This window comes from Python bivittatus, unplaced genomic scaffold (genome assembly GCF_059951505.1).
Source record: "Python bivittatus isolate LINGU-HERP-01145 unplaced genomic scaffold, Pbiv_v1 ctg000480_np1212, whole genome shotgun sequence".
NCBI lineage: Eukaryota > Metazoa > Chordata > Lepidosauria > Squamata > Pythonidae > Python > Python bivittatus.
The window spans coordinates 70905582-70975598 of NW_028277075.1; the positions used below are offsets into that span (position 1 = coordinate 70905582).

Consider the following 70017-nt stretch of genomic DNA (forward strand, 5'->3'; position numbering starts at 1 on the left):
CCAGCGCAAAGTCTCAGCCACCCTCTGCTCCGCAGGCCCTGCTGCGCCCAGGTGACCTTCACTGTTTTCCTCCCACTGCTGACGAGGTGCACCTGGCCTGCCTTATGCAAGGCAGCTGTTGGCTGTGCCAGCCCTTCTTCCTGAGGCCGTTCACGCCATTCTCCAAATCGCACGCCCCATTTCCGTGCTGCTCAGAAAACCTTTGGAAAGATTCTGAGGTCTTCCAAGGCATCTCAAGAACGGGGTGCGCCTGCCCTTGGAGAAGGATGCGAATGCTATTGGAGAATAGCAGGTGTGCCCCATTCTCCTCATGAAAGAAATGGTTGCTGTACTAGATATTTATGAATCTTCAGTTAGGTTTTCATTGTGGTGCTGTACAGATTATTTTAACATTTTAACATAGTTATTTTGGGTGCTCTTGTTAAACAGCTGTTTATGTAAAAATGAGTAAGTGGCATTTCTGCTTCTCTGTGATTGCTCAGGCATTTTTAGCTTTTGTATTTCTTCCTTCACCTTCTGAATGTATCTGGAAGTAAACCAAATTTTACCTTAAGAATCCAAGTATTCCATTTTTCTTTTACCAGAACAATTCCCTCTTGGGCCACCCATTCCCTCCTAACGTTACTCCTGTTCTCACCCACCTCCAAAGAGCACAGCTACTAGGAGGGGCACAGGTAAGCCACAGCCTAATATCTTGAACTCCTTCTCATTTCCATTATTGTTGTGTACAGCATTTTCTGTAGGAGGGGCAGAACCTGAAATCCCAAAGATTCATGAAACCCTCAACATTTTGCGAATTGTATGTTTAAATTAAATCAGATTTAGTGTTTATCCTGGCCCTGCCCTCTTCTTTGTCCTGTGTTCTTGTTTTCTAATGTGTAGCTCTCATCCTGAAAAGAGTTGTGTGCCCTTTATCGGTGGAATATTTGCTTCTGCTATGCACCTTCTTCCCCTTTGTATTTGCTGCTTGTGTTTCCATCCCTTCCTGATTCATGCATTCAGGAATAGAGGAACCGTAAACAATTCTGTGTGTGGGTGGTTGAAGATCTGATGCTGCTGCTTTTCCCTTCTACGCTCTATAGGCAGGGAGGATGTCTCCCAGCCAGTTTGCACGGGTCTCTGGTCTTGTTGGCAGCCCGCTTGCACCCATGAACCCAAAACTGCTCCAGGGCCGGGTAGGACAGATGATGCCTCCAGCCAGTGGATTTCGTGCCTTCTTTGGGGCACCACCTACACCACCATCACAACACCACTCCCCGTGTCCTGGAGGCCACTTGCAGAATCTACGGTAACCTACTTCTTCCACCATCCTTTCAGCAACACTGCTAAGTTGAGTTGTGTTTGTAAACACTCAAGGGCCATTTCTAAGAAGGATCTTTATTTCCCAGGCCTCGGCCACAGATCTTCCGGCCAGATACAACTCACCTTCACCCACAACATCGACGACTCTTACACCAGAGACAGCAACAGAACCGGAAGTGAGTATTCAATGCATTTGTGTGCTTTTATGAAGATAAGGGAGAAGAGCTTAAATGCTTTCACAGTGCAAAGGGTGAGGTCAGAGTTCCATGTGCTTGACATCAAGGAAACACATTTTTTGTGCCCCAAGCAACTTGTGCAGTGTCAGTGCCTCTGTAACATGATTGCTTATAAATGTGTAAATCAGGCTTTTGAATAACAAGTCAAACAATGGCAAAAAATTCAGTGAATGGGAATGGGTAGATAAAAAGTTGGAAGACCACATCACTAAAACCAAAGATGGCAAAAATAACTATGGGAAAGTGAATAATATCTTTAAGAGCTGCATGAAAAACTTAGAAAATACATTGGAGGGAGGGAGAAAATCCAGAGGCTTAGCTTCAAAAAAGTATTAGACCAATCTGTAGACTTTTGTTAGCTGTTAACCATAATGGCTAAAATTAAATTTCCATAAGCAAACCATCTGTTGACTAGATATGAAGAACAAACAGGGAAGTGTATTTCTCTTGTGAATTTTTATAGAGCAAGCAGTGGATTACTGATAGAGATAGCATGTTGGGCTTGACAGATGATTAGCTGTTTCCAACAAGGCAGATCCTGCATTCTTGAGAAAATATCTGCACTGGATACCTGTCCCAATATCTGCCATGCACACTTCTGTTTCTTGATTGTCCTAGTCACTGGAAGAACTACTCAGCCTGAGAAAAGTTACTCAAATAAGTCTTTCTTTAGATTTAGCAAATGATTTTTTGCCCTGCCAAAACATAAGTTATTGATTGAAATAATAATCACAATGTTATGCCGGTCTAGAGCGATCTTTCATGACAGCTGTAGAAATTTGCTTGAAGGGACCTGCTTTGCTCAGGACTGGCCTGTGCCAAAAGATGCTTTATCGGTCCCAGTCTACTGTTCCAAAGTACTTTCTTCAAAGGATACAGGATATCGCTGTTATGTATTCTGCCGAATTATGTTGCATTTCTTTTAGTCAACACAGGAATCTAAATGGGTCTGCAGGGGACCGAGGGAGCCACCGAAATAACCATCAGGAGCAGATAAGGAAGGATCCTTATGCTAATCTTATGCTGCAACGGGAGAAAGACTGGGTGTCCAAGATCCAAATGATGCAACTGCAAAGCACTGATCCGTATTTGGATGACTTCTACTATCAGGTTGGTGTTTCATGTAGTTCAGCAAGTGACTGTTCATTCTGTAGTCCTTGGTTATGCCTAAGTGGAAAGTAGCATCTACATCTGTTTGTCACTCTCTTGCCCATCCAAGCACCCTTCAGTCGCCAGGAAAAAAAAAATTGTCCTTTTCTGCTTTTGTTCCTCTTCTTGCAGGTCATTTATATAAAGTTTCTGTCTTTGCTGTTTGGGTGGGACAGTGGATTCTCATTTTGTTCAAAAATATGGCAAGCTGATGGTGTTCAAGCTGGCTTCTAACCAACTTTTCGGTGCCTTAGAACTATTTTCAGAAACTAGAAAAATTGTCTGCAGCTGATGAGATGCATGGTGATGGTCCTAAAAAGGAGCGTACTAAACTAATCACCCCACAAGTGGCAAAACTAGAGCATGCCTATAAGCCAGGTAAGTTTCTGTTGTATAGGAAGGGGCTGGCCTATATATGCAGTATGTGAGAAAGTAGAATATAGAGGTGTATGAGTGGAATGGAGGGGGATTGGGAAATCACTATTAAAGGTAATTTATTTATTTTTTTTAATCTGCAAGTAGAACATTCATCCACTGGACACAGGAAAGATGTGTTTCTTACTGGGTTTTGTTTTTGTTTTTTGTTTTTTTGCCTCCTATATTCCCCTTCCCATGCTCACACATAATGTTTAATTTTACTCCTATGTAGTTCTACAATTCTACTGCAGTAGATTTAGCATAATACTGTAGAGGGAGTAAAGGAAAGCAAGCTTATGGGCACCAAGGAATAGAAGGATTTTGTAGGGATATACAGATGTGAGCTGCTAGTGAAGTCAAAATATCACCTTGTTGTCCAGGCATTACTTCAATAGCTAACCTGCAGAAAGACCAGAATGTTAGAGTTCTGGGTGAAGATCAGAGTTTTCATGCAGACCCATCTGCGCTATTTTTCTTCTACCCTTGCAGTGCAGTTTGAAGGCTCGCTAGGGAAGCTGACAGTGTCCAGCGTGAACAACCCCCGCAAAATGATTGATGCTATTGTGACTTTAAGAGGAGAGGAAGATGTAAGTTTCTCTTGCAGCAGTTACTTTGTCTTTCATTACGTATTTTGTCCTATTCTTTCATGTTTTTCCTTCCAAATATGAGAAGGGAATTCTTGAACTTTCTTGTTCCCTGTTCTTCTCAGGTTGTGGGAGATAAATGTTCTGAACAATGTACCTTCTTTCTGCTGCATTCTTTCTCTTCCTTAGGAGACTAAAGAGAAGCAGGTTCGGGATAAAAGGCGTCAGACTCTCTTCACTATTGAGAAGGTGAGTTTGGCATTAATTCTTCATCCAGCTTCATATTAAAAGTAATTACTGATTCTATGCCTGGTGGTAACAGCAGCAGATTAACTGAAATCAGTTCCATAGTGCAAAGCAACATGAGTACTCACTTGAATTAAGATACGATTTCAACAATAGTCTCCCTGAAGAACATCCTTCCAATAAGTTAACCATAATTATTCATTTACTGAATTAACTTCGTGCTTATAATGTTGTTTCTAAATAAGTGAAATAGTTTAAACAAATAGCCTGACCTGCCAAACCAGATGCTAGGCTGCCTAAAGCAGGAATCTGTTCCTTACCTACTGTGAATAAGTACAGGCTTAGTTTATCAGTTCAAAACCATTTTCTAGATACTGGAAGTGCTGCCCCACATTGGAATGTTAGGGGGCATGCCTAAAATCTGTCTGTTGATACCTAGACATATAGCCTCCTCCTGGATGTAGAAGACTATGAGAGACGCTACCTTTTGAGCTTGGAAGGTGACAGGTTGGCCTTGATGGAGGAGAGAAAGCAGAAGATCTGTGACATGTATGACAATCTGAGGGGGAAAGTGCCCAATCAAGAAAGGTGAGAACCTACCTGGTAGAATACTAACACTTCAATCAAGAAAATGCTGTTTTGAATTCCTTTCTAAGAAAAAGAACATCTCTGTTCAGTAGAGATTCCTTGTATCAGAAAATACAAAAATAAGTAGTACTTTTTGGGTTTGTTTTCCTCTTCCTCCTACCTTCCACCATGTCTTGCTACTATTATTTAGGGGCCCCTTTCCAAATGTATAGTGCTGCTGCCACAACAGTTGCAACAACCTCTCCCAGTTTGTCCCTCTCTTCTCAGATGAGAGCTGGATATACCTTTCAAATCACTTAGTTGCCAATCCATCTTAAGAGGATCAGTTGAGTAAAAGCAAAAAAAATGATATTTGACCTTAATACAGCAACACAACTCCCAGTTAAAGTTTATTTATTTATTTGAATGTATTAACTACCCAACTCCAATGGACTCTGGGCAGCATACAAAACTAGAAAGAACATAAAAACAGATAAAAACATCATATCAGACGGGCAGCCCATACTCAAATCTTTTTCAGCTATCCTGAAACCCTGTTGTATGTTTTAGGATGGCTTGGCATAGATCCATAGATTTACCATTAAAAAAATGGAAAGGCATAATTGTCGTGCCAGTGGTAAAGCTGTAACTTCAAATGTTATCCCAGGATCATGAGACCTGCTCGCTTTACTTGGAGAATATGAAGAGCATTACATGTCTGGTTTCTGCCTAACGGAAAGTTGTATGTCCTCTTCCATCAGACTTAGTGATGACCCTTTTGTGCAGATTATGTGTATACGTAAAGGAAAGCATCTAGTTGCACGGATCCTACCTTTCTTGTCCAGTGAACAAGCAGCTGAGATACTAATGGCAACAGCCAGGAATTTGCCCTTCCTAATCAAGAAAGATTCTCAAGACGAGGTAAATGCAACCTTAAGAAGTTTGTTTGTTTGTTTGTTTGTTTGGCTGCCTATCTCACATAAAGCAACTCTGGATGGCTAACACAATAAAAACATCAGTACAAAAACAAAATGCAAAAATAAAAACACATCCAAAACAAGGAGAAAAAAGGCCACAGAGGATAAACCAGTCAAACAACAAATTAATACAGCTCATAAGCTCAACCATCTCGTGACCTCCATACCTGAGAGAAAAGCCAGGTCTTGCTTTGTGGAAGGCCAGCACGGTTGAGGCTAATCTAATCCTGGGAGGAATGGTGTCATCTAATTATTTTGCCATAACAAGTCCTTCAGATGTTTTGGATAAGCTTGGTGTCCTCTGGACACTGTAGATTACAACTTCCATGATCCCTACTGTCCAGGAAAATTCTGTCCAAAACGTCTAAAGGACACCATTGTTGTTACTCCTAATCTTCAATGTTATAATTCAGAAATTCTTTTGTGCACTTTCCCGTATTCTCTTGAGAAAGGAAAAGAAACATTCTGTATTTTAGATTAGATTTATTGTTACTGAGTATTTACTCAGATGTTTCAGTGTTATAACACATACATGGAAGTAATGTATAGAAGGTGGGACTTATATCTGAATGAAGATACCTAGAATATTTGTATTAAAACTTTGAGTATTTCAGTTCATTTCCTAGTATGCATTATGAATTAACTAATACATCTTTGTTTATCTGGAGTGGGTAAAACAGCACAGCATCCCCTTTCAAGCCATTTAATTCTGAAGACAATTATGTTTGATTCTAAAAAACACACTGCAGGTAGCATGGATTTTCTTAAGAGTAGTTTCAGCATACTATAGATGGATTGGAACTTGCTTTTTGTTTTTTTTATTTTGTTGTTGTTTCCCTGACTACACGAATATACTATTTTCCATAGGGTTAACAATTCTCTGTAGTCTTCTAATATGATATAAAACATTATTCTTCAAATACTGAGAAATACCAGAAGAATAAATCTAAGAATAAGTATCTGAGATTGATAGAAAGTTCAAAGAAAACCAATGAAAAAGTACCTATCCTGAAAAGAAAAGAAAAGAAAATTTATTTTTTTAATCAGTTGCTTCTTATAATATTGTTATCCTCAGAATGTGTAAGTAATATATGTTTTAACATAACCTCGTTTAGGTGCTCCCCTGTCTCTTGAGGCCCTTTTCCCTTGTTCTCTATCATCTTCCATTGGGAACTGTTACCAGCATCCTACAACAGCTAATGAACCTACCTCACAGTGCAACAGTGACCACAGCTGCCAACCTCCACCTCACAGCAGTGCTGCAGAACAAGGTTTCTACTTTCTACTTTGCTTTGCTCTGTCCCTCACTCTACGTGCCAGTTGGCTTCTGGTTTAGGGCGCTGCTTCTCTTCAGGATGCATTAGAAGCCCACGTGGCCCTTTCATCTCTACTGCTCGTGAGAAGCTGGTGGCTAGTAATGTGGAATAGTGCTAATTTCAGAGTTTTCCCTTTCCCTGAGATGACTGCCAGGAATGAAGGAAAGATAATAGAATTAAGTGGCACGGATACTTAGTCTGCAGTGTTAGTTTGGGTATAGCTGTTAAGATAGGAATGCTTTTATACTGTCTGTTCTGTGAAGCTCTTGAGCTGGTGTAGCTTTTTTTCTGTATTGTGGGGTAATTCTCCTTTAGGTACCTGACTGTTATGTGTGCTTTTGATCCCTCTAGCTTTCTTTTAATCTTAATGGGGAATTGCTTTAGTGCAGCAGTAGGCAATCTTTCAGGGCCACAAAATGGTTGTGGTCAGCCACAAGCACCCATTTACCAGAAGGCAAGCTAGGATGCTTTCTGTCTTTGGACTTGGGGAGTCCCAATATGTGACTTGTTTTGCAGCGTTCCTGCTTTAGCTTTTTAAAAGCCTTTTTAAATGGAAAGAATGTTTTCTTTAACTGTCAGCTAGGGCAAGAAGCCTGGTAGACAACAAGGGAGGTGTCTGAGTACACCTTGCTGTCCATGGGCTCTATTTTAATGATTCCTGGGTTAATCATTTACATTTAAATTACCTTAATTAATGAACTGCTTTTTTTCTAGATTCAGATTATGTAGGATTGCATGTGTATTTTTTTTTCTTTTCTTCCCACTCTCTAGTTTGGCCTCTCTCTGCTATACTTGGTCTTGAGTCGAGGAGAGGAGCTGCAAAGTTCGGATTCTGCTACAGAGCTCACACAAGATAATCAGTGGTGAGTTTTAAATGGTATACTTTGGATAAATTTAGACCAGTGTTTCTCAATCTCAGCAACTTTAAGATATGTGGACTTCAACTCCAAGAACTCCCCAGCCAGCACCCCCCACCAATTCTGAGAGTTGGTCCACACATCTTAAAGTTGCTGAGGCTGAGAAACAGTGATTTAGACCAAAACTTTCAGAATATAAAGCCAACCTACCTAATGGAACATTTTCCATGGCAATTCCCAGTTCAATTTCTGTATCAAACACTGAATGAAACTCACTGTTTTCATAACCACTGTTACTTTGTCCTTGGTAGGATGGAAGTGATGATCATGGCAATTAGAGAGCTTCTCCGGATCCCTCAGGCGGTCTTGGCTAAGCCAGTGTCTACTCCCTCTAATCTTTTATCTCTCTTCTCTCGCTATGTTGATCAACAAAAGCTGAATGTGCTAGAGACAAAATTGCAGTAAGTATGTCCTATTATCCATATATTAATAGAAGAATGGTAATAAAGAAGAGACTGGAGAAGGAGGTATTGATCACTCTGTCTTAGTGCAACATACCAATAGGATTGTTGTTGTGGGGAAAAATGGGAGGAGATATGCCACCTTGAGTTCCTGAGGGAAAGGTGGGATATTAATCTACCAAATAAAGTAGTGAGTGCATGCAAGAAGAAAATATACTTTAGATGTAATGGGTGTTTATACAATCCACTGCTAAAACACCCACAGTATTTCAGTAGCATAAGCTTAAAAAAAGAAAGCAGGTAGGCGGGAAACAGAATTAAATATGGGTGTATCAAATCAAATAATTGTAATGTCATTAAATGAAGACATTATATGAGCAGAAATTGAAACAGGTTGAAATATCTTTGCGGATTTTTTTTAGCCTATTGGAATGAGTCTTAGAGGTATGTAACAGACATTTCCGGCATTCATTATGCTTTATTCATGCCTTTCTCCTCACTGTGGTCTTTTCTATCTGAATTCTAGACTGTAAGCTCACAGTGGAAACATGTAATCTTGTTCACATTATTTATAAACAATTCTCTTTATTTCGAAGATGGGTTATACTGTACTGTCATATCAGATAACATGCTTTTTCATTTGTTTAATCAGATTGTCAGTTTTTGCTTGGAAGGTGTAAACGGAAGGACTGAATTGTTACCTTTCTGGCTAGTATTGCTGCAGCCCATCTCACAGTTCTTATTACCTTCTACCATTTCAGGTTGATCCAAGGAATACGGTAGAAGGCCTCAGAGTGTTGTCATGCTGGACTCCATCGCTGCTGTCACCTCCAGCGTATTTTAGTGGGCAAAGAGGAGGCAGTGCCTTCTTCAAATGAATCCTTGTGTCTCTGGCCCAGCACAGAAGATTGCTCTCTTGCCCTGAGCTTGGTTGGGGTGGTGCTTTCCCTTCTGCATGCCCTTGTTGCATTGAATTCTACCCAAGCTCCTCCATCCTTTTCCTTAGCACTTTTGCAATGGCTTCTCCTCCTTACACAAATCCCTCCGCCCACTACACTACTGATGGACTGTTAGAGAAATGAGTCCCTTCCTGTATCATTGCTAAGAACACAGGGCCAAGGGGGTAGTGGTGTCATTTTATTGTGGAAATGGAGAGGCCTGATATTTCTGTGCCTCTAATATGTTGGAGTGTGTTTTTAGATGATGGGAATTCCTCTTGATTGACCCACTGAGTCGATTTTCTGCTCTTCCTGTGCTAGATGCCGCATTGTAGTGCTGCCCATTCTCTACAGAACAGTCACCTTTCTGAACCTTGTGATGAAGCAACATCATCTTTGCACATGTGTCTAGTCTTCCCAAGACTCATTTTCTACCTAAGCTTGTCTCTGACCTGCACCTTGCTTCAAGCTCCAGCTGGCCAAGATCCCCCTGTAGACTAACCAAGAAGGTACCAGGAATTAATTCCTCTAGAGCAGATTAATCTTACTGAATTTTGGTATCATACATTGCTAGGTCCTGCTGGGTTGTCTTTTATTTTTTGGAATGTGGTGAGGTTTTTTTTTTAATTTTTACTCTGTTTTTAAAAACAATTTGCACATGTAGGTATTCTCTAAGCAGTGAACTCCTGTTACTTACTAACTGGCTGCTTCTCCACAGTATTCTCTTTCCCTATTTGCCTTTTGAAACCACACTTCTATTGGACATTTCACCACTTCCTTGAGCCCTTTCCTCCACCTGTTACTCCTTCAGTATACATGATCAAGTGGTCCATTATTATTGTGCTTTTACTTTTTGGTTTGGTTATGATTAATGAAAATTTCTAAATTTACATTTTTATAGGGTATTGTAAATAAAAAAATATCTATACTTGTGGGGAGTGTATAGGTGTGGTTTATCTGTAGATTTTGCTCTTCCATTACACAGACTCCAGTGTGTTTTGGGAGACAGAAGGTTAACTACATGTCCCTGATGCTAGGGAAATGTAACACAGGACTAAAATGTGGATTAAGGATTCCTAGTGCATACCAGAAAATATTAGATTGTTCTAGTGAGAAAAATACACTGGTTAATATGAAATTACTTGCTTTAACGTTCTTGCTGTCTGCATTATAGAACAACATGCCTGTGTTGACCAGACTACTGCTTGGGTTAGTTCTCACACATTCAGATTTAAACATGTGCCTCCAGATGTTTGCTTGTCTTGCCCCTTTCAACATCTCCAACAGTGTGTGAGAAAGGTAATAGTTTTGAAAATCTGCTACCTAAGCACAGTGGCACCTCCTATCTTTCCCTAGATTTTCTTGTTTGCAAGTGGTCTGTGGAAACCCTAACAGTTAGACAAAGAATATTCATGGCAGTGTGGGTTATGACAATGTGCTACGCTCTATGCAAAATAATCTTACCAGACAAGCTGCCAATTATGCTTTTAAGTCTGGAATAGGATGCTGCCAGCATTGAGAGAAGCAGAAATGAACACTTGGATAATTGCACCAAAGGGAGCATGCACATTGATAACCCACAGTTGGCTAAGCAGATCTATATAACAGAAGAGAAATTGCTGTCTTTAAATTTCTTCCCAACATGCAGTGTGAATGAACCTTCCTGTAGCTGAAGACCTGTCATTTAATTACCCTAGTGCTAGATGTGCTGTTTGTGAGAATCTGTTGGAAACATTTTTAAAACGAGCAACTGCATTTAGGGAGGGAAGTGCTGCTACAAAGGAAAATGCTAACCATTCCTCACCAGAAGCTGCAGTCTCCACTGTAAAAAGCTTCAGCCTGGTACAATTAAGTTTTTAAATGCTTTCATTAGATCCAAAAAGCTTTTGAAAGCCTAATTGCAACAGAGCAGTACATTTTTGGATGAATGAAGGATATACATATGGGAGAAAAGTTGGGGTAAATATGGCTCCAAAAATGGGAATCTTTCAATTCCTGCAAGGGTTGGCATATACTACTGGCATGCGGTCCCAGACATGCTTCTTTAATAGTTCCAAATATAGAAGCCTGCAAGAAGATCCAAGCCAGCATGACCTAGAGCAAAGTGCCTGGCCTTTATTTTTGGACTGGAGGCTCCATCCCAAAAAGTGAGAAAAGCCAGCTCAGAAGTTAAATTTGATTTAAGGTTTTGTAATGTAATGTAATGTAATTTAAACTAATAGAGAGGAAGGAGCATTGGTTGAAGATGAACATCTCTTAAATCAAGGATCTGTCCTCACCCTAACAACGCATCACTCCCTTCTTCTTCAGCAGCTCCCAGTGGAATATCCCACAGGGTTTCCTGATCCTCCCAATGGCGTTCCTTCCCTGCCTCCCTTAGGCACTGCTGTCAGTTGTATCCTGATTCAGCATATTTTGCCTATTAACTCTGCTTAATCATGGCCTGTCAAAATAGAGGTGTACTGTATATAATAACGTTTGCCTGTTGACCCATTAAAATAACAATTTGTGGCAACTTTGAGGGGGTCTAAAGGCAACACCTAAGTCCTCAGAGCTCTACAGATCGCTTCTAGTGGGCCATGCTACTACAGTATCAGGAAAATGACAAAGTACATCCTAACTATACTGATGCCTAACTATACTGAGCAACATTTTGCCACGTTTTTGCGGATTGCTGAAGATTTATTGGCTAATAATAAAAGATGTGTTCTCTTCCACTGTACAGTTGGAACTGTTAATGAGGAGGGGTAATATTAATTCAGAGCGCCATTTATAATACAAGGGACAACTCGGCAAAAGGAGATGTTGATTCAACAGCACCCTCTGTTCAGGGACAGGTTCGGTCCTGAAAGCGAAGGTTGCTGTACCTCCCTTCCAGAATCCTTGATAGGAGGGCATTGAGCCTGGTAAGAGTAAAAGCTTTTCTGTGAAGGACAGAGAGAATGTTGTATAAGGGATAGATAAAGGACTGTCCAAAGCCAATGTTACAATGGCAAGAGATTCTGTTCTTGTCTTACTGTAAGTCTAGATCTAGGATATTGTTGTTTAACTAGAGTTATTGAGAGTTGGGCAGCATACAAGTAATAATAATACAGATAGACTTTGCGTAATGACTGCTCTGTTTAATGACTGTTCAAAGTTATGATAGTGCTGAAAAAGTAACTTTACAACTGCCACAGCGTCCTCACAGTCAGGTGATCGACATTCAGGCACTTCGCAACCAGTGGGCATTTATGACTGTTGCAGCGTCCTACGGTCATGTGATCGCCATTTGCACACTTCACAACTGGCTTCTGACAAACAGAATCAAGAGAAGCCAGCAGTAAAATCCCAAGTCGTGGTCATGTGATGTCTCACTTAACAACCCACAGTGACTCACTTACCCAATGGGAAGTGACGTCGTAAGTCCATCACAGTCATGAGATGTTTCACTTAGCAATTGTGTTGCTTAGCAATGGAGTTTCCGGTCCCAACTGTGGTCGCTAAGCAAGGACTAGCTATAATGTCTTGTACGGCCCTCTCAGACCCTAATTAAGCTGAGACTCCACAGCAAGGTAAATCCAAGACTTTTTTCCATAGGGAGTTGAACTTATTAAGAACAATTAACTGGCACAGAGATCTCTCCTCACAAATTAATTTTTGCCAGTACTTTAATTGGGAGATCTTCATGTGAGCCTTTATTGACGTACAATCTATATGTTCTATAGTTTTTTATTTATAATTGTTTTTATGTATCTATTCTTTTTAATTGTTATATGCCACCCAGAGTCACTTTGTGTGAGATGGGCGACTATATAAATATGACAAATAAATAAACCTAGCTCTAGCCTCAAGCTTGCATTGGAAATGCAGTGAGGGACACAAAGCCTTGCTCTTAAGGACTTGGACTGGATTTCTTCCAACTGTTTTATGTCACTATAGGCACAAATTTGTGCACCATTAGGCTTAACATCTTGGCCCCAAAAAAGTGTAATTGGGAAGGTTTTAGAATCTAATTATTGTATTGGACATTTTTTGTGAACAAGATAACCTTTTCTTGCTCTTTTCAAGAATTAGAGGATTGGAATGCAATTCCTAAGTATCTGAAAGTATTAACTTGCTCTTTAATGTGTTGTTTCATGAATACAACCAATTTTATTTTACTATAATTAATTTCTGGGGTTTTTACCCTACACTGTCTAAGGCTAATTGACTGTTGAAAACCAACCTTTTTGAGAAGATGATTGTGTCATCTGCATAAAGCAGAACAGATATTAGTTTATTTGCTAACATGATTGGGGGCCTGGGGGAGAATTCACTTTTGGTTAAGGATTGAACTAGAGAGTTAATATAAAGGTTAAATAGAAAGGGAATCAAAATACAATCTTATTTAACTCTTATGGTAGAAATTGGAGCAGAGAGACCTCTACTTACTGTACCTCTAATTTGCAAATATGTATTCTCATAGAGCCTCATGACTAGTCTAAGATAGAGATCCATACATTGAATCTAAGGCTGCCTTTAGAGCTATAAAGGTAGCATACAGAACCTCATGGATGGGAGAATATATTTCCATCAGATGTTTTAAGATAATACATCCATCTGTTGTTGGTCGTCCTGCCCTGAAGCCCACTTATTTGTCAGCCAAAATTTGCTCTCGTTCTAATCAATCGGTGAGTTTCTCATGCAAATGTTTATCGTATAGTTTACTAATAATGCACAAGGGACTGATTGGATGGAAATTAGGGTCTGATTTATCACCTTTTTAAAGATTGGGATGTAATAGAACAGTATCACTTTGGATAGTGTGATAATATGTGTGAAGAGAGAGGCCAACGCAGGAGCCCACCACTCTGCAAAGAACAGATGTCCACCAGCTGCTTTCACATTTTTTAGTTGGGCTATGGAAGTTTCTGAGGTTAAAACTGGAAGCCAATTGAAAAGAAAGTTTATAGTTAATTTCTGGGGGCAAGCCTCATTTAATTCTGTGCTAAAAAGATCGCTAAAATATGTAACCCATTTAGCAGAAGGAGTTGTACTTCATCCTGGCTTCAGTTTGCAGTGTTGTACTGACAATTAATTGCCAGAAAGCAATTTTTCTCCTGAAGTGCTTGTATCCGTTTTTCCCCATTTTCATCCTTTTAAAAAAAAAAATCAAGACCTTTATATCCTTTTTTAAGTTCTTCCTGAAGTTAGTGGCCACCATTCTTACAAGCCCTGTGCCGTATAAGTAATTTATCCCTTGTGAGATTTTAAGATAATTCTCTGAGCAGTTGCAGGCTTAGTTCTTAAAGAGTTCTGGATGAAGATAATCAGATGATGGTTAATATTTAAGGACCCATGGTTAGACTCTGAATTACATGAGGATTGATCCCAGGTAAGGAAACTAGGAAAAGATGGCAAGGTGACAAGGGCCTTGTCTGCCTTTTATTATTTCCCCTCAATGCAGCTGCCATATAAACTGCAGTACATCTCAAAAGCAGAAGGGAGCTGCTGACAATCATACAAACCAGGGGAAGCCCATCAGCTGCCTTTCTGATTATGTACTCAATATCCTCCTCACTACAGCTGGCTGTAGATTTTCAGTGACAAGTGCTGCTCTCAGAGGGCTAGGCTAGGTTTCACCATAAGAATGTGAGGAGAGCAGCCATATAAATTGAATAAATAATACTGTACACTAATCCATAATTAACTGAAGCACAGTTTACTAAATTAACCAAATTGCTGTTTCCTCCCTCCCTCTGTATGTTTCATTTGAAAATGGAGAAGGCAAATACTTTCAGTTAAAGATGGGATGAAAGATTCTACTCAAGATCCTTCAGTGGAAATAGATGGTTCCCACATCAGTTCCCAACTCAGGGCCCTTAACTCCCTGTTCTTCAAAATCCCTCTTCTGTGATCCTATTCACACTACAGCTTAATGATTTAGGCAGGAAATAAACTAGAATGGCTTCCTCAATGTAAGAAAGGGGCAACACAGCTTTTTCGTATTGTCTAGGGCAGGGTTCCTCAACCTTGGCAACTTTAAGACGGGTGGACTTCAACTCCCAGAATTCCTTGCTGGCTGGGGAATTCTGGGAGTTGAAGTCCACCCATCTTAAAGTTGCCAAGGTTGAGGAACCCTGGTCTAGGAAGCTATAAAAGTTAGGAAGGCTTCCTTCAGGAAATGGAAAGCCTGACCAAAGGAGAAAATGGAGCACAAACTGACAGAAAAAGTGGAAGGGAGGAAGGAGGGAGGGAGGAACAGTAATATTTAAACTCTGGTTAGTGGTTGGAGAAACAAATGGAAGGGATGGGGAAGATGTGTTACTAGAAAGTTTTCTTATGCTTTTTAAAAATGTTATAGTAGTTTCTCTTTTGTTCCATCTTATTCTTCTTTTGCATTCTATTATTTTAACAAATAAAAAGAATAATAATATTAATTGTAATATGTATAGTAATACATATTATAAAGCATATTATTATTCATATATTTTTATACATGTGGAGAACAAAAAATAACATTTAAATAAATGAAATGGAAAACCAGTAAGTGAGATGGCTGGGCTATTAAAAAGGAGTGAAAGGGATCCTCAAGGAAGATACGGACATTGCAGGGAACTGAATTAATCTTTCACATCTATCTTTACTACCAAAGTAGGGCAGATACCTGACTTGGATTGACTTTCTCTGGAAACCAACTGGAACAACGAAAGCAAATGCAGGCAACGAGAATTTATTCTAGCACATCTTAGCTAGACTGTGCTAACAAATCACTGGGTCCTGATGGCATCAACCCAAGAGTTCTTTAATAACTCAAATGGAAAAATGCTGACCTTCTCACAAAAGTTTGCAACTTGTCATTTAAATCAGGCCCAATGCCAGAGGACTGGACACCAATGTTTAACATGGACTCTGGGGAGATCCAGGAAATTATAAGCCAGTCAACTTAATATCTTTCCCAGGCAAATTAATAGAAATGAAAAAGAAAAAAAATCTGGGCACATAGAGGAACAAGCCTTGTTGAAGGAAAATCTGCAAAGCTAAACCCTGCCTCATCAGCCTTTTAAAACATTTTGAGGGTATCAACAGGCCCATGGCTGGTGATGACATTGCCAACTTTATATGAATTAAAACAAAAACAAAAACCTCTGATGCAGTTCTTTATCAAATGTTCTTGAGTAAACTTAGGTCTCATCCTCACGCCCCTCTAACTGCACCATGAAGCTATCCCACTTAACTTTTTAAAGTGACGACTCCTGATATTGCCTTTATCTTATTCCCAGTCCATACTGGAGGCAGTTTAAAATCATCTTCAAGTGTTCTTGATCTAAAGTAATGTTTTCCTCTTCTCCAAAGATAGTTTTTGGTCCTAGATGTAATAATACATACAGACGTTGGGAACTGCCTGATTGCTAATGGTCACTTTAGGCTCTTGTGGATAACACCTCCTCTCCTCTGGTTATTAGGCTTTGCTTTCTAGGGCCATTCTGCTTCTGGGGGCAAAGACACTGGTTCTCTCAAGCTGGGCTCTCCTTTCCCCCAGGGCCTGTCAGCAGTTTTTCAAACTGGCTGGCAAGTGCTCGGGGGGGGGGGGACTTCCTTCTTCTGCCACTCTCCCCAGCTTGCCAGATGAATGGCAGGCCCACCCATGACACAAACAAGGTGCTTATCTGGAAAAGCAGAAGAGGTGTCTCCCCTCTGCCCAAGGCTTCCCAGTGGAATAGCTCATAATGCCATTTGGTTGTGAAGTGAGTTGCACATCTCAATGGCATTAGTACCACTTTCATGTCAAAAAACTGCCTTCCCCCACTGTGCATCATTTAAGTGAAAACAGTCAGTGAGGCCGACTACATGAAGTTCTCATTTAACCAGGGCCGCTGGATATATTTGGAATACTGTAATGTCTTCGGAGCCTTGCCAAGAAATACCCATGGACCCCCTAGCTCTGCTGCTGGCCTTTCAGTAGAAACGTTTGGAAAACAAAGTATTGCCAGCTAGCCCGGCTGATGGGTCGCAGGCAAGATGCGGGCAGTGGGGTGAAGGAGGAGGGAGCAGTCCGGAGGGATCCGAGAGTCCCATCCCGCTCCCCCCGCCCATTTCCCTCCACCTTGCCTGCGACCTGTCAGCCTGAGCTGGGTTATTTCTGGACACAAGTCCGGCGCTTATTCCTAGCCTTTTCAGCCACAGGATTTTAGAACCAAAGTTTCTAAATGCCCAGTTGCAGTTCCCTTTCTGCCTGGAAAGAGTGAGATTCAGTTTCCAAGTGAGACAGACAAGCAGAAAAATACACTGGGAGATTAGAACAGACGGGATCCACATTCTCTGCTCATCAGCGAACAAAAGAGTCCCTATATTTAGATCCAAACCTCTATGAAATACCTAAGCTTTCAGTATGCTTAAAATGTAGGGCTGCGCTGCTGTACTGTAACTCGGACGCGCGAGAGCCATTGATTAGGCGCGCGCGTCATACACGTAGAGCTTTGGGGATCCGCGCATCAAAATATGGCCAGTGCTGGGAACGCTATTTTTAGTATTTCCCTCTCGAAATCCGAGGACTCTGCTCCTGTTTGTAGTCGACCGCGTTTGACACCAGTTCAGTAAAGGTACGAAGCTTTACCAATAGACATAAACCGTAAACCAAATTAGGTAAAAGTGGAAAGGATTTAATTTTAAGTAAATGTTAAGATCGGGGTGATTTGCTAAAGGCTGGAGCCAGAATCTTAACGGAGCCTGCGATGTTATTGTACTTTCCTGGAATGTAGTAAGCCTTGCTTCTCATCAATATAGACAGATTGGGTGTCAGGAGTACATAATGCCTTTGAACGTGGAGCTTCTACTCGTCTTTTCCACAAACACCCATTACTGCGGGCAACCAAATACCATTCATACCTACCCAACGAGGCGTTCCCGATCTACAATTACATCATGGTAGACCCCTCCCCCGAGCTTCCTACTGGTTCCTAAAGAGAAGAAGACAGACGAGGCGGCCAATAACAGCGGCAATACAGAAAGCCAACAAGACAGTTGGGAGAGCGCATGAACTGATCACTTTACCGATGAGTCCCGCCCCCCCGGTTTGGGCAACCAATAGCAGTAGCCAGAGGGAGTACCAATCGGGGCTCCAGCCCCTGGAGTGGAGGACGCTACGAATAGGGAGGGCTGGTGACGGCGCTGCGCGTTCCATTGGTGGAGGGGGAAGGGGGTAGGGGGTGAGGGCGAAGCAAGGAAGGAGGGAGGGAAGTGCTCAGCCTCCGGCGCTTCCTCGGCTCCCGTTAGCAGACAGCGTTTAGGCTTGGGCTTGCGAGGGCGGCGGTTCTAAGCTGTGCCATGTCGGAATTGCGAGCAGCGGGACCCGGCCCAGGGATGACGCCTGGCGGAGCGGGGGCCCCCGTAGCCTCCGGCCTAGGGGGAACCTGCGGACCTGGCTCTGTGACCCCGCTGCCATCGCCCGGGCCAAGTGGCGGAAGAGGTGACGCCGGAGGAGGGACACTGGGCCCTGGGGGACCGGCCCCAGGGGGGGTGACAGGCGCTCCAGGGGGGAGCTCTTCTTCCGCTTCCGGGTCAACGAGCTCCACTTCCGGGGCGGCTCGGGAAGGCTGGCTTTTCAAATGGACCAATTATATCAAAGGGTATCAGCGGCGATGGTTCGTGCTGAGCAATGGGCTTCTCAGCTACTACAGGTGAGGCTGAGCCCCCTTCCGCCAGTCCGGGCTGGCTCTGCCCCTTCCTCGTAGGCTCTGCCCGGGGCTGCCGAAGGTCTGCTCCCCTCTTGCCCTTCTGCCTCCGCGGATTGGCGTGCTGTCCTCTCCCTCTGTTTCCGCCCCACCGGCAGGCTCGCGAGCGCCCTGTATTTTCCTGCCACGTGGCACGACGGTATCCTGAGCTAGCCACTGCCTGAGAAGTTTCGGGGGTGGAGCAGAGCGGGGCAACGGTTGAAAGGCAACATCTGACACCTCTCACCGTCGGACGCGCTGGTTGGGGCTGCCGGTAGTTGCAGTTCAGCGATTTCTTCTTACTTTGGCTCTGCTTACTCCTCAGCCAAACACCCTTTCCAGATGTGCAAATCCCATTACATCTAGCCAGTGCTGTAAGGCCACACTTAAGTTGGAGAAGGCTATGGGGATTTTGTATTCTTTTTTTCTATTTCCATCACCCCCTTTCTTTTCCTTTCTTACAGCACCTTCATTTCATCACAGGCAGATGTGTTTTGAGAGGTCAATCTTCATATTTTTTGCTGGAGCATGTTGGCAGTTGTCCACTATGGCTGATGTTAGAGTCATTAGAGAATAGGAAAAGTTAATTCACCTTGGTGGCCTTTATAAGCCAGTTGCAAATTGCAAGTTCCATAAAGAGTTATCGACCAGATATGGCAGTTGTTGCACTAAAGTCCCCTCACTCCAGAAGTCCAAGCAATTGGGTACAGGCATGCTACTGAGAAAATAACTATTCTGGCGTAGTTGTTACCAAAGTTAGGAGAGAAATTCCTTTTAGTAGCTTAGGAAAGTTATTCACAAACTCTGCATGTCACACATTGCAGATCTTTTGGGAATGTAGATGTGGCATAATGTACTTTGGACAAAGACATAGGTTCACATTCTTGCTTAACTATAAAACTAATGGTTGGCTGTGCCAGGCAAATCATTATCTTCAACCCAGTCTACTTCAGGCTTCTCAGTAGCAGCAGCCCAGTAATGGAATTCTCTCCTGAAAGAAGTTTGGCTGGCCTCCACAATATCTTCTTTTGAAATCAGTTAAAAGGCATGTTTGTTCATGCAGGCACATATGGGAAAACAATTATTTCAGGACCAAATTGTCTTATAAGTTGGCCTGTTGCTTCTTTTGCTTTTCTGTTGTGGCCTTATTTTGGTAAATTAACTTTAATTTTTGTACTTCTTGTCTTTAATCGTTGGAGTTATTGTGTTAGTTTTATTTAAGACTATCCCCTTCTACACACTTTTGTTTTTGTGGGGATGAACTGCTGTAGGCTTCTCCAAGAAGAAGAGCAGTACAGAAATTAATTAAATACAATTGAGGTGAAGGGATAGGATAAGCTTTTGTATGCTGCCCTCAACTTCTTTGAAGAGGGCTGGATTAAAAATGTAATATCCCAAGCTGTTAGATTTTTCTTTTTGACACAATCCCATTTCAAATGCTTCTCCTTTAAACTGTGTGGCCATCTGTGCTTAATTTATCTTCAGGACATTCAGCTTGAGCCTTTTCTGCTAATCCAGAAGCAAATGCCTACTAGTATTTATTGCTTGTCTTTCTAAAGAGCCCTTTGTAACTTTTAGTACTGGGTTGTCTTTCTGCCTGCCCCTCCCATATATTTCAGATGAATATTAGTTTATGTCACTGCAGATGAATCAAGCAATAAAGTTTTTATCTTTCAAATCTTGTGTGCCACTGTATAACCAGATTGTGTGCATTTCTCTGTAAATTTAATTCTCTGTAAATTAAAGTTTAATGAAGGGTGTAGTCTGCTGTTCCAGAGACCGTTTGATTCTCCCAAGTCCCTCAGGTTAGAGATGGGGGATTCTGACCTCAGAATAGTAAATTTGACTTTGGATCCCTCCTGTCAGCTCCAAGGGATCTGCTCTCCGAGGTCATTTTGATCTGAGAAGCACCAAAAGGAAATGTGTCTGTCTAGAGGCAAAACAGGACAGATTAAGAATCTAAAGAAACCTGATCCTCCCACTCCAGAGAAAAATTTAGGTCAACCATTAGGGGGAAGCAATCTAGAAAATAGATGGAGAATTGCAAATGTCTCTATCCTATTCTCTGCCCTACTGTGCTACAAGCAAAGAGTATTGGATGTGGTGGAGCATTCTGACCTTGACTTTGCCCCTATATTAAATGATAAAACAGGAGATTATTGCAATAAATCAATAGGGCATTTCTGGAGATAGAGGATTTTATTTGCTTATTGATAAACATATTATTCTACTTTGTTTATAGTTTGTTTAAAGAATTCTAAAATCTTATGGTGTTTTCCTTTGAGAAGAGAGACCAGTTTCCCTTTTTGTCCTGAGTTTGCTTAACAATTTTATTGTTGCACAAAAAAGAGAAGGGTTGCTACCACTATCTTTCCCAAAATGGCAGAGTAACTAGCACTTGAAGTATCTGCTCTCTTCCACTGAATTGTATGTTATGTCCCATTTGCAACCTAGTCTTACACATCATCAGTTTTATCTGGGGCATAATGCATGAAGACATTTGCAATAATAAATCAGTCTGCTAAATAGGCCCACAAAATTACTGATCTGTAAATAATATTTTTATTAGCTGCCAAGTGGCTAGCAATTCTTTCTCCATTGCCAAGCACAGAACTCTGTTTTTAAAAACATTTTATAAAGGAGACGTTGTAACATAGATGAAAACCTTCAAAGGCAGACTGAAATGAAGTGGGCCACAGTAGAGAAGGGATGGAATCATCTGCCCCTCATCTGTTCTATTATACATGTTGAATTTCTTATCTCCTCTGACAACGAGGCTGTAGTAAATCTGTTGATCTGCAATAGTCTTAGGCCAGGCAACTAAAGGTATCTGAGAAAATTTGATCTGAAAACTGAAACTCAAAATAGATAAGAAATTTTAAAAATAGAATTTTTGTTGTTGAAATTGATCTTGGGGATATTTTTCTCTTTAAAAATGGCATAATTTAAAGGAGATCTGTATTTGATGGAAGTAGATAAGTTGATCCTTACCATAATTATATGTTAAGCATGTTGATCTGAAGCCTTTTTCCATATATCTATATCTATATATGTATGACTTTATATTCAATATTTGGGGTTATACAATGTATTACCCATGTTGCACATTGTAGGTGTCCTTCTAGATATATTTAAGGAGATATCCCTCTTATGTTAAACCACAAGTGTATCCTGGACTCGGTAGATAATGCTGTACTGTTTAGAGGGCCTCTAGCTATCTGAGCTGTGCAACAGGTTCAGTTTTCAGTTATGAATACTTATGGCACTACTAATGAAGTAGCAGGGGTATTATTCCCCATACATCTCAAGGAGAAGTATTTCCAGCGAGTGTAAGAATTTGGTCACAGACGCTGCTGAACATTTCTAAAACCTGACTATATGCAAGCTTATTTGTAAATAAATTCATGTGATTCAGTGGGAATTGCTTCTAAGTTAATGTGAAGAGAAACACAATGTAAATCTGCAAATTTATATCCATTCACTTGGGAATAAGTCCCACTAGATTCAATAGGATTTAAATCTGAGTAGATATTTATAGACTTGTGCAGTTAACTTTCACATGAGTGATCTTGCATAATAGTCTTACATGAGAAAAAAGGCAACAAAGGAAAAATCTAATCTCTAAACTGAAAAATTTCTGAGTTGAAAGGTGTGTGGTCTTTAGGACAAAGATTTGGAATTATGGATCTAGGTTATATAAACATTTTTATACCTATATTTTTGATATTCACCGGATTCCAAACCAAATTTAGGCTAGCCAGCAATTCTACTTTTTCAGCATTCAACTCCAAAATGTGTCTGATTGTGACTCCTGATGATTTCATGTAGTTTGCTTGGCAATAGTATGAAGCTGATTTGACATTACAGTACCTTCTTCCAGGAGGTTTTTTCCCTGTATGTTCCTGGTATCCTCACATAAATTCCTGTTATGTGTAGCTTCAGTAGAAAGGAACATGATTAGAAAGTGTCAACCTTTAATCAGCAGATATAGCTCGCTTGTTAACCACAAGCTTGTAGCTGGGTTTCTTTATTATTCATAAAGTAACTAGACTCAGGTGGATAAGAATAGCTGGCAACAGAAGGTCATATTTCCCTGTGATCTGAGCTTGCTGAGAGGAAGACATGCCTTGTTATTTTCTCTCTAGACTCAGGATGGGGCTGGAGGTGGAAAGCCAATAGCCTTTGTAGTGATGCTTGTTGGTAGCCTCTGTGTCCCTCCTCAAAGCAGGTTATGTATATTGCAGTCTCTGTTCCTCTGTTCCTTTCAGTGGAAAAGAGATGGCTCTGTCTGGCACCAGGTCAGTACAAGAGAACTTTGTTCTCTGTTTAGGCAGGAGTGGGGAGGAGTTGGGTGAGTGTCAAAGGTATGTGTGCTTGGTTATTTCTGCAAACTTGGAAGGCAAGCAGGCATGGCCATGTCCATAGGAAGTATTGAGAGAGACGAAGGAATGGAATGAATTATTATCTGGTTGACTAATGATGCCTCTCTCATAAATATTGTGGTCTCATTGGTGAAATACTGATTAGCTCTGGAACTCTTGTTAAAGTATATGTACAGGAAGGAGATGTGTGTTTGTAGACAATGTATATACACATAGAGGGAGGTGCATAATATATGTTAGACTAGGCTTCCCCAAACTAGTCCCTATTCATTGTGTTGGATTTCATCTCTGATAATTACTATCAGAGATAGTCCCTTCTATACACATACCTGTGTGCACGCACACACATGCACACAAACACACATAAACATATTTATAACTATGGATATGTTACTGATTTCTGTTAGAGAGATACCAGTTAGTTATGTATGCTTAGTCCGTTTCACTCTTGGCCACAGCAGATATTCTCTTTCCTTCAATCTGGAGCTGGGAATTCCCATCCACTCACCCTACCCCCCCCCCCCAATATTTTAATTTCTTAATTCCTGGGTTTTGTGATTACATGCATTACAGTATACATTTTGAGGAAGAGGTGTAATTGCTTCCTTTTAAAAAACTTTTTAGGGAATCTTGAGACAATTTTCTGTGCTGGGAAAGTACCTTGGCTGGTAGTTGGATGGTGCTATTCCCTTACTGGGGTCTTTCATGATCAGCACTGTCCTTCCTTGTGTTAGCCAGTCTGGGTAGGAGCCTGCTGCTAGCAGCTGGTTCATCTGTGCTGCTAGGCATTCATGCATTGCTGTTAGTTTCTTTAGCCAGTAGGTGTGGATCATGTCTGGGCCAGGTGCTATCCAGTTCTTCATATTCTTTACCTGCTGTTGAATGTCTGCTACTGTGATGATGACTGGTTCCTGTTCTGGGAGATTGCTGTGGTCTGCTTTTAGGTCCTGCAGCCACTTTGCACTGGTGTTATGTGTCTTCTCTTTCTCCCATATGTTCTTTCAGTACTATTTAGTTTCTGCTATTGGTGGCTCTGCTGTTACTGTGTTGTTGCATTCCAGTTGGGAGTACACCTTGGATGGTTCTTTGGAGAACAAGGCATTTATTTTCTTGGTCTCTGCTTCTCAAGTGTATCTCCTTAGTCTGGCAGCCAATGCTGTGAGCCTTTGTTTAGCAGTCTCTAGGGCTTTAGATGGAGTCAGGCCTGTATTTTTTCAGTAGCCCAATCTTATGTTAAATCTCCATGCCCTTCGGTAGTTCCACCAGCTGACTAACTTCTCCCCGAGTTGCCTTGATCTTAGCCTCCAATCTCATTTTCCAGGGGGGTATATACTGCTGTTCTTCTTGATCATGTAGCCAAGCATCTCCAGGATTACAGTGGCTGTAGCACATATCAGTTCATTGGTTTGAGTTATAGTGGTAGTAGGGATTGTTTGGCATCTTCTATCATACTATCTGATGGCACTTCTCTACTGAACCTTGGTAATCGGTCTTGAGGGTTAACTGTAGCTAACTGTATCCATGATCTTATGCCTCATATCAGCTGCTGCGCTCTGTAATGGAGGGGGTGGCAGTGACGTTCCTGCTTCAGGTGTTCCTGCACATCCAGCTGGTCTTCCAGGTCTTCTTGAGTCCAAGATGCAATGTGTAGTTGGTCTGTCTCAAATTGTAAGAGCAGCTTCGTCTTCACTATGTTGAAGCGTTGGGTAACTAGTTGTTTCTCAATTAGTTTGGATATAGATTTACTGTCGATTCATAGTTCCTCATATGTTTCATAGATCCCTTCTCATTAGGTCTACTATTATAGTAGCATTCCATCAATTCCAGGTTCTCTGGTCTCGTCCATGTACTGTTTGTTCCAGTAGCCCACTTATCATCAGATTGTCCTGGTTCCCCAACATCTGGTGCAGACCTTGTTAATCCAGGTGACATCCAAGCTGGCTTGACTCTCTTTGTTCATGTCATTCTCATATTTGAGGTAGGCTGGTGAAGCGTTAGGGGGTCTTTGCCCAAGAACCCCTACTGGTAAGGTAGGTACCAGCCAGAATTTGAACCCGGTCTCCCACGTCAAAGGGCGGTGCTCTAACCACTACACTGTCCAGCCGCTCATGCATACATACATACATACATACACACACACACACACACACATATACATACACATACAGACACACACACACACACACGCACACTCACACAGTATTTTATATGCAAAAAGAAAAATACAAAAAGGAAAAAATGTCATTCTTTTACTAGTGAAAAGTAGTTTTATGTATGTATTCATCTCATGTTATTATGATTTAAATCCATGTATTTAACAACAAAAAATAAAATCAGAATAAAAATCAGAAATTAAGCATGTAAGCTAGTATATGCAGTCCCATCTTCTCAATAGACCTTAGTTGAAGTTCCCAGCTATAAAATATTTGTTCAAATATATAACAAAAACTATGTTCTTTAGGCCATTGTAAAATTGATGGAGAATGGGTTTTTCCTAATCTTGCAATATTCTTTTGCTATCATAAAGTATGCAGTACTTAATTTTTGTTTTCTCCCTGTTACTTTCTATTAGTATACAATTCAGAGAACAAAATTAATATGTGAAATAACTTCTGTCTAAAAGGGTGTCATTTGAGCATCCAACCATATCATATGAACAATGCTGCATCTTGAGCATCCCATCTCCAAAATTAGATAAACCAATCAATTTCTTCCTAAAAGATATGTAGGTAATATGAAATATGAAATAATATTTTGTTGAATTAATCAAAAAATTAATGTATTCTAATAACCATAACCCATTAAACTTCTAGTATTAGAGGCAGTTCTAGTCTTCTGAAGTACTTAGGGCTATTGGCTCATATCTAGACTTCCAAAGATGTTTTAACTAAATATTGCCATTTTGTACATTTTAACAAATTATGCTTATGTTGTAACTGCTCAAATGGAGCAACAAATAAAGCCTATGTATAAAAGTTTGGATTAAAGTGAGTGTGTACACATAATTCAATACTGAATATATAGAACAAACTTGCTGCAGCCCAGTAGAAAAAAATTGATGTACCTGCATATGTGCACCCCCACAAACATAGATATGTTTTCTTGGAAGTTTAGCACTTTGTCTGTGAGAGATATTAATACTATCTTGTGCATAGTTCTGGATTTAACACACACACACACACACAAAAATCATAATTCTCACTGTTATTTGGCCAGAGTTCTTATGCCAGATATAATCATTGTACAGTTAACCCAGCCTTTCCCAACATGTTTTCCTCCAATGGGTTGGGATTGTTACTCCTAGAATGGCCAGGGAGTATAGCAGCCAGAAATTTTGGAAATTGGAATGCCAACATTTCTGGAAGGCACCATTTTGAGAAAGGGTGCATTAGACAGATTAGATGCTTCATTCTAGTTGAATAATTTTGGAGCGACTGAGCATCACACGACTGAAATTTGGGAACCTAATTAGTATGATCAAAGATATGAAGAGTCTACCAACACATTATTTCTAGGCAGTACCATTTCACACTGTCTGGAAGGGTGTGATGTGACTCATTGCTTTTCTATGGACAGGTATATCGGGAAGAATGTGGTGGTTCCTTTTCTTTTTGAATAAGGAATATTTGAACTAGTTGGGTATAGTGATATTACAGTCATATAATTACTGCCTGTAAGGTTACTGTCCAGGAACATTTTAAAAACAAATGTGTGTCCATGAGGGGGGAAATTCCAAAATGTACAGCTAGGCAATACCTTTATTACAGTAGAACTATCAAACGAAAGAGAGTTGTTCTACATCTGACTTTATAGGTAGAAAGTCTCCACTACTTTAAATTTGAATTGTCTCTGCCATACATTCATGTCTTAAATCAGGTTGCTAGTATTTATTCCCAACTTCACATTTGAAAAATGTGAATAGTACTGATCAACTTCACAAATTCATTGCTGTACAAATAATGAGTTGGAGGAATGCTTAGAAAATCAGAGGGCCAGATATACATACTGAGGGGAAGAAATACAGCTGGTATTAACATTATCATGCCCGTTAATTAGAAGCTCAGATGAATTCCACTTCTAATCATGTAATTTAAACTATGTACACTCATATACAGAACTGCTTTCACATTCTGCTCCCACCCAGGGTCTCACTTTTTCATGAACTAGAAGCCCGTCTTTTTGATTGGCAGCTTATTCTTTCAGTTTTGTGAACATCACAACATCTGGTAGCTATTCTTAAGCAATTTGTAATCATTAAAGTTCCTTCTTGTGGAGCAGTAGCAGATTACTTACAGTCCAAGGGCATCAGGCAGCCCAAGTCTTCTTTTTTTTTTGTATTCCATGGAACCTCTTTCCATTGACCACTGAACTGAGGTAGAAATGAATGAAAACTATCATGTAAGCCTAAAATAGGCTTAACGCAGTTTTAAAAATAAATAACCCAGCTGCCAGGGATCCTAGTTCCACCCACTTTGTAACTTTGCCCATTTGCTGCGACCCTGAACATGCCAGAAATAATTAAATGTGACCCGGTCTCACAAAAGATTAGCCACTCATTTTATATACTAAGTGAAATGGGTGGTATTCTGTTGGTGTCGGGGTGACTTTGATTCAGTGAGGACATCCACCAACTGAATATGGAGGGAAATGAGTTTTCATGATTCCCTCTTGTCTTGCAGCCTCTCCTTCATCCTACCCAGCTAGTTTTGTTGATTTGGTGACTTTCAGAAAAGGATGGCAAATAATGTAGTGTGACTACAGGATGGGTGGGCGGAAAATTGTCTCCCTCACCATTTTGCTGACAAAAGTCTCTGCCAGATCACAGAGCCTTCCATTAATTGAGCGTCATCAGTTAGATACAACTTAATGTTTCACGCCTGCTGCTATTAAGCTATATGTCTCTAGTGAAGTGCTGGTCACATTTTCCCAGAAGGAAACATAGTAGCTTTTCCTCTTATTTTTTTGTCTCAGATTAAACTTATGATACTTTTGCTACTTCATCCTCCTGTGTTGTCCATGTACCTTGCCCACAGATCCAAAGCAGAGATGCGACACACCTGCCGTGGAACCATCAACTTGGCTACAGCAAACATCACTGTGGAGGACTCCTGCAATTTCATTATTTCCAATGGAGGGGCACAAACCTACCACTTGAAGGCCAGCTCAGAAGTTGAGCGGCAGCGATGGGTCACAGCCCTGGAACTGGCCAAAGCGAAAGCAGTCAAAATGCTGGCAGAATCAGGTAAAAGACAAGTAAAGAGCAACAGAAATAGAGCAGGATGTGGAGGGGGCAGAAATGTAAAAGACATATTGTGGAGGAAATGTCTAAGAGAAGTAATGTGAAAAACAGGGTAATGAGCAGTTTTGAACTTGCATGATTTATGACCCTGTTGCCAAAGGAAAGTAACTGAGGCTCATCAAATCCTTTTCTTTTTCATCCTACTCCATTATTTTTAATATCTCGGATGGATGGATGGATGGATGGATGGATGGATGGATGGATGGATGGATGATGTATATGTGTATGTATACATATAATTGTGTGTGTGTGTGTATGTATGTGTATATGTGTGTGTATGTATGTATGTATGTATGTATGTATGTATGTATGTATGTGAATGACTAAGAATTAAGATATCTGTAGGTAATATCTCCCATTCTATTCCAAGCCTGGAGTTAAGAGTGTTCTTCCAGTTTGTACTGTTCAGGCTTCCAGTTCCTTGAAGCAAGGTTTTCTGCCAAACACCAAATATTTATTACTCAGACAAATTGCTCAGTGTCCTTTGAATTGTGTGTAAGGCATACCAAAGCAATAGGCCACATTGAATTATTGTGAATATAGCATTATGCTTCTGGAAAATGGGGTTTTGTTTTTAAGCATCAGGTTCCTCAGGACCAGTTAGACTTCTTATTTTCTATCAGTAGCATCAAATTGATTTTGTAGATCACCTAATGCCGCTTGAGTCTTTTATAACTGATTAGGTAAAATACCCAAATGGCAGTATCAAATGGTTACTCCAGTATAGAAGCTTTGTGATTAAGAGGTTGTGGTATAGACCCTCCGTTCCTTAAATGATTGTGCTAGGTATAAATTTTGTTATCTCTAAAACTTGTTCCTTACCTGATATGCTCTGGGTACATTCTTCATTGACTTGCCTCTAGTTTTAGATTGTAATTGTTTGCTCTTTGTGAAAGTGAAAACACTTGAAAAATGTGCCACCAGCTCCTGTATGATTCTTTCATTTTTATGGAGAGTTAAGAACTTGGCTCTGAAAAATAACAAGGAATTTGGCAGATGTTCATGGAGTAACGCTTTCAGTGCTTTCAGTGCAAAATGCCATCTGCCCAGTAATATCTTTTGAGTTGGCCTTGAAGGTTGCCAATATTAGCTCTGCTTTAGCTCTGTTGAATGTTCAGTCCACTATTTGTTTTTCCATGTAGTCTAAGTAAAGGCAATAATAGAACCATTAATTGGACAGATTATTATCCTTATTTTAAAATGTGGGAGACTGCAAGCTCTGGTCCTGGAACTCCCTGGCCTTCCAAATTCTTGTGGCCATTGTTTGGGGGTAGAGGGTAATATATTTGCAATCTTGCCAAACAAATACGGTAATCTCCTGTTGTCTTCCTCGGTGTATCCATGCTTTACTCTTAAATATTTGTGCTCACTGTTTGTGGCAGACATCCACATCCTGCCCCCACCATTGGGTTAGTTCACTATCATTCTGGTTTGTGACTCACTATTTGTAGAGAATGATAAAAAAGAGTGATGCAACTTTTTCTAGGGATCTGGGGTGTGTCTGTTTTTTAAAGAAGAGCTTAAGAACTACCTTGCTTAATGATATCAAAGGTCCAACTAATCCACCATTCTGCCTTTGATAGGCCCTGGTCATATACTCTCAAAGTCATAAATAGAGCACAGAAGTAATATTCTTTCCGTGTAGCTTATGTCCAACATCTGATACTCAGAGGTGTTTCTCTAATCAAGGATCCTTGCTCTTTCGCAGTGTTGAGCTTCCTGAACATCTGCTTTTTGAACACCTTTGTTTTTATGGTTGCTAACTTTGGGTTATTATTGTTTTACTGCTCTATCATTGCTTTTTCTTATTTTTATAATTCTTGCCTTGACTTGCTTTGCTTGTTTATTGAGGATTAGAAATTATTTTGCTTCCATTGGTAAGGTATATTTTCCCCTATAATGTTAAGTACCTGTATGGAGGTGATTGGAAAGTTTGTCCCCCTTTATTATGTGACCACCTCCACAAGTTCTTGTAAAGACAGTGGCCATGTTGGAAAGGAAAGAGAATTTGAAGATGTGCTTGGTTCAGAATGGGCTCCTACAGTTGCAGCTTATTCCTCACAGATGAGTCAGGAGATGAAGAATCTGTATCCCAAACGGACAAGACAGAACTACAGAATACTTTGCGTACCCTCTCCAGCAAGGTGGAGGATCTCAGCACATGCAATGACCTGATTGCCAAACATGGAACAGCTCTGCAGCGCTCCCTCAGTGAACTGGAGACTCTGAAGCTACCTGCTGAGAGCAATGAGAAGATCAAGCAAGTCAATGAGCGTGCCACACTTTTCCGCATCACTTCCAATGCTATGATCAATGTAAGTGTTTTTTTCCAGGTTTTGCTTGTGGAGCTAATAGAAAACCATCAGGCATGCTCCAGCTCAAATACTCTGGCTACTTAAATAGCGGGGGGGCTTACATCCAGGATAGAGCACCACAGTGACATGTTCTTTTCTTTTTATTACACTTTTGGGTTCTTAAGTACCTTGGCTTTTGACATGTTGGTAAATGTCTTTAGGTGAGTGGGAGGGGGGAGTACTAGTGTACACACACAATTCCTGCTTGTCTTGAATCCCCTGTAATAACCTGTATGTTTGCTGTTCAGTGGGGCCATCCTATGGTCAATTAAAAATGGCATTAAAACCAAATTCCAATCAGAGGGAAAGGTTCAGTTTTTTTGATACTGGGAATGAACAGAAGAAATGAGTAGATTAATATGGAGAAAAGGATCTTCAGAAGAATTATATTAAGGTTGGGCAATGTTGAGATTTAGTGACCTTTATCATTAGGGTTTACAGCACAGTTGCATCTTTGTTCCCTGTTTGCTGGTTGTTGCCATCAGATGAGGGCTTGAAAATTGAAGGAGGATGGGGAGGTTAAGAAATGGCAGAGTCATCAGAATCTTGAAGAGGCTTGGCCTCACTGAACACTGTGGGATAAATTTTTGTGCAACGTTCATCATGCAGCAGTCTCCCTTATCTTAAAGGAAATATAAATAACCAGTTGAGCTAAACAAACCCCACTAATGTCTGAAAAGCAGTTTCATGGTCCAGTTAGCTGAGTTGGTAACCTCAGCACTCCTTGGCACTGTTGTAACTCTTCGAGAAACTACCCTGAAAAAAAATGTGCGCATAGGAGGTGTATTTAAAAGTGGGAATTGAATATATGCCTATAAAACTAACATTCTAATTTATAAATCTGAATAAAGGAAGCTGTAATTTAAAAAAAAAAAGTTTTCTTCTTCCTGGTTAAGTGGATACAGTCTTTGGTATTATTTTAAGTTGAAATAATCTTTAAGTAGAAGTTGCCATAATTAAGTTAATCTTCTAGGTAAACCTTCTGTTATTGAAAGCATACTACAAAAATCACAAACCTTACCAGCTTGCAAAATTATTTACTACCCTGGTTAAAAAGTTAGTAATTACAGTAGCAGTGAGTGCACCATTGGAAGAGCTGAAGGACCAGGTTAGGGACAGATCATCATGGAGAAAATCTATGTGGTCACTAAGAGTAGACAACAACTTAATGGCATGTAATCAATTGTAATCAGCCTGTGATTTCATACTAGCCACTGAAGAAATCAAAGCCTTCCCCACCCTCACCTTCCAAGCAGATGGACAGAATTATATGTATATCTCTTCTGCCAGCCCAGTCATTGGCCTGTATGGAATTTCTTGTTGCCTGTGGCTACCAGGTGTGTTCTTAAGTACAAGGCTAGGATTCTGTTCTTTGAAGAGTGACATCACAATATTTTTACAGTGGAGTGTTTTCACTGCAAAATGGTTTTATGCATCAAAAATTGCTCAAGGAATGGAATGAAAATTAGCCCTTTAGGAATGTTGTAGTTGGCCTCATATGCAAAAAGTCTCAAGGTGGATTCCAAATGGGAAGATAAAAAGGTGAGAACTGCTTTGGTATGTGTTTAGAAGCAAAGTGTAGTATGTCATGGAAGCAACATCTTTCTTTTGACAAAAATTAATAATGCATCCGTGTATGTTCATATTGCTGGCTTTTTTTTAAGAAGAGTGCTGCTGGATCATCCTAAAGATCCATCTCATCCAGCATCCTGTTGCCATAGCAGGACATGAGCTCAGTAGTCCTTTCCTTCGTTTCTCCACCCCCACCCCTCCACCCTATTTGGTATTATGAGGCCTGCTGCCTCAGTAGGGAAAGATAATGTGTAGCTATTATACATCACCCATTGAGAGCCATGTTCTCTGGATTTGTCTAATTCCATTTTAAAGCTATCTACTTTGGTCGCCATCACTAGTTTTTATGGTAGTGAATTTCATAGTTTAAATTTATACTGTATGAAGAAGTGCTTCTTTTTACGTGTCTTGAATTGCTCGTGACTGGTTTCATCAGATGATCTTAGTATCGTGTGTGAGAGAGAGAAATACCTCTTTCTATCCATTTTCTCCATACCATGCGTAATTTATTATATTCTCTGTTAACTGGATGTTTAAAATTCTGTACATTGGCAACTCCATTCTCGGATATCCAGAATACTTTTTTCAAATAGACGAATGCCCTAGTGTTCCTTTTTTTTTAAAGGAAACTTTTTAAAATCTATTTCACATTCAGGAGTACTAAAATTAGAACACTTTTCTGAGGTGCATGGATAAAAATCTTCTGTTGAAGTTTCTGAATGTAGAATATTATCTGGAGGTAATATTCTATTCCTCCTACTTTTCTCCTACTCTTTATACTTCTTCTTCCCTTCTGTCGATATTAGTCTTCATGTTCTTGTCATGAAGTGTGGCTGACTAATATTCCATTTCCTCTTCCTATTCATTGTGTAACTAATGCTCTGTTTTGCATTTTGGAATCAACTAGAAAGAAACTTGAAACCATGCCTGATTCTGAGTGAAACTCAAGTATAATCCCTGAGGGCAAATAGTCTTATATTCAATAGATGTGCAATTTGAAGGCAACCTTCTCCCACCCCTCCACCCCTACTGCTTGTGATTAATGACCTTGCAGCCATATAGAATATTTTGATTGGAATTTTGGTAACCAAATGACTCTAGCTTTTGCATATTTGAGTGTAACTGTTCAAGTATTTTTGAAATTGTTGGGAAATTATTAAATATTTGTTGGGTCCAATAAATTCTAATGGGCAGAAGTAAGCTCTTCTGTAGTTACTGTTGACCAACAAAAGGTCATTGTTTACCACTTGAAGAGTAGTAATAGCAACAGACATGCTCTTATAGTGGTAAACAATGACCTTTTGTTGGTCAACAGTAACTACAGAAGATCTGGGCTGGTTCTGGGCTGGTTCTATTATGAAGCAGAGCAAAGTGACCTGTTTCAGGTAACACCCTTTAGAAGGAGATGGATTAGTGCAAAAAGGAATTGATGCCTGAATAGCATGGCGAGATTTCACATGGCTTTTACCTTAGAAAAGAGGAGAATGATATTTAAAGCAGCATAATGATTTTGCCACATCTTTGTCCTTCCATCCTTTTGAAGGCTTGTCGAGACTTCCTAATGCTGGCCCAGACACATAGCAAGAAATGGCAGAAATCTCTGCAGTATGAGCGAGACCAGCGTATCCGGTTGGAAGAGACACTAGAACAGCTGGCTAAGCAACACAATCACCTGGAAAGGGCTTTCCGTGGGGCCACAGTCCTACCAGCCAATGCACCTGGCAGCATGGATTCATCTAAAGGTAAAAGCCAAACTTTATATATCAAAATTTATTTATATATCAAATTTGTCACCACCCATCTCGTTGAATGACTCTGGGCGGTTTACAAAACAGTTAAAATCAATTACAGTTACAAAATTGTGATCTACTATTAATAAATAGAAAATAAATAGATCCAAGAATAATTGGCAATCACTCAGGGGGCATCATCGAGGCACTAGCCACCCCCAGGATTGGGTAAGGTTGTTATCACCCCACGCAAGATGGCAGAGCCAGGTTTTTAATCCTTTCCAGAAGGCTGGGAGGGTAGAGGCCTGCTGCACCTCTGGGGGGAGAATGTTCCAAAGAGTGAGGGCAACAAGAGAGAAGGCTGTTCTCCTGGGCCCCACCAGCCGACATTCTCTTGCTGACAGGGTCCGCAACATGCCCTCTCTGCCTGACTGGGTGGGACAAGTAGAGAAGGCATGTTGACAGAGACAAAAACTTAGCTATCTGTTCTTCCAGCCTGTCTCTTATCATATATCCTCTGCTGAAATCCTAGAATCCCAGATAATTAAATTCAGGAAATGTAACATTGATATGTAATTTTCTACAGATCAGTGTTGCTCATCAAAGGGTGATATGAGTGATGAAGATGATGATAATGAGTTCTTCGATGCTCCTGAGATCATCGCTATGCCTGAAAGCATGGGCCACAAGTGAGTGATCCCCTGTTCAGTTGAGAGCTTCTAGCCCTTCAGCCTTTGGCATTTTGAATGCCAAATCCATGGAAATGTTTCCCTTACCTTTTGACCCTTGTCATGGAATACAAGTGAGCAATTAGAACACAGTAAGTAAAGCGCAACACATAAAACAAGTTCCCCATCTTCCTTAAAAGTGTTTGTGAGAGACAGAAAGACAGTATCACTGCTTCACTATTGAGCTCTTAAGATGTGGGAGAAAAGAGAGTGAACAGAATGAGTGTATGTCACCTTAGACCAATCTAGTGCTCTTTAGAAATACTGGACATCAACTCCCATAATTCTCAAGTTAGTGTGTCTTTTCTGCAAGGGAATAATGGAAATGTATTGGGGACAGCTGATGGCAAGAGAATATGGTGGAGTCATGATGAAATTGCTCAATTTTACGTGAACCAATTTTACTGCTAGTATATAATATCCATCATTGGCCTCATCTAGCCCAGGTCTTCTACCCTTAGCAGCTTTTTGACATATGAAGGGTTCAGATTATTTGTGGCTTTAAGTGTCCATGCTAACACTTTCAAGCCTAGGAACAAACCGATAGCTATTACAGTTTCTTAAAATAGTTGTAACGTTATAGTATCAATTTATGTCATTAGCACTTGGACAGCTAAATTTTATACCATCTGAACTTTCTGAAACATGTTATAATGTAGAATGTGTTACAGTAATTTAATGGAAAGTCACCTAGGCATGACTATGCAAGTTCCTGAGATGCCGAGCATGCCTACAAGCTGTAACGCTCTCTAGGGCAGGCATTTCTCTTGCTGGCTTATTGAATCCCCACTATAGACGTAAGGGTTAAGCTCAGTTTTGTTGATCAGTCCATCCCTGATTTCAGATACAGTGAAATTTCTGTCTCTCCTGGGTGAAATGAAAAGGAAGAATTGGCTTTATGTGGTTAGAAAACTGATGTTACCAATTTCAGTAACTCTAGACCGTTCCACACAATCAGTTCAGATAAATGTTAAATAATATGGGAGATAGGACTGAGCCTTGTGAAACCCTAAACAACTAAGAAAGATATCAGTTATATGGAATGCCCTAAAAGTCTTAGGAAAATGAATAAAATTATACTTTCCCAGTCTTTCTCCCAATATTGATGGTTATCTGCAGTGACCAAAACGCTTTCTCCTACAAAACGCAAAGTCAGAACTTCAACTGAAAGCATGTAAAGTTGTACAGATGGTTATTCTTGAAACTTGCTGCATACGCTTAGCTGCTGAATTGTGACCCCTTCCCTTTTCATCTTTTTTTCCCTCTCTCTTGCCTAAAGCACATTCATTTCTCTTGGCTAGAAACCTGGAAGGGGAGATACATAAAGGTTGAAGAAACTGCTGTTACTCCCCCACCAATTCTTGTGGTTCCAAGATCTAAGTGGAAGAGTATATAAGAACCTGATAAGCACTGATCTTACATGTTATTGTGGCAAAACAATTGAAACACTCAATTCCAGGCATTCTAGAGTGTTTCATTCAGCTTTTTTACCTGATTCTGCCACAGAAATCACCATGGTTTCCTTGTAAGATGACTATTGTTGGGGAAGAGAGAGAGGGAGTGTGATGTCGCTGATTCATTGTATTATCTCAGAGACTTTTAATACCATTGACTATAGATCTGATTGATTTTGGTGGGGCTGTACAGATAGTCCTCGCTTAATGACGGTAATTGGGACCAGCAACTCCATCACTAAGTGATGTGGTCATAAAGCATGACATGATGGGACTACACTGACTTATGACAGCAGTTGAGGCAGTTCTGGTTACTGCCATTAAGCAAATCCTGCACGGTTGTTAAGTGTAATGTCACCTGATCACCATATGCAACCTACTGCCAGCTTCCCCATTGACTTTGTTTGTCAGAAGCCAGCAGTGAAGGTCACAAATGGTGATCACATGGCTACGGGACTCTGTGACTATTGTAATTGTGAGTCAATTGCCAAGCGCCTGAATTGCAATCACATGACTGTGGGGCACTGTGACAGCTGCAACTACGAGGACCAGTTGTGTTTCCTCTTTCAGCACCGTCATAACTTCAGTTGCTGAATGAGTGGTTATTAAGTGAGGACTACCTGTATAGCATTGCAGTTACTCCACACTTCCCTGGGTGACTATTATTAAAAGGTGGTGCTGGGGCATTTGTCTCAGCTCTGTGGATTCATATTGTGATGCCCCATAGAGTTCTGTTTCACTTGTCACGCAGATCACTGTCTATGTGAAATAACAGAACCAGATAATCCAGAGATAGGGAGATGCACATTAGTATGGGGAACCGATCACTAATGACTGCAGTAATGGACTACATGAAGATAATAAACTGAAACTCAATTCAGTCAAGATATAAGCAGCATTAGTAGGTGGTTCCTCCATCCAAACAAGTGGTGATCAGTTGTGTTGACAGAGACAGCATCATTACCACTGAATCGTTCAGGTCTGTTACCGAGCTACAACCCTCCTTGGACTGGCTAACTCGTATTCAGTGTATTGTGTCAGTGGAGGCCTTTCTCTGAGTCTTCCTTCAATCAGCCCAGGATGTCATCTTAGATAGGGCCACCCAGTTGTGGAATGTTCTTTTCCCCAAGAGGCTTCTGTTTTTTTATTTTATTTATTATTAAATTTATATGCCGCCCACCTCCCCCAGATTTTTTGCTCTGGATAGGGACATTTAAATTCTCCCAGGCTTTTATTGTCTTAAAGTATATAATGTTTTAATTCTGTTAGCAGTAAGTATTAATTAAATGTTTAGATGCTAGTATTAATGTTTCAGCTGTTTGTGACTTTTGCTGGTTCATTTTGTATTAGTTGATACACATTTCTGAATTACGTTCTATTTTTTTTACTACTGTTTCTCCATTTTTGTTATAGTATGCTGATAAAGTATTTCAAATGATAATTAACTAGGGAAAGTAAAACTGGGAGATTTGACAGATTACTAAATCACAATGCTATCTCATAATAGTTATTTGGAGTAGTATAGTACAGGTTAAGAATGCCCAGTTTATGGACAACCCATATTTAAGAATGGAGCCTACTGTAGCAAAATTTGAGTTAAATACACAATGATTTGAGTTAAATATACAATGGTTCGAAACAAATTCAACTTAAGGACAGACCTTAGGAACGGAACTCTTTCTTAAACTGGGGACTACCTGTACTTATATATTGCCTTCTGACTTTAAAAAGTTCTTTAGCCCTAATTGCCTACAAGAATCATAGATGTTTCATATTTGGCAGTGTTCTTCATGATTTCCAATTCTGGCAAACTAAGTAGCATAATGTAGCTCTGCCACGTGTTTTGTTGCATTGCTTTTTGAACAATTTTTTTGGCCAGGAGAACATCTCAGCTGGAGTATCCTAGTTTCTCCTTCCTTATGGTGTGTCTTTCTAACTCCTTTAGACGAACAGGCAGCAACATCAGTGGTGCCAGCAGTGACATCAGTCTTGATGAGCAGGTAGTTTGCTTCTTTGGTTTGAAGGGAGGGAGAAGGACATGTGTCTTTTTATTAGATCCTATTGGGTGATCAAGATTTAAGTGTGGTTGAAGGTCTAGATCAGAGCCAGGGAATCTTAACAGCTTACAGATGTTTTGAGACTCAAATTCCATCAGTTTGAATCAAAATGGCTAGTGGCAAAAATTACAGGAATTATAGTCAAAAATATCTAGAGGCATCATGTTGCCTGTCTGTGATCTAGGTTGCTCATTTTACTGTAAGCTTGAAGGAGTTCAACATAACCTCATGGCATAACTTGAGATACAGCTTATTGAAGACGAAAAAACAAGACTAATGTTGACCACAGCTTCACTCATCCCATATTTTTGCTATTTGGCAGAGCTTATTGCTCCAGAGGCAGCATTTGTGTGCATCACTGTCTTCCTCTTGAGATGTTAGACATTAGTGTTTGACATTAGAGTAACTTTATTTCTAAACTTTGGGCAAAGTCAAGTGGAAATCGTAGGGAGATTTCTCAGGGGTTGCTGTGCAGCTTATCCCTTCCACATAAGATTATAACTATAGTAGTCTTTTTCTCCCAAAGTATAAGCATCAGGGAGAGGATACCAAGAAGGAGAAGAGAACTCGAATTCCACACAAACCAAATTATAGCCTGAACTTATGGAGCATCATGAAGAATTGCATTGGCAAGGAGCTCTCCAAGATCCCCATGCCGGTGAGTGGTTTTAATCTGGTTTTTGAATAAAACCCCATGCTGTGTGGAGAAAGGTAGAAAGCCAACCCACCTCTAGCCCCAGGAGCATAATTGAGGAAACTTCACTCTGCAACATACTGTTTAATTTCTGTCTTGGCACAACTTGTGGCATGCTTGGTATACCTAGCCTTGAATCAGATACTTTGTCCCTGGAAAGGATTTTCTGCTTAGAACCTGTCTCTTCTGCCTCCAGGTTAATTTCAATGAGCCATTATCAATGCTGCAGCGTCTCACAGAGGACCTGGAATACCATGATTTGTTGGACCGGGCAGCCAAGTGTGAAAACTCCTTGCAGCAGCTCTGTTATGTGGCTGCTTTTACTGTATCATCTTACTCCACTACTGTCTTCCGCACCAGCAAGCCATTCAATCCTCTCTTAGGGGAAACGTTTGAGCTAGACCGATTAGAAGAGAATGGCTACCGTTCCATCTGCGAACAGGTGAAAAGCAGAGCATGTTCCTTTTCTGATTCATGATTCCAGGACAGCTCTCCTGGCACTTTCAGTGTTGTATAGTGTGGGGTGTGAGTCAAATGACAGGCCTTCTCAGTGGTGGTTCCTGTTCTTTGGGTGACCTTACTCATGGAAATGAGGATGGCCTTCTTCCTCCTTGTATTTAGGAAGCAAGTTAAAGCTATGTTATTCCAGCAGGCACATGGCCCCTACTCTGTCTTGGTGCCTCTTGTACAGTTTATTGTTATTTGGTTGGACTTTGTATTGATTTAACTGTGTATGCCAGCTGTGTTGTTCGTTGCCCAGAGTTCTAGTTGATTGGGGTAGCTTATAAATATGGTAAATTATCTCTCTATCTGTCTGTCTGTCAATGGAGTTTACTTTCATATGAAAGCAAGACTTAGCAAATACATTGCTGGAATCTCTGTTTTTACCTTTTTTTACTGATGCATATCCCTGAAAACTTCATTTCTAGGATTGAATATGCCTTTTTTTTTTTTTGGTCATATCTACTAGGTGAGCCACCATCCTCCAGCTGCTGCTCATCATGCTGATTCCAGACATGGTTGGACCCTTCGGCAGGAGATTAAAATCACCAGCAAGTTCCGTGGCAAATACCTCTCAATCATGCCACTTGGTGAGTCTTGGTCACTGACTATCCCTATTGTGGCCTGCTATTTTAGGAGGGCACAGTCGGCTAATAAAACCATTTAACAGCTAGTAACCATGTTTGCTCCCCAACTAATACAAAATCTGGAGTCTCCAGTTTTTTCCAAGTTAGATGTAGGCTGTGCCACAAGATAGCAAGCCCCTACACTGAATATTTGTCATAAGTGCAGCATTCATTGGTGCATTAATCTTTGCTGCATATCTCTTGGAGATATTTATAATATATGCAGACTTCAAGGGCCCATAAAATGGGTGCATGGAAATAATAAGTAGCAAGAAAGGATAAGAATTCAGGTCTTCCATGTCCATACCCAATAGTTCATCCACTGAACATATTTTCCACCAAACCTTATCGAGAAGACTTCATCACTGTGGAACTATTTTAAGTGTACAATCTTCCTATCTCTAGGTACCATCCATTGTATCTTCCATGCAACTGGCAATCATTATACATGGAAAAAGGTCACCACCACAGTACACAACATAATTGTGGGCAAATTATGGATAGACCAGGTGAGTTACAGTAAGGCAATATTTCAGTGGGATGATGTTGCAGTCAAATGTATGATTGGAGCATAATACTAGGAGCCAAGGCCTTGGAGACTGGTTTCTCCATCTTTTGATGACCACTACCGCAATTGTGCAACTGTTTTAGGTAGTACCTACCTTCATAGGTAGTATTGAGCCTGCTTGATTTTGTCCCTTCCTTTTTTGCTTTCTAGTCTGGTGAAATTGAGATTCTGAACCACAAAACCAGTGAGAAGTGTATTCTCAAATTTGTTCCTTATAGTTACTTCTCAAGAGATGTGGCCAGAAAGGTAAGAAATACAATGCTCTATTTATTCTCAAGCAGGGTAGCAAGGATGGGTCTGTATGACAGCAAGAGGGGCCTTATATCAAAGATAAGGGCCCCATGTACAGCACTCCTCTTGCCAGCTAGGCTAGCACATTCTTCTCCTGGTATGTTAAAGTTGCTCAGTACTCTGGAGAACAGTAGGTATGAGTGTTTTTCAGCTTATGTGTGAGTCTGGAGACAGTTCAAACACATTCTGTCCTGTATGTGGATTCCTATATAATGTTATTGAGAAGGTAGTAGCAAAAATAGAACTGTGCCCAATGATCCACCTGAATTCCTGATAACAGGTCACTGGAGAGGTATTGGATCCTTCAGGAAAAGTGCATTTTATATTGTTGGGCACCTGGGATGAGAAGATTGACTGTTTCAAGGTGAATCCCAGCTTGGAGAATGGTGGTGACAACCGTCTAAGAACACATGAAACAGAGGACAGCAGGGTGGTGTTGTGGAAGAGGAACCCACTCCCGTGAGTAATGGAAGGAGCTTGGCTCCCCCGGGGAGCTGTGGAAGCGAAGACAGTTTCTCTTCTGACTAGAGAGGAAGATGTATTAATATGAATGTGGGTTCAGCTGACTTTGGTTGAAGGGAAGAGAAATAGATAGTAATAGCATTTAGATCACACCACTGTAGTCAGTGTAATTACTGTTTTATGTATTCAACAAATGCATGCAAAAGAAATCATTAAGATAAATGATGGAGTATTATGAAGTTCGTGGAAGGGGGATCTACTAGCAGTGCTGTAGATCAGAGAATGGAGAGCGCTGAAAAATCCACCCTCCGTCTTTTTTTTTTTCCCTCTTACACTTTAAGGCTTATTCACCAGCCAGCATTCACATAATTGAATGTACCATAACAGCTACTTTTATTTCAAATGCCAGTGTCAATTATGGGTAGGTATACTCATAGAACTGGACATCCAGGTAAAAATGTTCTGAAGCCTGGAAGGCACTGATGATTCAGAAGCATTAAAACACATATGAGATGTTGCACGTTGTCCTTTTCTGCTCTTTTTGTAAATTTTCCCATTGCTGAGTTGATCAGTAAGCAACAGATTATTGTTTCCCCTTTGTTAGTAGTAACAGGTGAGTGATGCATCTACCTTCCCAGAATCAAGAGCTGTTACTTCTGCTGATAGTGACAATAAAATAGCAATCATGTGAGGGACAAAAGGGGTGGGAGAGAGAAAATGAGTACATGTCATTGCCCTGCCTATGAATCTGCCCTCTCATACAACTCCAACAAGAGTTCCCCATCCTGAAAAGGCCATCCATGTGGAAAAGGTTGCCCATTCCACTTTAGAATATGCATATGTCTTCTTTCAACTACTCTGAGATCAAGCTAACGCTTACTATTTATAGGAGAACTTGTCCTGAGGTGGAAGCTGTAGCCTTGCTACCGCTTCTATTATTTTTCTTCCCCTTTGGTGCAGGAAGAATGCAGAGAACATGTACTATTTCTCAGAGTTGGCTTTGACACTCAATGCCCCAGAAAATGGTACCGCTCCCACTGACAGCAGACTCCGGCCTGACCAAAGACTCATGGAGAATGGGCGCTGGGATGAGGCCAATGCAGAGAAGCAACGCTTAGAGGAGAAGCAGCGCATTTCCCGTAAAAAACGTGAAGCTGAGGCCATGAGGGCAACAGAGGATGGTAAGAAGTGTCCCATTGGCCTCTTCCAAAGGTCAATGGAATTTAAGAAGTTACCTTACACTTACAATTGGGCATTGGTCCACCTGGTCCACTGTTGTATGCTCCTCATTAGCAATGCTTTGCCTCCATATTGGGCCAAAGTCTTTTCTAGTCCTACTAGCTGAGATGCTGTTTGTGTGGAGATGTGATTATCTTTAGACTATGGCCACTCCCTAAGGAGGAAATCTTAGTGTTGCATTCCCAGGAGAAATAGCCTGTCTAATGCCTTTTTCATCAATTGGAAAATTCTCTTACCCCTCTCCTCTGCTGCCTCCCACATGCAGGAACCCCATACGATCCCTACAAGGCATTGTGGTTTGAGCGGAAGAAGGATCCTGACACTAAAGAGGTGTCCCATGTATACAGGGGAGGCTACTGGGAAAGCAAAGAGAAACAGGACTGGAGCATGTGCCCTGATATCTTCTGAGCACGAGGCAGCAGGACTTCTCCAAGAAAGAGGTAGTGGAAGAAGAATGGAGGGAAGCAGTTGATCATGTGACTTCTTGGTTCGTGCTTTTCTCACTGACTTGTCTGTCTTAATCAATTCTTTTGACTCAGTCACCCAAACCAGAATCCAGCAGTGGTGATTGGCTGGATTGCCTTAGCTGAACGAAGCTGAAGTTGGTGTCTGGATTCCTGGATGGCTAGGGAAAAATAGGCATAAAGGACTGCATCTTCCGTTTCCCTCACCACTAGAGTATTGCTCTGCTCACAGCACTATAGTTTGGGGAGGAAGAGGAGAATGTATGGATTGACACCTGCCCTACTTTCCAGCTTTCTGGTGCTGTATGAATTATACCCCCTTTTCAATGTTCAGATAGGCAATGGCAAGCAGCAAGCCTATTGACTATATTTATGCCCAGAGGTGGTCGTGGAGGAACAGGAAGACCTATCATTTTGGCCATAGGGGTTGTTTTCTTCTTTCTTCTCCCCAAACCCTGTATAGCAACCCTAGGACAAGGAAAACTTCTAAAGCATATTGGATGGAGGGAAAAGATGGAAACCAGAGCTGTCATGTCTCAGTTCACATAGATAGGAAAGCAATTAGCTGTATCTTCAAAGAGTAACACTTTTCTTTGAGGGTCACCAGCTGGTCACTTGGTGATAGAAAATCAAAGTTGCAGTTCTCCCTTTTCAGACCTACTCTCCACACTAGGCTCTAGCACCTTCTCCCAGATTGTGCACATGGATGGGCAATGATACAAGATAGACCCTCCCTATTCTAAAGCAACTTCTGGCTTAATGCACATCTGTTTATATGTATATTATATATATGTAGAGAAAGATCTAATTTTTGTTCTGATTTCTTTTCCTTTTACCCTTTAAGCCCCTATTTGGTAACACTAGCCCCTACTGCTTTCTTCCACTGGGCCCCAGATCCACGAAAATGCTGTACAGGAAGCATGACACTAAAAACAGATTGTCTTGCCTTTAAAATAACGAATAATCCTATGTAGGCAGAGCTGGAGCTTAGTGGCATCACTCCTAAAGCTCTTCACTCTGTGCCAGCCCAAGCCAGGTGTCCATTGATTCTTATGTAAAAAGAGGAGGCTGGGAACAGCCCAAACTGGTTTGGGCCGTTCGGGTCACAGCTGCCATAACCAGATCCTAAGGGCAAAAAGCTGCTGCCACTGCGTAGGAGTGGAAAAGTGCATAGAGCCTGTCCAGGCAAGGTGTACATGTGGCTGGGGGACGGGTAGGAGCAAAGACAGCCCCTGCCCTTGGCTAAGGATCACACTTTGAGGTGCCTTCCTTTTGTGTGTTCTCTCCTTGTTTTGTCTTTGTTTTATCCCCTACATTTCAACCTTAGCCCGTAAGGAGGAAGAGGCAACAGTGGTGCTTGCTGTTGGGAGAGATGAGGCCATGAGACCTGCCTTCCAGGCAGCAAAACACTGCTGCTCAGCAAAAGGAAACTGAGTCTTTGGGGATGGGGGCGTGTGCAGTGTGTACACTGTGGCTTGGTCCGTACTGGAAGCCTGTTTTCTGCAGCGGGCAAAGGCCAAGACCTCCCTGAGTAGGATAGTGGTGGGCTTTAAAAAAAAAGGGGGGGGGAGAGAGACTATCCCTGCAATTCTATTGTGGTTGGGTTTGTTTTGGCGGGAGGGGGGGTTATTGTCTTTTTTTTCCAAGAAAACTAAATTAAATAATAAAACCTGAAATATCCAAGAAGGTTCATTTGTGTCTGTCTGTCTCTTAAGTATCAGAACTTGAGGTGGTTGGGTCCCACACCTGACCCTATTTAACTTCTTCAGGTGGGTTCTTGTGTGGAAAATAACATACACCATCTGAACTATCTCTTACCCTCCCACATTTTCCCAGTTTACATTGGTTCTTGAGACTGAAAAAATATGTAACTCGCTTGTACTTAGGGGTTCCTTCCGCATTTGGGTCTTCTGCATCTTAAAATGGCTGGCAGAACCCTCCTTGAAATTTAGACAGTGAATACCTGCTATTGAGTGGGCCAAACCAATAACAATGGAAGGGAAGAGGGGAAGAAAAGATAGATCCATGCTTTTGTCACTGAAACAATATAGTTTTTACCTGTTTCAAGGTATTAATTCTTAATGAGAACTGTCTGGCAGTATCAAACAAGCATATTGACTCTTGTTCCTTTTTTGCCTGCCACTAGGGATAATATATCTAAAATGTTTTTGCCCAGTATCAGGTAAATACACACAGGCAGCTTCTGTGAACTTTTATTAAGAGTTCTGGAGGGCAGAAACTGGAGGGCAAAAACTTTTGGGGAGACAGAAAAGAAACAGCTTAGTATTTCTACTAACTTTCTCTACTGATACCTCTAAGTGCTGCCTTTCATCAAGATTCAGTGGAGCTAATTACACAAACGTTATCCAAGGCTAAGAGGAATTAGGAGTTTAACTGAGTATCATGAAAACAGCATTGGGTGATCCGGCCTGTTTAAAAATCAGTTATACAAACGGGAGGATTTTATTCACTAGTTTTGCCTAAGTACAGATAAGTTACCTCTAGCTTCTCTCTTAAAAAAGTAAGTTGGTACTGGAGAGGAATTCTCTGAGCTGAAACACTGCAACTGAAATTGTCTTTTTAAAGCTGTCCCTGATTCCAATCTGTAACATGAAAGATTTTAATCCATCCTCCTTTCAAAAAACCAGTACCCCAGGTGCCTTTCCTCATTGCTGCTCTACTTAGTTGTGGGTTGCTATGACTTGCGTGGGGGCAGCTGAAGTGTTGCCTGGTTGCAACATTTTTCTCCCTTGCCTTCAATAGTACCTCACACCCATCTCTCATAATCTTCTGCAGCAACTTGATTCCTCTGGGCTGGGCCAGCCTATCTTTAGACCTTTGCTTCGAGCACCAAGTACTGGAAGGTAGCAGCAAACTGTTGGTAAAGAAAGGTACACACCTAGTGGCTAGTCAGCTGCCATATGTAGTCTCAGAGTGTGGCACCACTTTGTTCTTTGCTTCAGGTGACAGAACATCTTGGGTTGATCCTGCTTCCAGGCCCTTCCACAAGTGGTATCACCTGCTAGAAGTCCACCCATTTCAAATCAAGGCTGCACATCAAGGGTGATCAACCAGTGATATAGGCATCTGGAGACTTGACACCTCAGAGAGAGAATGAGATGTCAATTCAGTCTGGATGTGGCTTAAGTGTCAGGTATATACTTCTACTTTCTGAGCATTGGCTACCTCTGTTGGCTGAAGTACGAAAGCTGGAGCAGTGACCCCATTACACTGGTAGCTGCATATTTGCAGGGCAGCTTAGTAACATTTTCCCAGAAAGATATGAAAGGTTCCATGTGAGTGAAATTTTTCTCACATCCCTTTTGAGAAAAATAATAAAACTTTTCAAGCCTCTGTAGCACATACTTCTCTAAATGGCACTTTACTGTAATCTGGGAATATATCCTGCTTTATCCATGAAACTATGGGAAGCACAGATTTTAAAAAATACAGATTTTGAAGATGGCACTTGTAGAATAGACTTTAGAAAGGCAGCACAAATTTTACATAGGAAAGCATTAGACTGCATTTACAATGTAAGAAAACAGTTTCTTCAAATTTCACGAGGAATACAAACAAGACCTAGTAGTGAAATCTCAGGATTCCAATAAAAACAGGACTCTTCTCCACACAATTGTATTTATGAGTCTGGGAGATTTTGTAATACCTGATTCTGCATACAAACTTGTCAAACTTGTAATGCTAACCGATATTACCAAATATTACTTTAAGTTGTTTACACAACCTGTTCTTCAGTTCTGAACATAAACCACATTTCTGACCACTTATACTGAACATTTAGAAAAACAAGAATCCCGAGTCAGCTGTTTTAGAGTCTACAATCACAACTTTCAACCATTCTTTGAAAATAGTGTCACTGACAGGTGGAAATGCTGGCAATACAATACCATCAGAATCGTGCAAATTCACAGAGTGTGTGAACAAGTTATTAGAGTCAGAAAAGGGATTTCCCCTGCTACACCCACTTCACTGCAAAGATCCATCAAGAAAACTCTGATTTTAATAATACAATTCCAAGAATTCCAATCCAATTCCAAGAATAATTCCAATTCCAGCAAATTATGTACTGTTGAAGGATGAAAGTATGCTTGACTTAATATATTTCAATATTTTGCTTGTGACAACAATTTTGGAAAAACCCAAACCTGGCTTTTCCCCCAGACTCTGAGTTAGGTGGGGGATGTGTCTGCCTGAATTTAACAGCTGGGGTATGTTGGTTCCCTGGTAATTACCATCTTTTATCTGTCTTATTGTACTGGGTTTTACTTCTACACTGCCAAGAGTACACTGTACACTGACCAGAGTCTTCATGAGTTGGGCACCTTTTAAGTTTGACAAACAAACAAATAAATAAATTGACACAGCTCACTTTGCTGCCATCTTGAGGACACATTTGAGAGCATGCCTAGATGTTCAAGTTAACCAAATGGTATGTAATGGTTCTCCTCCTGTTCTGGAGGCAGAAAAAGTCAGAGAGCAATCAGGTTCTGAGGCTCCCTGGTTTGACATGGCCAGGCTAGATCAGAATCTTAACTGCATACCGGAGTGAAGCCACTGTGGGCAGTTGACTGTCCTCCACTGTCAGTATGAGAAGGCAGTCCCTTTTATCCCCACTCTAGATAAAATTTGGTGCTTGTTTTTCCTGCCTTTCTCAAGGGAAACCCTGGAAAACAAAGGGACATCCGTCATGGGATCAGCAGTATTCGAAAGCGTGAGAAACCGCACTGGCAGAAAAATGACCTCAGCGACAAAAATGTTTGAAAAATCCTATAGTGAAAGATAAATTGAATCAAACTTGAACACTGCTTAGTTGTTCTTTTAATAAGAATGTTCCTGATTGTCTCTATCAGTACAAATGGCATTTTGGATCAATATATTAAACACTGATGATTAATGTTTATACAATATTCAATTATATAAGTATTTATAATTGTGAACTGCCAAGATATAACTTTTGTTTATTGTTTCTGTCTTTCACTTATTTTTGTAATTTTGGTAGATTTTTTAATGTGTCCCAATAATGTATTTATTTCATAAAAGGAAGCAATTAAAAAGAAAAAGAAACTACATGGACATGTCCAAAGAAGGTTTACTGCAGTAAAAGACATAACAAAAAGGAGGTATTCTTTGAACCGCTAAGAATGATCATAGCCCATTGTTTTAACCACTAGGTGCTTCCAGTATCTACAGGTTGTCCCCTGCTTAAGAACATCGAAGTTAAGGACAACTCATACTTATGAATGGGCTGCCTGTTACTAAAAATGGCGGACAGCGTTCTCCTTCCTGGAACCGATGAACCACTGAAGCCCTGCAATGTTTTCATGAACTGCTGAAGCTGCGAGTTTTTAATATACAGCCTGTTTTCAGCAGTTCACAAAAACATCCCATGGCTTCAGCGGTTCATCGGCTCCAGGAAGGAGAACATCATCTGCCATTTTTAGTAACAGGCAGACCATAAGTACAAGTTCCAACTTACATACAAATTCGAGTTAAAGACAGACTTAGGAATAGAACTCATTCTTAACCCGGGGACTGCCTGTATCTGCATATTACTCATATACTAAAAAAGTGTCCAAAGGATTAGCAATGTTAATCTGTTGCTGCCAAAGCAGCACACAGCCTTGTGGCATAAAATATTAGTTAGTCTCAAAGGTATCATGAAACTCAAGTTGTTGCTTTCAAACAAGGACTTACCAGGTGTTCTGGAGAAGTTCTTAAAAAGACTTCGTCAAGGTGAATTCTAGTTCAAACACTACTATTCATCCAGAATACTTCCTCGCCAGGGAAACTTAGCAGAATTCAACCTTTGCTGTTTTGAAAGAATGGCTACTGTGATTTTCCTTGGAACTTACCAACAAATGGAGATCAAGGCTGGCCTAGTCATATGAACACCCTTTCCCAAATGGGGTGAGAGTGCAATAAAATTTACACATGGCCCAGTGTCAGATCAAGGAAGAAAAACAGGTTATTTTCCAGAATAGGAGATGCAGTGTGAATAGGAATATAATAAAAAATAACAGGCTTCCAGGGAAGAAATGGTGAACTGAGCAGAGCCAACCAGCTCTTCATAATTTCTCTCCGGACAAGGAGAAGACTTGAGATTGCCCACAAGTGCTCCATACAGTTCCTCCTCACAAGGAGACCAAAAGACAGTGGTCTCCAGAGGGTTTAGAACTCTGAGAGGCGATGGAATAGGCATCTTGCTCAAACTGTGAATAGCACCTTTGAAAGGACACTGGGTTTATATACTTCCTTTTCTAATGACTTGCTTGTGAACTGCTTTTCAGCTATTAGGAACCTTTGGATCCACAAGTCTGAAAACACCAGGTGAGTTTCCTTCAATCCTTAGCAAAAGAAGTTTTAAATACAAGTTTAAGGACTTGGTTTTTTTCTGAAATAAATAGCAAAAGGGTGATTAAAACTTTGGTTTTAGAAAGTTACAAATGGACTAAGGGTCCAGATAAATTTGAAATAAGATTTTGGAATTAATTATAGAGAATCCTTCCTATGGAAAAATGTTTTTGTTTTGAATTCTTAAAAAAAAATTTTTTTTTAAATTGGACACTAGAGGGAACTAGAAGGAACTAAAGATTAAAATTAAAGGAAAAGAACACTCAAGTTCAATTTACTAATCCAGAATGAAGCAAAATATTTTAACATTGGACATATTGAAGGATATTTTCAAACAATGGACCCAGAAGTTAATTTTAAGAGAATCTGCCTCTATAGATAGACTGTGTTTAAAAGATTCTATGGAAGAGGAACAAGTATTACCTGACATGATTGGGACTGATTTGAAAGTGGATTTTAAAATGACAGGCTACAAGAATGACATGGGAAAAGAGGTTACACTGGACATACAAAAGAAACTAGCTGATGTTTTAACAGTTAAAAGGGATATATAAATAACAAACCAAGAGAGCGACCTGGATAATTTTCCTATATTGGATTTACAAAAGAGGTTTGGTGTGTGTGTGTGTGTGTGTGTGTGTGTAATTTGTATTAAAACTTTAAAAAAGAAGGGTCAAAACAAATACAAACTAATAAAGTAAGGAAGAAAAAGGAAAAAGAAAGATATCAAAGAGAAAGGAAAAAGTGCAAGGAAAAAAAAGCTAAAAAATAGAAAAAAGATGCAAAGAAGTGACTTCTGATATTCACAGCAGTTATAAGTACAATTACATTTATAAAGGAGGTTTGTTAAAGCTTTGAAGAATTTTGTGAGAAGTAACAAAGAAAAATGGAAAGGAATCAAGTTCTAGAACATCATTTGAAGGGACTAAAGATCAAGATTTTTAGAAGTAAAAGGAAGGAATATAAAATTGGTTTATTTGATCAAGGTTAAAATAGTTATGCTATCTCTGGTAACCCTTAATGGATTTTTGCTGAACTTAGGACTGAAATAGTGAGGTTTAATGGATTTGTTTATAAATAAGACATGGGATATGGAAAGAAGAGATCGTTTGTTGTATTTTAAGAGAAGGTGGTAAGTTACTAACATTGTTTATACTTGTGATGAAGGGGGAAATCACTTCTTTTTTTTTTCTTTACTACATTCTAATTTTTTCTTTTTTTTCTATTTTGTCTCCCTTTTTTTCTTTTCTGCACCTTTTTTTCTTTTCTTTTTTCTTTTAGTTCGTATTAGTTTTTATTGTTGTAAATTGTAAATAAATAAATAAATAAATAAATGAAATACCAGTGGCATCAGAGTACTGAAGACATGGGATGGGAGTAAGGTTAGGCCACTTCATGCCCTCAAGGGGGGACCCTGGAGTGCTCTGGCCGGGGGCTTTACTCCCCTTGCGCAGGGAGGAAAAGGTCCCAGGGTCCCCTGAGCTTTTTGCCCAGTCTGCTTAGAACAGCATTTCTCAACCTTGGCAGCTTTCAGAGGTGTGGACTTCAACTCCCAGAATTCCCCAGCCAGTCTACTGCTCTCCAGCAACTTCTGCCTTCTGTTCTGGTATGGTAGTCATTCTATCCCTCTGCAGCTTTAGCTTTGTTTAAGCTTTAAAGCTTGTTTAGCTTTAGCTTAAACAAAATTAGCAAACTTTGGGGAAATGCCAGAGTTAGCTTGTTTTCCCCACCTGGGAGATATTTATAGTTATTTTCTTGACGGGTATCCTAGAGCTACAGACTAGCCTGGGAAGTTCAAAAATCCAGAAGGCCATGGCAAACCACTTCAGGATTGCCACTAAGGGACCTTATCTATGTAGTTACCAAAAGTTGATCTGGACTTGAGGGCAACTGGTCCTTATACCTGAAATTAATTGCATGTTGTCATTCACAGAAGAAACAAAACAAGGTCTCTGGTGAAACTCACACCTATTACTTGCAAATTTGGGGGTTCTTTAGAAGTCTGTGCCAGAGTTATGAGCATTCTCTTTGCCTTTATTCTCTTAAAGGTGTAACTTCCTAGATGTAGCTGTTTACTGGGATGTAAAAACAGCACAGATATACCAAGCAGTTACTTTGGGCTTAGAACTGCAGTTACATCTGGAGCAAAGCAATTGTCAGCAAAAAAAAGTTTCCGGTGTATAGTTAAGAACGAGAATAAAAGAAATAAAAATACCTTTTTTCATCAGTGGAGCTCGACCCTAACTACATGTGCGTTTGTCGGAAATTAAAACCAACTCTACAGCCATGCAACCAGTCTGGGAGCTTCAGATCTACTGGAGTCATTCAAAGTAGGTGAAGCTCCCGGCCGCGGAAGCCGCACTCTCTGCTGCCAAGGTTTTCCGCAGGGTCGATCAGGGGGTGCAAGCAGAACGCCAGCTCCTCTCGGCCAAGACTACCGCGACGACCACCGGCAAGCGCACTTGACCTCGGCCGTCTCCAGATCCCTCTCGCAACTCTTCCCCTCATCCACGCAGACGCTCCGCTGTCAGAACAGATACGAGGGAAGAAGGATCAGGTCTAGGTGCCCTGAAGGGACCGGAATGAAACGCTTGTCCGGACTTGCGGGGCAAGGCGGGCTGCTCCTACTTCGGGAGGGAAGGGGCTGCAGGACCCGGGTTCCCTCTTTCCCGTCGGGAAGGAGGCCCCACTAACGCCCCGCCGCCCTCCAAGCTCGCGGCAACGCAAACCGCCGCCCCGAGAGGGCGTACGCCAGTTTCCCGAGCGAGGGGGAAGCCGCTCGGGAAGCGCTGAGCGTATTGGCTGGCGCTTCCAGCCTACGAAGAGGATAGGCTCCTCCGCTGCTGTTTTAGGCGGGGCGAGTCTAGGCGAAGCGAAAGCGGACGAGGCTACGGTGCGCGGGCTGGAGCGCCTCAGGCCGAGCTTGGGCTGAGGGAAGAGCGGCCGCTGGTGGATCGGCTTGGCGGGAAATGTTACTCGAATGTCATTTGTTCCCACGAGTTCCAGGTCCTTTTTCAGAGCTACCAGAATGGCCGAGTGGTTAAGGCGTTGGACTTAAGTTCCAATAGACGTGAGTCTGCGTGGGTTCGAACCCCACTTCTGGTAACGAGGAGCGTTTTTCTCCCCTGCCGCTGGTGGCGACTGGGTCTTTTGAAGGCGTTAGATACTCTCGAATCGGATCTGATAATGGCGAAGGCTCCTGGTTAGGTCTCAGGTATCCTTACCGCTAGCCGCGTTACCCGGGGTAAGCAGCATCGAAGTCCAAGGACCCGGAGGGCACTGAGTTATCCGATGCAGTTTGGTTTCTCCAGTATTCCTTCTCCGGCGGAGCTGCAACTCGAAATCCTTCCTTCCTTCCTTCTCCAAATTCCCTTAAATTGTGGAATTTCTCCTTTTTATAAATCAGCGTTAATGGCTGGTTCGGACTCCTTGTCCTTTGGGCGAGCGGCGTCTCTTTGCACGAGGAATTCGCGGTCTGGTTCCCAGGCGGTCAAGAGGGCTTTGATGTTAGGCTTTGACTGGATTGGGTGCAGTTCCAGCCTCGCCGCGGAGAAACCCCCAGTAACTCCCAAGGGGCTTATTTCTGAGCAGAGTAGGGTGCTTCCTGCCTTGTTATTCCTGCCCCGTATTCCAGCCTTCCCCAACACAATGCCCTCCACTACGACTGAGGATTATGGGAGCTATAAGCCAATCCAGGTGGAAAAGGTCAGGTTATTCCATGCCTTTTGTGAGACACTTTTTGAGCCTCTTCCTACACACTGATTGTGTGGAAAGGGCTGGCTCAGTGTCCGTGGCAGACAAGAAGTTAATTCTTGTAAGTTCTGCCTCCCTCAACTCCAAGTTCAACAGTGCATCTTTTCAGCAAGAGCCCTATTCAGTGGTTCTTGACCTTTGAGCTGAAATATAAGAAGGGGAAAATGATTACTCCTGAGAGAAATGTGCTTTTGACAATTCAAGCAGTCTGTCTGAATCTCCAGGTACTAAGCTCCAAGGGTTAACACATTATGTTGGTGGATGGACTCAATTACAACAGTGATGGGCTGGGCACACTGTTTGAAGAACTAAAGGACCAGGTTAGCGACCAATCCTCCTGGATAAAATCTATCTGTGTGGTCACTGAGTTGACGACAGCTTGAGGGCATGCAATAAAATAGGTAGTTTATCCATGGTCATGTATAAAATAAATATTCATCATTAGCTGGATTCTTACAGCATGTTATGCTGAACCATGGTTTACGTATCTCCATCTATGGATACTTTAAGAAAGCAGGACAATCCTATGCATCTTTACTCAGGAAAGTGCTACTGTGTTCACCAAGCCTTACTGTTAGTCAAGTGAGTGTGCCAATACTTAGATTTTTTTTTTTTTTAACTTACCTTCCTACTTTATTTCAAGTACTACCTGCCAATTTCCAGTGGGACTCATTAGCTTAGCTGGGAGTAGCAACTCATCTTAGAGGGCTTAAGTTAAAAGGGATTCGCTGTGGAGTATGTTAGGTTGTCATCCCTGTGAATGGCAACTTACCAGAAACAGAATAATACATAGAAATTCTCAAAGGTAATGCTAAGTCCTGGGTATAAGTGGATGGAGTCCTCTGAGTCAAGGTTCTTCTTCTAAAAGGCTTTGATCCTGTACTAACAATCTTTTCCTCTGGAACTTTCTTCAGTCTGCTGTGGTCTTGACCCAAAAAAAAGGGGGGGTATTTGAACTCCCAATTTTTATTGATTTTGTATTGCAGTGTAACATCTTTTCTTAAAAGCAAGGTTTGTATTGCTTTTTTGCCTTTGGCATTATTTTTACTTATGAAATATGGCATTCCCCGAAACAATAGGAAAAATAGAAAGCAGAGGTTGAAAGGAAGTTAGATGCTCTCTGTGTGAAAAAGGTTTGCAATGAAACAAAGGGATTTGTCATCCACCAAGGATTTCAGGAATGATGGTACAAACAGAACAATTGTTAACCTGCTCATTTAGATACTGTTAACTAATTTATATAAGTTCCCTTAGAAGTACCTTCCACTGAGTTCACTGGAACCCCATCCCAAGTAATCTTGGATCTTGATACCATTTATTTATTAAAAAGGATGAAATTAATGAACAATATGTATGGCTATGTTTAAGGTTCACTGCTGTTACTAAATCCTTGTGTACCCTTAAACTTTCATCTTCAGCAGGAATATCATTAGTCCACAGTATAAAGTTGTTGTAAGCACCTGAACCAAATAATACCATGCTATAGGAATGAGCAGCCATAGAATGAGCAACAAGCAATTTTTATTTGCATCTCAGTAAAGGAAAAGAGATTTTAAAAAGAATCAATAGTGGTAAAATCCAGTTGCCCCTGTGGAATAGGACAAATGGTTTGATCTGCATTGAAACGAGTTTCCAAAGGCACAGTATTCCTCTAAAAAGTTGCTATAGAAAAGCAAGGCATTACAAAATAATCCTCAAGGGTAGAAGTAAGCCTTCTGTATCTTGTGTGTTTGTGTCTCCATCATTTTTTGCCACAAGAAGACCACTTTCTGTTTAGGAAAGAAAGAAGCTGACAGTCAAGCCATGAACACATTTCTGTTACACAAGCTTTGTGCAATATACTACTATGCAAATGGTGTACTCAGAAATCCTCCCTGTATTTGAACAAATTACTCCTAGTTCAGTATGCCCCAGTGTGCAGACTGAATAAACCTGATTCCCAAGTGCAATATGGAGAGTATTTCACAAAAACAGGAATATGGTGATATTGCTAGGTGAGGTAGAAGAAAAGAGAGATGGAATTTATGCTGAGTTATCTGCAGGGTGTGGTCAAAAAAGTCAAATTGATGGCCACAACAGTGCAATCAGGGCTTTGCCTGGTATTAAGTACTGCATGAATATAGCGCTTTATATTTTCTAACCATGTGGTTTTCTTGGTTAAAAGTACAGGAGTACTATTGCCTTCTCTTGTGCAGCATGGAACAATTCCTTTGCCACTGTCACTAAAGTGATCATCCACCTCCAGCCACTTCCTCTATTGCTGCTGCCCAAAATGGGGCCTACTTTCCTCAGCTGGGCAGCTGAGATGACCTTCATGCCTTGGGTGACCCTGCTGTAAGGGGGGGGGACTCAGCTACAGTGGTGGGGGCACCGTTGGAAGACCTGAAAGACCAGATTAGGGGCGGAACATCATGGAAAAAATCTACAATGGAGCAAAAAAGTATTTAGTCAGCCACCAATTGTGCAAGTTCTCCCACTTAAAAAGATGAGAGAGGCCTGTAATTTTCATCATAGGTATACCTCAACTATGAGAGACAAAATGAGAAAAAAAATCCAGAAAATCACATTGTCTGATTTTTAAAGAATTTATTTGCAAATCATGGTGGAAAATAAGTATTTGGTCACCTACAAACAAACAAGATGTCTGGCTCTCACAGACCTGTAACTACTTCTTTAAGAGGGTCCTCTGTCCTCCACTTGTTACCTGTAGTAATGGCACCTGTTTGACCTTGTTATCAGTATAAAAGACACCTGTCCACAACCTCAAACAGTCACACTCCAAACTCCACTATGGCCAAGACCAAAGAGCTGTTGAAGGACACCAGAAACAAAATTGTAGACCTGCACAGGCTGGGAAGACTGAATCTGCAATAGGCAAGCAGCTTGGTGTGAAGAAATCAACTGTGGGAGCAATAATTAGAAAATGGAAGACATACAAGACCACTGATAATCTCCCTTGATCTGGGGCTCCATGCAAGATCTCACCCTGTGGGGTCAAAATGATCACAAGAATGGTGAGCAAAAATCCCAGAACCACATGGGGGGACCTAGTGAATGACCTGCAGAAAGCTGAGACCAAAGTAACAAAGGCTACCATCAGTAACACACTACGCTGCCAGGGACTCAAATCCTGCAGTGCCAGATGTGTCCCCCTGCTTAAGCCAGTACATGTCCAGGCCCGTCTGAAGTTTGCTAGAGAGCATTTGGATGATCCAGAAGAGGATTGGGAGAATGTCATATGGTCAGATGAAACCAAAGTAGAACGTTTTGGTCTAAACTCAACTCGTCGTGTTTGGAGGAGAGAGAATGCTGAGTTGCATCCAAAGAACACCATACCTACTGTGAAGCATGGGGGTGGAAACATCATGCTTTGGGGCTGTTTTTCTGCAAAGGGACCAGGACGACTGATCCGTGTAAAGGAAAGAATGAATGAGGCCATGTATCGTGAGATTTTGAGTGAACACCTCCTTCCATCAGCAAGGGCATTGAAGATGAAACGTGGCTGGGTCTTTCAGCATGACAATGATCCCAAACACACCGCCCGGGCAACGAAGGAGTGGCTTCGTAAGAAGCATTTCAAGGTCCTGAAGTGGCCTAGCCAGTCTCCAGATCTCAACCCCATGGAAAACCTTTGGAGGGAGTTGAAAGTCCATGTTGCCCAGCGACAGCCCCAAAACATCACTGCTCTAGAGGAGATCTGCATGGAGGAATGGGCCAAAATACCAGCAAGTGTGTGTGAAAACCTTGTGAAGACTTACAGAAAACGTTTGACCTCTGTCATTGCCAACAAAGGATATATAACTAAGCATTGAGATGAACTTTGATATTGACCAAATACTTATTTTCCACCATGATTTGCAAATAAATTCTTTAAAAATCAGACAATGTGATTTTCTGGATTTTCCCCCCCCCATTTTGTCTCTCATAGTTGAGGTATACCTATGATGAAAATTACAGGCCTCTCTCATCTTTTTAAGTGGGAGAACTTGCACAATTGGTGGCTGACTAAATACTTTTTTACCCCACTGTATCTATCTGGTCACTAAGAGTCAACACCCACTTGATGTCACATAATCAAAGAATACAGCAGTTATGTTCACATGACACACTTTGTTATTGGGTTAACCCATTTTCTGGGTTTGCTTAGTAGACTGATACATAAGCTAACTGAATGGACTGGGTTCACACAATATCTTAAATCTAGCTAAGATTAAAACTAATCAAGCTTAGTATGTTGGGTGACTGCCTCTGCTAAGACTGACTTGGTTAAGTGTGCTGTGTGAACACAACCTGTGTATTTTCTGCTTCCAAGCCATGCAACCAACTGCAACTAGAGGAGGAGGATGGGACCTCAAAATGGGGATTGACCCTTGAGTCTTAGACTCCTTCTGAACAGCTAAGTTGCAAGTCTGCCTCTGGGGTACACATCTTTCAAGATCTTTTTTAGCATTGCTATATCGGATTTTAAAAACGGTCAAAAACAGTTGAATAATCAGCTCAAAGCTTCATCTTAGACTGTGTTCTTGCCTTTTCTCATCAGGGGAGATATGCATATGTCCCTAAAGTGGGAGAGCCACCAGCTGGCCAGCAAACAAATATTTGAGACCAAAACACATGTTGCTGTCTTCCTGCAAGACAGCCTTCACTGTAGGAAATGAAGCTGTGACACCTCTTTAAGCCAATAACATCCCAACAATTGTTCTATACTTACAGTTTATTCATCAGCCTGAAGGACATCATTGTTTTGGTTAAGGCTTGGAAGTAATAGATTCCTTCATTTAAAGAAAAAAACACAGAGGGAAATAGCACCAGTAGTAGCCTTCTATTCCTGAATCAACCAGTCAGTCCACCCATTCATCAATTCTGTGTGTGCACAGCTGAGCAAATGTCTGCACTGCACCCATGCTCAAAACTACCAGGGGGGCCCAGACAGTGAAGACAGAAATACTGTATAGCAATCCCAACAATCTTGTCTTGATTTGCTCATTAGAGCAGGTAGAACCCTGTTGATTCCCCTGATGTCAAACCCAACTTTGCTCTCAATAAAATGTGGAAAAGCAATGGCACAACACAAGGACAAGCTGATCTCTATCTATAGCCATGGTTCAGTCCCTTGGAAGCTGGTGAGCACCAGCAGAATGTTGGGGTGTCTTTGGAGGAGCAAGCAAACCTATGTGTCCAAACTGAGATCTGAACAGTGTGATTCCCCAGTTCCTCCCTTCCAAGCTGGTCCAGACTTTCTTTATACCAGAGAGATTTCTGGGGGAAGATTTATTTTTATTTATTTATTCATCATATTTATATGGCCTGCCATCTTGCAAACAAGTGACTCTCTACTAGATCTTTTAAGATGGGCAGATTCCACCTGAAGAAGAATCAAAACTGTCAAGCTTTGAACAAATGCAGGAAGGGGGGAGAATCTAAATTCTTCATGAGCCCTGAAAATGCTCAGTGAGAAAAAGAACAGGGGAGACTTTCCAGGGGCGGGGCTGTTCTTTCGCAGCATAATTTGAATTCACAATGAATGATGGTTTCAGTAAAATAGTAAGCAGTTAACTCATCATGTGAACATGTGACATGAGCTTAGGGAGAAGCTGGTCCCACATGCTAAAGGTGGCTTCAGTTGCAATTATTCATATCTCGGTCTGCTCTATCACTTTGGGGACTGGGAGACCAGGAAGCACAAATAAATATTCTTATGTTGGCAGATATAGGATTGTAAATTGGGGTTGTGTGGGTGTGTCCATGTGCATGTGTCTGTGCATACATATAATGACATAATTGGTTTATATAAAACATTTCACAACGTGGCATGAGCAGAGTTTTGAGTTGGTAGTTGCCACAAATGTTATTTGATGACCCAACCAATCCAGTCTTGGATTGTTTAAAGAACTCACTTCCTTGTTCCTTCTACTCTTCTTCTTGTTTTCTTTCCAAAGGGAAGGAGACAACTTTTGCTTCATGACACCAACCAACTGGCTAAACTGCTGCTCTGGGACTTTTAGGAGCCCTGAGATTGTGAAGAAATGGCATCTTGATTGTCTCCATATGTCCCAAGGAGCTTAATTGGGCCCCATGATGGCAATGTCAGGAAGGTTTTCCTAGCAAACATTTTCTTCGGACAACTAGGACCAGAAATAATGGGTGCAGCTACTTAGATTTCATTGAAATATGAGGAAAAACAGTAAGATCTGTCCAACAGTGGAAGACTCCCGCTCTGAAGGTGGTGGGTTCTCTATCTTGGAGGTTTGCCAGAAGAGGTTTCAAGGATGGTTGAACTGATTTGCCTGCCCTTGCAGAGGGTGGACCAGATGAACCCTCCCAACTCCATAATGCTATGAGCCTATGATCCAGGGCACGGGATTAGATGAACCAGTCCAATGTCCCACTGAATGGCAGTGGTACAACAGGCTGGATTACAATTGCTCTTGTCCCTTCATCTCTTGTGAGAACATTTCACAACTGGGTTGATCCCAATGGATATACCCATACATGTGGCAGATAAGGGTGTGGCTGAAAGATCCTGCTGGGCCAAAGACTCAAGGGCCACAGTGTATGTTCCCAAGCTGAGAAACAGGACATGCTCATCCATGGAAGAAACTCCTTCTGTCTTTCTATGCACCTCATGTTTGACACGAAGCTAACACACCTCATAACTTTACAAGACTAATGTTTGAAATGTTAGTCAACAAAGTGATTGTGTGGCTTTGTGTACAGTAATAATGTATTTCGTTTAGAAATGTTTTTAGTATTTAGTTTAGAAAATTTAGTAAATTTTCCTGGCTTTGCTGGAGGGGATGAAATAAATTTTATTAAGGTCATGCTTCAAAATGTTTGTGTATTTGTGTTATTAGTTAAATTTGCAAACACCTCTGTGTGTGTGTGTGTGTGTGTGTTTCAGGTTAAAATTTGCAAATTATGTGACTTTAGCTTTTACAAAAGGTAAAGCCGACTGGTTTTCACTACACTTGGGATATGGGCTGCTGTGATTTAAAAGTTCTTTTTTCCTATGTTCGAGGGAGTAATTTTAAACTGCCTAGAAATAAAGCCTTTTTAGAAAAGGGGGGCAAAATGCAGCCTGTGGCTGTATTTTAGGATGCATTTTGGGATCTCCTTTTCCAGCATTCAAGGTGCTGATTTTAAAACTCAGCAAAATGAAAAGCATCAGTAGACTATTACTGTATTTATTTTACAGTGGATAAATAGGCTTCACTTCCCAAATACAGCGCAGCCTAGGGTTCTGTTAATTATACAAATCCACACATCAGACTAGGTTTGATTAGCTAATTACACAGTCTAGGGCTGACTGCCACCCATTTCTTGATGGGATTAGATTGAACAGGTCATATCCAGTTAGGGTCATGACCTTGTGAGTCCAGCATCACTTGGGGAGGAAGGGCACGCACACCATATCCGGTTAGGGTCATGGTCTGATGACATAATAACTGTCTAAGGTCATGATCTGATGATGTCAGCGTCGCTTGTGGTTTGTATACTTTGATGCTGTCACTGATTAAACAAACAGATAGGACACCCTTTAATTTAGTATACTGTACAATATTACTTCTAGCACAGTCACTGTGTATCTAAACTCTGTCTCAGGGCAATGTAGAAACCCAGCCTTAGAGTTCATGGTACTATCTGCACCCCATCAGCACACCTGGTTTTCTTTCCATGCAAAGACTTGCCTCCATATATTTGATTCCACTGACAGAGCCTCACTTGGGAAAATGAGGATCAAAATCTGCCTGCTGACAGGAAAGGCTATTGGCTGATTTAACCCAGTGCATTTAGGAATGGGGATCTGAGGAGCTGACATGGGTGTAAAACATTGGGGTGGATTGTTGCTCTTATACAGAATCTTTTACCTGGTGTGGCACTTTATATCACATTTAAAGCAATCGAAGCAACATAGAAACAATAAAACAAAAGTCCACAATCCCTGGTTCACTGGCGTGGTAATTTCTGGAATTGAAGGGGTAGGGAAACGCCCATAGCATTCTGCAAGTTGGCTTTTTTTTTTTGTTACAAAGCATCCCAGTTAGAAATACAGTTGTATGGCAGTTGCATCTGGAAGATTTCAGCTCCTGTTGGTGTATTCCACCTAACACCATGGAACAGTTAGACTGAGCCTTTACAAAAATAATTTCAGTTCTTACCTATTTGCTAGAGAGTATTTGCAAACAAATGAGAATGTCCATGAATTGACGTAATCATTCCAGGTGATATGTCCTGAAAGAGAACGAGTGAAGGCATGGATCCATATTGGAGGGTCTGTTAAACTACACAGGAACTGCCTCCTAATGCTCAGCAAATAGTGCTACAGTTTCTCTCTTTGAGATTATGGTACAACATGACACAACTATGGGAGTAGTAACATGGGCATAATTTAAGCCAGGGATAGGTACCTTTCGAATTTTGAGAGCATATGATGAACATAACACACAAAAGGCTATTGTGGGAGACTTGCCTATTCACAAAATGAGTACCGTAATGGATAAAGCCAATCACTAAGTATCCAGGAAGAAGAGCTAGCCCTCAGGAGGCACTTTGCCATCCAAGTGCAATCTTAGTGAGGCCTAAAGGCCTTCCTGCTAGAGACTGGTGCTTTGCTTTGTATTTGTCAGCCTCCTGTATTTTCTACTTCAACAAATATTTTTAAAAATTTAAGTGGAGCAGGGAGCCTGGTGAGACACCATGTTCCCTGCCGTTGGTTTAAGCCAACATTTTAGACTCCCCAATAGAGGCCAAAGAAGGAAATCTATTTAAGGAGGCTGAGCAGTGTTCAAAAGGCTGTTTTGTAAAGCATATTATTGGCACAAGTGAAGCCTTCCTGAAGCACTGAAGCAGCTGTGTCTTCTATAAGGCATGATTGCTTTGAAGGCTTTTCCAGATCATTTAGGAATAGATATGCAACACTTCTTGTGGGACTGCTAATGAAGTGAAGCAGTTGTGCAAGCTGGTGTATAAAGAACTATCCAGGAACACCCTCAAAGCAGCCACACTGAGTCTCCTGCAGGCACAGCTGCTTCAATTGTTTTGGGCCAATGCATCTTGCACCTCCAAATGCATAGCCTTACTACAGAACTACACCTTGGATTATAGCAAACACCCACAGTATGACCCACAGAGACTCTTAAGAGTTGACCGTAGCATCAGCTGAGGCTCTCCTACTGCATTAACTTGAAAAGGTGGAAATTTTCCCCCAAATAATTTACCTTTAAAATGGAATGGATGCCTTAGATTTGCTGAGAGTATGATAATAGAGGCAGATGAATGGGGGGAAGGTCTGAATTTCAGAGTTATCTTCCTTTCAGAAAAATACAATGCTCTTCTCTGGATACCCTTTGCTCTATTAACATCACTTAGGTGTTTAACCTTACATTTGCCCCATAAAATTCACATAGCAGGGGTTGCATCTTTGCAGTTACCAGTAATGCATCACATATACACTCTCATTCTCAGTCATGGTATAAAATTCTGTCCCCCGAAAAGCCATGCGTGATACCAAGATATGTACTGCTTAAGCCAATCCCTTCCTAAGTATAACCCTCATTATATACCAGTTAATAGATATGTGAAAGTTAATTACCGTTTTGTAAAAACCAGGAGCCAAGGTAGTTTTCTCCCTTCAGTCCATCAGGCTGATTAGGAGGATATGAGTGGAAATCAAATCTGGAGCCATCTGTCCATACAAAGGTTCCCTCCTGAGGAAGTGTCACAGTTTGTTAGGGTAAGTATACCGGAACAAAAGATTACCACATTTTTCAAACAGCAGAAACGTAATTTGTGTTTTGTGCAGAGCCAACTTCCTTCAATCTGGTGCGGTCCAAATGTGCTGGACATCAGTTCCAATAATCACTAACCAGATTGGCCATTGGTTGAAGACAACTCATGGGGAAAGTCAATTGGGAGAAGGATGTGCAAAGCATATAATCAACCACACTTTGCCATGTAAGAGTTGTCTGTCCTGAGGCAGGAGTAAAGACACTATGCAGTAAATGGTGCCTTTCCAGATCAGTGATTATGCACTATTGTTACCTTGAAGGTGTCATGTGCTCCAATCCAATAGGCCTCATATTTCACATAATTCATTGGCTTGCCCATCAGATGAAAAATGAAGTCATTTTCTTCCATGCTATGGATGGAGGCCAAGTGGGAAGTTGGAGTATAACTCTGGCAAGACATCTGAGAATTCAAAGCGAAGTATATCACTTTTTATCTATCCATCGCAGAATGTGTTTCACAAGAAACATATGCAAACTTCCTCATCAAATACTCCACTTGGGCTTTTCAAATCAATGTACAGGTGGTCCCCAGTTTAAGAACAAGTTCCATTCCCAAGGTCTGTCCTTAAGTCAAATTTGTATGTAAGTTAGAATAGTATAATACTGTTATAGTTATATACAGTAGTTAGAACAGTATAATACTGTTATACAGTATAATACAGTGGTACCTCGGGATACGAACTTAATCCGTTCCATGACTCTGGGCATATCCCGAGTTGGTCGTAACCCGAAGGAAATTTCCCCATAGGGTTCAATGTAAATCCGGTTAATCCGTTCCGCCCTCCGAATTTGGTCGCAACCCGAGGCAATTTCCCATAAGGTTCAATGTAATTACCGTTAATCCGTTCTGGCGTCCACGGACCACGCGTCGGGCGGGAAAGCGGCCGGGCGTGGTGCGGCGCAAAAACGGCCGGGTGCGGCGCAGCGCGGCGCGAAAACGGCCCGGCGTGGCACAAAAACGGCCCAGTGTAAAAACGGCCTGGCACGGCGCGGTGCGAAAACGGCCGCGGACCACGCAGCAGGGCCGGAAAAACAGCCACGGACCACGTGGCACGGGCGGAAAAATGGCCGCGGACCACGTGGCACGGGCGGAAAATGGCCACGGACCACATGTCATGGTGGAAAATGGCCACCGATCCGGTTCATACCCCGAGGCGGAGTTCGCAAACCGAGGTAAATTTTTGGGGCCGGAGCTGGTCGTAACCCGAAAAATTCGCAAGCAGAGGCGTTTGTATCCCGAGGTACCACTGTACTGTATAACTAGGATTGTGTAATGAATTCAAACCATTGTGTATTTAACTTGAATTTTGCTGCAATAGGCTCTGTTCTTAACTATGGGTACAGTTATTATGTACCTGTAATTACATTTTTTGAAGTATTTGAACTGAGCTTTTCAAAAGTTTGTGTGCCACTAGAAAACTTACAGAGGCTTGCATTTTGTTGCTCTGGTGAAAACCCATTCTGTATTCATAAAGTGAGGCTGGTTGAAAGCTCATCTTTGAATAAGGCTACTGTATCTGGACAGCAAAGAACTACAATAAATCTTAACTCTTTGTTACCACCTAGTGATCATTCAGAGTTCTGCAGGCAGGCCTAATTTTATCATTGTTTTTAATTCAAGAGTAAATTATTCAGTAGATCCATTTAGCAGACCCTTTAGAGTCCTAAGTGCCAATCCCAGTGCTTTGAGGGCAAGGTCCACTGACTAGAACAAGCAGGAGGGGGCCTCAAATGCAATAAGCAGGACTGTTATATCTTGAAGCAAATAACTTGATCTGCTATCATGTCAAGGAGAAAAGAGCAGGCTGCTGTAAGGTCACTAAATCTAAAGTGCTCTACAGGGTGCCGCTATTTATTCCCAAAAGCAATGTAGCTAGCACAAGACTAGAAACCAGGAGGAGGACCCACACAAAATGTGACACCAAAATATATTGGCTTGTGCATATCTAGCAAAAGCTAGCTAAACTGGCATCATGATGCTCTGCATCCTTGAGAAGGTGGGGGGCATAGACATAGATTACCTAAATTGCGTCACTGTGGCACTTATGCTGTTGGCAAGGTGTACAAAGGGAGTTAGATGCATGTCTGCTGTTCTTGGCAGTTGCTGTGGCCAAAACCTGGCTCACCTAAAGCAACCAAATCACTCTGAAGATACAACATAATTTTATTAGCATGCAAACAATAAAACAGTATATACTGGACCCCCAGCAAAGCTTTGATACTTTGCTGAGCGGCTCTGAGCAAAAGCAGAACCAGAGCTTATATATATTTGACCCACTACATTGCAAAGGGAAGACAAAGAAAAAGGCAGACACAGTGGAAATTACAGCATGACATCAGAATGCTCTTGATAAACCCATCTGGGCGACATTATTATTATTGATCCCTCCCTGCTAGGTCAGCATGCTAGCCGTACTATCTCTGAGATATGGCCAGTGACTAGAAACCATTTGGTTTACTGGGCCGCAGGTTCCTGGCTGATTCTTCCCCCTGTTGCCACTCAGGGCTAATTCAGCTTGCTGTGAATGTTTTCTTACAAGGGCACATTAAGCAGTTCATGGGGAGCAGAGGGGATCTCATAGGTTTGGTAGTAAATGCAGCTCAAAAGTGTATGGGGGGTACCTTTTACCATCTCACAGTGAAATCATGCCAAATTAGTGTTCAGTTCTTGTTCTTTGCCACACTGGGGAAGGGTGGGGGAGACCCTCTTTTCAGGCTGTTCTTCTCCACCCCATGCTCTAGATCTGTTGGCTGTAGAACAAATGTGAAAATCTGGTAGAACTTAGGGCACGGATAGCTCAGTGACTGCTATGCCATCCCAGTACCATCACTTGCCTCGGCTTCAGTCCAGGTCTTTCGCTGCATCACAGCCTTGTAGCAGGCAGACTTATACTGCACCCAGCCTCTTGCGCAAAAGCCCCGGGCACATAGACAGGTCTGGGAAGAGACATCTGATCCAAAGAGAAGATGGAGCATAAAGTAAAAGCAAGGATTTGATCACTGTATATTTCAGCGCATGTACTTTACTTACATAATCCAAGTGGAATCTGTCTATCCAGTAAAATGGGGAAGAGAAGGTATGTAAAGGGTCTGTTACGGAAATTGTGCATTTCTATGTCTTTTGCTCTGTTATCCCCTACCCCTCACTTGTCAGTCTCTGGGCCTTATATTAAAATGATCCAGTTCACCCTTTCTTAGAAATCCCCCAAGCAATGAATTATATCAAACCAATTAAGAATTGCTGTTTAATCCAGCAACCTCTATCCACAAAGGATATATATGTACCAATACACATGTACCAGTTATTGGACTTAAGAGCTTTGTTATACTTTTAAAAAGGCATTGATGCTGTCCAGAAGATACAGTAAACTCTTGAAGACTGCAATCTCAGGCATTTTTCTCCCAAAGTCAGACCAATGGCTGAATCCTGTGGACCAAACTTCTGGATAGGTATGCATAGAAATAAGCTGCCACATAGACATCTGCTCCCTTTCTATTTCCTATTTTTGTCCTATTTTGCCTCTATTTTTCCCTTACAGTCTGTCAAAATGGTACTACTACTACTATTACTACTACTATTTGTTGGTTAATTTAGAAGTTCCCAGATTCTTATTTTTCTCTTTTCACATTTGAATCAGTCTAAACTCACCATGGATGAAGGTGATGCCCAGAAAGGTGCAGATAAATAACCAGGACCTCATTTTCACTGAGCAGAAACAGCACAACTGCTGTTAGTCAGCAGATGAGTAGGGGAGCCTGCTGAAAAACTGAAGTTTCCTCTTGTATTTATGGAAGGGGGATAGCATCTAAGGAAGTGAATTGTTTCAGGTTTTGCAAGCCATTTGCCTGATTTGCATAAATTGGGTAAGTGTGCACACATACCATCTTCTTTCAGGATTTTCTTCCTTATTTGAAGAGAGAAATTGAACACACACAGCACAGCAAAATTAACAGTTCAAAATACTCATCTGTCAATTTTAGGAATTCATAGATAATCATTTCCTTATTCCTAGGTTTTAAATAAAGGATATTACAAGTAGTCCTCGACTTACAATCACAATTGGGACTGGAATTTCCTCTGCTAAGTGATGCGGTTGTAAAGCAAGACATCACATGACTGCATTGCTTAGCTACGGCAATCCCGGCACTCCCCATGACTATCATTATGTGAGTTCCACTGGTCGTTAGCTGAGGACTCACCCCAATCCAAGCCATTCCGGGCTTGGTCCCTCTCAACCTTGAGCCTCAGTAAGGTAAGGGACTGCCTCCAACTCCCTCCACCTGCCTACCTCCCCCCCGCATCTTTGCCCTTTTGGCTACCCTGCACCCTGCGCAGTCTGGGGCTGCTTGCCACGCTGCGGCTCAGGGGCTTCTTGGCCCTCCTTCCCCCTTTTTTGCTTGCACACACCACACCCTCCTTCTCTCCTTTGCTCACTCACACACACTGCATCCTGGTGCGTGCAAGCAAAGAAAGGCCAGGGTGGGTGGAGGAGACTTACCCGAGTGATTTGTGACATCCCCTGCTGGCTTCTCCATTGACTTTGCTTATGGAAAGCTGGCAGGGAAGGTTGAAAATGGTGATCGTGTGATTGTGGGGTGCTTGGCAACCAATCGTAAGTGCAAACAGGTTGCCAGGTGCCCAGATTGTGATCACGTGATCGCAGGGATGCTGCAATGACCATAACTTCGGGGACCATTTTTTCAGCACTGTTGTAACTTTGAACAGTCGCTGAATGAATGATCATAACTTGAGGACTACCTGTATACACTTCTTATTGAGAGGGAAGGAGGAATCCAAAAGTTATTGTTGGCAGTTAAAAATGATTTGAAGTTTCCCCACTCTGCTCGTAGGCAAAACTTCCCTTTTCTGACCATAGCTCCTGAGTATACCTAGCTACCTATGCTCTTGTTTTCTGAAACTAACTACCTCAAAGGAATGAGAGATAAGGAGGCATCGCCACAGTTACCAAGGGGCTACAAGGGGCTACAAGAAGCTGGAAAAGGGGAGGGGGAGATGTCTCTGGGATGAGGCAAGGTGAGATAAAACCAGTCTGGAGCAGTTTGACCTGTCTAAAGTGATAGTTAGCAGAGATTGTTTAGGAATGCATGAACTATTGCCCCCCCAACCCTTATTAGCCTAATAAAAACCACACCCCACATAGCTAATCACCTATTTACCATAAACATGTGATGTATTTAGTATGTAGTATGTAGTGGTCTATAGAAGGGGGGTAACAGGAAGTAGGCAGACAGCAAAGATTGTGACCTCAGAGTACCCCTCAGCCAATGGGGAAATAGGGAGAGATGGGCGTTGGCATAGGATTGTATAAAATATACTGAAATCTGTAAGAAGGCGTGGCTTCTTATTTGCAATGAAGCCCACCAGACTTTGCAAATGCTTCAATAAACTTTACTTCTGACTAACCCAGAGAAAGACTTGTGAGTGCATTTCTCACATTATTAATCCTCTCAATGGAGAAATGGCTAACCAAGTTGTGAGAATATTGATTGACTGATTAATTGATCATATTTATATAGCCGTTCATCTCACGAGAGAGTGACTCTGGGTGGCAAACAATGCTCAGTTAAAAAGAAGCAATAAATATGCTTCAATTACCTAAAATAACCTCATAGTTAAAAGTAAACGTAACATAGAATTCAGTTCAAACTGGAAACCATTCCTAGTCTATAATTTAATACATGGATTGGTAGCTCATTCTCTATGCAGAGAATCTATATTTCACTTTTATGGAATAGCTAAATCAGAATAGAGTCTTAGTAATATGGACTGAATTTATTACAGCTCATTTATAATTTATTCAGTGATTTTGTTGACCATGTTTCTTGAGCTTAAAGTTTAATAGTGATTTCTAGTCTTTTAAAGTGATTAGTGATTTATAGTGAAGTAAATAATACTTCATTATTTACAACTAATTTAATGATATATTAGGAAGCTCTAATCTCCATGACATTTCTAAATCCCTGTTTTATTCATTTGTATTTCGTTCTTTCATTCTTTTCATATTTCTTTTTAAAACTTAATTATATATTTTCTTTAAAGTGTTTAATAAAAATACAAGAAAAAAGGTGATAGGTGTTGGAAAATATGGGGTTTCAACCAAGCCTGTCTCACACGAGCACAAAGGGAGAGGCGGCTCCGCTGCAGCCTAGCTTTGCTGCTTTGTTTGGGAGGGGATCCCGCCTTTTTTTCCCTGTTTCCCTCATTTTCCTTCTCTTTTCCTCTTGGCTCTCCACGAGGTAGGAGTGAATCTTTTGTCCTCCTCATGGTTCATGTACTAACAATTCACAACCCCAACAATAGGAAGGTAAGGAAATTGCTGACAGAAAATGTTCCAGGGCTCACGTTAGTGCACTGGATCTCTTAAATCATAAGGAAGATTTTTGGCAAGGCAGGTTCTATTTGTAAATTGTGTTGAATACCTTAATGAATTTAGATATAAGTAATCCTCAAAACAAATGCTATCAATATTCAGAACAACACATATACTGAAAACAGTGAATTGTAGGGATATTTTATACAGCTCTCCTATTAGTTTCCTCGAGTCTGAATCCAACTAAGGATTCAGAGTTTGAGATATATCCACTATTCCTGCAGAACTTACAAAATATAGGCAGCTTTATTTAAGCAACGTTATACAGTATTTGTTTGAATATTTATATTGGGTTATAACAGGGCTATCAGATCTGGGCTGCAAAAATCAAGATGACATGGTATAGTATATCATATCCAGATGATATGGTAGCAAAGAGATCCAGAAAACATTATTACAGACCAGATGTGATTACCTTAGTTCTAAACCAGTGTCATGTCATAGCCAAAGTGTTGGACTAGGACTAAGGAGGCTGATGTTCAAATCTCAGTGACCTCAGCTGGTGACTCTCTCAGCCCAACCTACCACACAGCGATGTTGTTGTGGAAATAAAAGGACACCCTCTAT

General features: G+C 41.1%; 3 protein-coding genes and 1 non-coding gene across 4 annotated transcripts in view; 3 read left to right on the forward strand and 1 right to left on the reverse strand.

Annotated features, from left to right (window-relative positions):
* PATL1 (PAT1 homolog 1, processing body mRNA decay factor) overlaps positions 1-9983 on the forward strand; it is an 18709-nt gene extending 8726 nt beyond the window's left edge. The window contains exons 7-19 of the mRNA XM_088146250.1: positions 585-674; positions 1083-1288; positions 1389-1478; positions 2465-2648; positions 2942-3065; positions 3594-3691; positions 3878-3937; positions 4374-4522; positions 5263-5422; positions 6594-6749; positions 7566-7657; positions 7963-8112; positions 8874-9983. Of these exons, the coding sequence (XP_088002376.1) occupies positions 585-674; positions 1083-1288; positions 1389-1478; positions 2465-2648; positions 2942-3065; positions 3594-3691; positions 3878-3937; positions 4374-4522; positions 5263-5422; positions 6594-6749; positions 7566-7657; positions 7963-8112; positions 8874-8895 (1581 nt within the window). The 3' untranslated portion in view covers positions 8896-9983. The remainder of the gene's footprint in view (positions 1-584; positions 675-1082; positions 1289-1388; positions 1479-2464; positions 2649-2941; positions 3066-3593; positions 3692-3877; positions 3938-4373; positions 4523-5262; positions 5423-6593; positions 6750-7565; positions 7658-7962; positions 8113-8873) is intronic.
* Positions 9984-18204: 8221 nt separating this feature from the next.
* OSBP (oxysterol binding protein) lies at positions 18205-44797 on the forward strand. The gene is made up of 14 exons (XM_007435500.4): positions 18205-18691; positions 28140-28348; positions 30470-30720; positions 33875-34073; positions 34648-34750; positions 38189-38243; positions 38827-38958; positions 39191-39436; positions 39965-40085; positions 40527-40630; positions 40840-40935; positions 41261-41439; positions 42403-42623; positions 42947-44797. The coding sequence occupies exons 1-14, from the start codon at positions 18339-18341 to the stop codon at positions 43087-43089; spliced, it is 2412 nt and encodes an 803-aa protein (XP_007435562.1). The 5' UTR covers positions 18205-18338; the 3' UTR covers positions 43090-44797.
* Positions 44798-52539: 7742 nt separating this feature from the next.
* TRNAL-UAA (transfer RNA leucine (anticodon UAA)) lies at positions 52540-52622 on the forward strand. The gene has a single exon. It is a non-coding gene; the product is annotated as a tRNA-Leu (tRNA).
* Positions 52623-61425: 8803 nt separating this feature from the next.
* On the reverse strand, positions 61426-66759 carry LOC103060892 (lectin-like). Its single transcript, XM_025171356.2, has 5 exons — positions 66708-66759; positions 65894-66009; positions 63312-63458; positions 62863-62977; positions 61426-61502 (listed from the first exon to the last, which is right to left on the reverse strand). Exons 1-5 carry the CDS (start codon positions 66757-66759, stop codon positions 61426-61428), a joined length of 507 nt encoding a protein of 168 aa, XP_025027124.2.
* Between the last annotated feature and the right edge of the window lie 3258 nt (positions 66760-70017).

Bases quoted from the DNA above. Each gene is read 5' to 3' on its own strand.
- OSBP (XM_007435500.4), top strand. From the start codon at position 18,339: ATGTCGGAATTGCGAGCAGCGGGACCCGGCCCAGGGATGACGCCTGGC. The intron at 40,631-40,839 runs GTGAGTTACAGT...TTTGCTTTCTAG, and splicing joins GCAAATTATGGATAGACCAG to TCTGGTGAAATTGAGATTCT. The intron at 41,440-42,402 runs GTGAGTAATGGA...CCTTTGGTGCAG, and splicing joins TGGAAGAGGAACCCACTCCC to GAAGAATGCAGAGAACATGT.
- LOC103060892 (XM_025171356.2), bottom strand. From the start codon at position 66,759: ATGAGGTCCTGGTTATTTATCTGCACCTTTCTGGGCATCACCTTCATC. The intron at 66,010-66,707 runs GTGAGTTTAGAC...TCTTTGGATCAG, and splicing joins GGGCATCACCTTCATCCATG to ATGTCTCTTCCCAGACCTGT. The intron at 61,503-62,862 runs GTAATTAACTTT...GTTCTCTTTCAG, and splicing joins CTCCTGGTTTTTACAAAACG to GACATATCACCTGGAATGAT.